At 38.8% G+C, this 72089-nt stretch overlaps 1 protein-coding gene across 2 annotated transcripts; it reads right to left on the bottom strand.

Annotated features, from left to right (window-relative positions):
* Window positions 1-587: 587 nt before the first annotated feature.
* INTU (inturned planar cell polarity protein) lies at window positions 588-58160 on the bottom strand. Of its 2 annotated transcripts, none has more exons than XM_064450489.1 (16): window positions 57868-58160; window positions 46107-46693; window positions 34927-35012; window positions 27620-27823; window positions 22853-22971; window positions 20129-20218; window positions 19517-19594; window positions 18516-18705; window positions 12897-12950; window positions 11465-11527; window positions 10183-10404; window positions 9217-9639; window positions 8574-8671; window positions 7609-7798; window positions 3537-3691; window positions 588-1610 (listed from the first exon to the last, which is right to left on the bottom strand). In XM_064450489.1, the coding sequence occupies exons 1-16, from the start codon at window positions 57978-57980 to the stop codon at window positions 1499-1501; spliced, it is 2784 nt and encodes a 927-aa protein (XP_064306559.1). In that variant the 5' UTR covers window positions 57981-58160; the 3' UTR covers window positions 588-1498. The 2 variants fall into 2 exon arrangements, with proteins under 2 accessions (XP_064306559.1, XP_064306558.1); XM_064450488.1 differs by lacking the exon at window positions 57868-58160 and adding an exon at window positions 52009-52157.
* Window positions 58161-72089: the final 13929 nt, after the last annotated feature.

Raw genomic sequence — 72089 nt, forward strand, 5'->3', positions numbered from 1 at the left:
GGAACCATAAATTCTAGGGACAACTGATTAACAAAACCTGCCACCAAATGCTTAAACTTCAGGCCTAAGACTTCTACTGCTTGGAATTAAAGCAACTGTTGAGCGATTCAAGGCAAGCTGTGAATCACTCTGTGAGAGCGGGCAGTTATAAGCATTTGACTGACTATGTTAGAACTACTCTGAACAGTGTGATTTACTAGGGAAAACAGGATTGAGAGCTTTGATCATGAGAGCGTATGGAACTGAATTTACTTTCATGGATACTTAAAACTTTTTGATCTGGTTGTTTAAAATGCAACTTTAGTCATGCATTTTATGAAGAGCACTCATGAAAAGCAAGTAGAAACAGCAGAAGGGAAAAAAAATGCTCTGTTGACATGGAACATGATGAAATGCTTTGCAGATGATCAGATATAGGTGTGCTGGCTGTGGGTAAAAAGACATCACCCCCCACAATCTTATATTTTTAACCTAAACTTTAGTTAAAAAAGCTTTAGGAAAGCTGGTCTGTAGATTACAAACATCTTAACAATTTCTATGAAAGCTGAATTTTGCAGAATTCTGATTTTGCAAACATCTTGCCTTCTCTTGCCTTATATGGATGTAACATAACTTTTTTTTCTAATATCCGGCTGTAAATTGTGGACGATGTAGCTAAACAAATATGGTTTAAATAAACAAAAGAGAAAATATGTTAAGTAAAAAAATAATAGAATAACGCTTTACTGGTCTTTGCCAAATATACATTTTTTATTATGGAATTATGAATATAATATAAAATTAGCTGAGTCCATGCATGTTTTAAAACCATACCCCCCTGCGCCCCATCTTCTTTTGTGCCTTCAAAATTGCGTTTTAACAAATATAAGTATTATTTATAGTTAAAACTCATGAATTCAAGTAAAACATCAACCACACTATAGTACCGGAGTGTGCAGGAGAACATACTGGCAAAAGTGGTAAGGCATCAGTTTTGTGTGGCTAAGTGCCATGAATTGGCTAAAAGATTTCTTTCTGTTTTGATGAACACAACGTAACTGAAAACATTTATTTTTCATGCCCTTAGAGGTGCAAAATTTTAAGTAATTGGAAAACTTTTTTTCTTCCCTCCATCACCAATTGCCAGATATTCAGAGTACTTTGAGGCTTTCAGCTTATCATGCTACATTGCATACTATACACTGAACAGCAGTGAATGTACAAATTATGTGATGTTTTCATATAATAAAGTTATGAACAGGATAAATAACTTGACAGTATATAAAGATAAGAACTTTGGTTCTCTGAAATCTTTTTAAGTATTCAATTGATGAGATCATTAGAACCATCACTGAAGTTTTACCTGTGTCATCACCACAAGGTAGATTTATTTTTGTAAAAGCATTTCGAAGATAACGCCATGGGTGGGCACCACTACTGAGTTAATTTCTCTTTATATGGAAGTACTTTAAAGAGATGACAACACCCCATGGGATGGCTGAACATTCAGGAGGCTCATCTACGTAGCTAAGCCGAAGGACAGTTTAAAGGCCAGTTCAACAGCAGCTTCTGTGACTGAGTCATGAAAACAGACATAACACTCCTGAGGTTTTGGATGTAGAATGAGTCTCCTGGGGAAAAAACAAAAAAGAAAGAAAAAAATTCATCATAGGCATTAGCTTTCTCTCCTCGACTGATATATGCTGGTTGTACTCTGAGGTTTCAGTAAGATGTTAAAAACAACTGCTGTATAAGACAGCTAGCAAATTCCTGCGGCTCTCCTGCATTATCTTCTTTCAGTATATTAGATGTGTAAATCAAGTTGTTCTCTGCTCAGTTTTCTCAAGGCTGTGTATGGAAAAAATTATTCAGGTTTTCAGGATCTATTTGTCTGGTACTGCTGTGTTTGCGGTAATCTGAGTTTCCAGGCTACAAGCTGTGATCAAGGACTTGGGAGCAAGCCCCAGTATTCACATATTTACTGATTTTTAAACTTTATACATCTGGGTAGGTACATTCCCACATGTCAACCTAATAAGCTCTTTTAGGGAAAGAGCTAAAACAGGAAAGCTGTTAATACCTGTGCATGACTGTGTAGCATTATAGCATAGCAATATAGCACTGTAAATACTAACAGACTGCCACCGATTTAATGCGTTGTTTGATAATGCAGAGACTGAAAAAATATTTTTTAAAAGGTACCAACAACAGCATAAACATTTTCAAATGTTTAATTTAAATATTTTTATTTTTCCAACTGCAAGGATAGCGACAAACTGTAGTCAGAGAATAATTTCTACGTTATTATTCCTGGCCAATATAATCACCTGTGGATGATGTTTCCTGTCATTGTATCAGAAAAAAGTTCTGATGCCATACTTAAAAATGTCTTTTGCTGTTTTCTGACTTTCCTGCTTGCACAATAGTTGAACTAGTTGGTAATTCTAACTTAATGAATTAATCAAGCATAATCATTTATCTTCCTTTCACCTCCTGCCTATACTGAATTTGTTTTTCATATGGTGAAAGCACAGCTTCCATTTAACTGGACATTTGCATTTTTCTTTCTGTTTATCTAGTAGGAATACCAAATACTGAAGATGAACGCAGAAAAGAAGGAAACATCCTCTTGACTGACTACGACTAGTATGACTGACTGCTTACTGCAGCTAAAATGCAGACAGCACAAAATAACAGTAGACGTAGGAAAGAATAACGTATGAGAAGCAGTGCCTATAGAACAGGGCTTTCTGGCCTGGACTTAAATAGTTACAACATCTGGTATGTTCTGAATTGTGAAGAAATGACACATACTGCTTCCTCATTACACCTATTTTATTTACTTAAAAAAAATGTATTATATTTAATATTTAATGCCTAGGGCAGTATGCTGTTCTGTCGTGCAAAGAATGCTTAGCTAGGTAGCAATAACTGTAGGCATCATTAAGAAAATGACTAAAAATACGTTTCACTAATAACACAAATCACAATCCATTAGCAATGATAATGGCAGAACTTTGAAAGCAAATTGAGGAAAGAAAACTCACATTCTAAAATAACTCAAATAGATTGGTAGGTTGCTCTTCCCAATGAAAAACAAACAAACCAACAACCAACCAGCCAGCCACTACAACTGTTCTCCCTCCTTTCTTGTATCACTCTGTCAGCACTACGGATGGAGGCAGGAGAGGTGGGATTTACTTGCAAAGCAGGGAATGGAGAGGTCAGAAGGAGCGTGAGGAGCACAAAGAAAGCACAGGGCATTAGGAGAATGATCGCAGCACACCTGCCTAGCACAGCGCAGCACTGCAAAGGGTGCCAGCTCTGTGGCGTTAACATGCCGGGGCCGTGCTCGCCTGCACTAACACACCTATGTTTTACAGCAGGTGGAACATCACACCGATGCGACTTCCCACATCCCAAATCAAAGCTATCTCCACCAGCCAGCTCAAGCACTTCTGTGATGTGCTGCAGTTAAATTTATTCTTAAAGAGTACAGTGGCATATTCGAAATGGAAAACTTTGCGAGAAATATATTTCTTTGTCTTTAAACTCACCCCACAACCCAGTAATTCATTGTTGGTGGTGGTTTCTTCTGATCAGTCCAGTTATCAGGAGAGCACTCGAACAAAACTCCGTGTTCCCTTACCAGATCTAGGTCCTCAGCTGCCTTACTAAATTCTGACATCCCACTGCCTGCTTCTTCCTTTTTCTGTAAAACAATTGGTGAAGTGTTAGTTCAGAATGAACTATTTTTACATAAACACTAGCAAATATAACTAATGTGATTTCTTCAGGAATCTGTGATGAATGATACTGCTGTCAAAAAGCCAGAGTTGCAGATATAGATACAGCTATAGCTGTAGCAATCTATCTTGCTGTCTGTATAGCAAGATGTAACTAACTTGCTTACATGATTCTTTTCACCACAGTTTTGTTCCTTTGGCATCAATGGGCTTCTCCATTGTTATACAAGTTGGAGGTAGACACATGCTCCTTTTCTTTTTTCCTTCTAGCTGACCACTATTTCTCTAATGAGACATCTGAGGTAATATAGTTTCTTTAAAAAAGTGTGTTCCAACAGCTAAAGCTCTCATCTTTCTTCCTCTGTGTGCCGCCCTAATTAAGAACTGTGATAGTAAGTCTATTGAATAAACTTGGCCTGGCAAGAACTTCTTCTTGTAAGCACAGTTGAAGCATTTTGCTCAGAGTGTTTTCTTGCTCTTACTCAGAATGAGTGCATGAGGTGTATAGAAAATAAAGACATTATCCTGTTTTGTTGAGTTTTTAGGGCGGTGTGTTATACAGAGCTTTTGAATAAACCTTGCAAAAGCTCCAGTTGTTTCTACCTGAACTCCTGGTACCTGTCTGGTGAGGATCAAACTGCATGCGCAAAAACTACTCTCTGCTCTGCCTTGGTGCTCAACGGTCGTGTGAGTCCATTAAAGCCATGGTACCTTTCACCAGAAATGTGAGGGGAAATAGACCAGAATGGATATGGAGATAAACACAGGAGGAATTCTGAAAGGGTTTGTCACTAGTTTCACTCTTCTCCCACTGAAGTCAAATAAAGTTTTGAAGCCTTTTGTAAATGTCTATGTAATAACGAAAAAACAAGCTTTAAATCTTTCTTTGCTTTTTGAAGCATGAGAAGTGAGATGAGATTATGGAAACGGGAGCGGAAATCCCTTTGAAACAAATTATCTCAAGAGAGTTGCTAAGCCAGGGCATCTCTGGATCTGCCAATGAAACTTCTGTTCCCATCAGTTGCTTCAAAGCTGAACAAAAAGGTTTTCTTGAAAACAAAACCAAACCTCAAGGAACTTCTGTCTGCCCTATGCAAAAGCAGAAACCACATCTTTCAATCTGCCTACAATATTGAAGATGGGGGGCTGAAGATCTAGAAGAGAAAGGATAATCACAACGTCACAACTATCTTAATGTCTCAAAAATGGTAGAAGAAAAAGTGAAATGCACCTTAGTAGGTGAGAAACAAAATGGCTAATATTTGCCTGAGAAAATGCCTTTTCAATTTCCCTAAACATGCTTCAGATTAAATTGATAAAGCACATTCTAAACTACTAGTAGTTCATAGAGTAGAAGAGATTTCACAATAGATGACTTTACCCTTCCTGTATCTTTCCTCAGTGCATAAAATTGTTTCAAACCTTATTCTTGCTAATACTGGTACTGAAAAAGACTTAAGGAGTATGTTAGTACTCAGTCTAATGATCTTCCCTACCAAAAAACCGGGGTTGTTATCATGCAATTTCCAAGCTGACATTTGTCTGTATTTTAGCACATCTTACACTACGCCATCCATACTGAAAATACTCAAGAAAGGTTATGTATTAAGAGGGGATATTTGATGGAATGATGAGGGTCTGTACTTTCATACGCATTTAAATAAAATCAGAAGGAAAGAAGTTTTAGAGTAAGAAAATACTAAGATGATGGTGAAGAAAATGAGAGCAGGGCTGCTTATTACATACAGTGAAACATATATATTAGCGTGTAAGACTACAGAGCTTATTTTTGCTCAATTTAAAATTGATTCAAAATTTCTGTGCACACTTAGAAGTTGTGAATTTTCAGTTCTCAAAAAGTGAGGCAAAATTCATTATTCATCAGTTTACAATAATTTTGCATTATTGGTGCAATTCTCTGAATTCTAAACTATAACAATATTTAGCTGATGTCAAACAACAAGCCGTATAATAGAACATTTCTATATTTACCTTTTTTGTTGTGCACTATGAACAAAGAAAACTATTAATTCTTTCATGTTTTCCTCACACCATAATGCAACCTGCCAATTTCAGCATTAAGAGTTGGAGCCAACAAGGAAAAAGCACCCCTAAATTTCTCTGAAAGAGAAGCTTTGTTCTGCAGCACTTGTTCATCAATTATTTCTGATTTTCAGAGCAGAATGAACCCAGCTGCTGCCTACTGTACTCACGTCTGAAGAAGCCAAAAAAGCATGTGCTGAGGTAGCTGTGCCCAAAACAGAAGTTTTGACTTTCAAGCGTGAGTTTTCCACTTTCCATCAGCTACACTTAATGGTTGAATGCTTCCTGTATTGATTTTTTTTGTTTGTTTGAACTAGAAACTGTCTATTTAATAGTTGTCACCCAAGGCAATTTGATGATAAGAAATATTTGCGTATCCTCTGTGCTTGCTTTGGGTTTCTACATCTCCAATAGAAGCGCCCAAAATACATGACTCATTGCCAAAGTCCTGCTCAGCCAAACCCCAGTGTCCCATGAAGCCGACAGAACAATCCACCAAATTAACCCATTTTTCTAATGCTTAAAAATTCCTAGATGATTTACAAGGCACATCTGTCTAACCAGAAGTGCCTTCTTTGGTAACTTCAAGAAAACAGTAAGAAAAATTATACTGTTATTTGCACACTGCATTCATTCAATTTGTACTGTTATTTCCCACTTCTCATTTAACTCACTTAGATTGTCACTTTAGGATCTGAAAAATGCAACTGACAGACAGTATTCCATTTAGGTTTATAGTTAATTATTTCTCTTTTCCAAAAGGACTAAACAGGTCAAACAATCAGCAGAGATGAAACGTTATCGTAATTTGGTTCACGTCAATAAGTCAACTGTGCAATTAACAAACCAGACTTTAAGCAAAATAAAGTGTGCATTGAGCACAGAATGTCTGATCTGAATGGACTATCTCATAGATTGGTTCTTATACCTATTGCTTAGATTTCTGCGTTACTACCACCATCGTACTCCAGATGGGTCATCTGGAGTGAACAGAAGTTTTTAATCAAACACAAGGCAGTACCGTTGCTGACATTCAATCTGTCCATTTTTAAGTCTAATCTAAATACCAAATACCCACATAAAGCTCTGGCAGCTGGGATCAGGCTTCAGCCCAAGTCTAGAGCAAGGCTTGAATTGGGATCTCTGTAAAGGGAAAAAGCCCTACCTATTCTGGCACCCCACCTAATCTAAAACCCAAGACAGCTGGCAGAGTAATTAAAAGGAATCGGTCATTATAGCCAGTTGTTTTTGAGACCGATATCCATGTGAACCAAAGATTGCAGACATCAGTGGATGACAAATGTATAAGCAATCTTGGGAAGCATAGAGACCACAGACACTAAGAACAAGCGACCCTCTTGCCGTCAGAGGCCCTCTTCAGGTCACTGTTCAGAAACACTGACAACACAGGGAGGGGAGACTGCACAGTCACTGCTCATATGAAACATTTTCTGTGAGAAAAGAGGGCCTAATTTTCCTTTAGCTGCCAATCTGAAATCCCCTCCCAGCATTAACATGGCTAAAACCTCCTCTTTTGCTACGTACGGTTCCTGAACCCAGCGTGTGAAACTTGCTGAGTCCTAATGTGAAAGAGAATAAGCAAACACTAGACCGGAGGCACGTAGTATTTATTTTGAGGGCATTTTTGGTGGGAGATCAAGCCATAATTGCATGCGTACTTGGTTGGACGGTCAGAGAAAGAACCTGCCCATAACAGTAAAAATACCAGGAGCTTTGAAAACAACCACACTAGTGAGCTGTTCAACTAATGAAGTGAAAACAGTCTTGAAATAGTGAGTTGAGAATGTAAATAGAGAAGCAGAACGCAAAGCTTCCATACTTCTTTCCTCATGGACTGCTGAAAAATGGAACGAATTGAAAGACAGCAACGATAGAAATTCTCAATTAACTGCGGGTGGATGGAGCCGCCGAGCCGTGCTACTTCTTTGTGAGTGGGAGTAATGAAGATTCCTTGCATCGTTTCCAAAGAGAGATAATGGAAGAGAGTATTCTCAGGACCAGATGTCAACCTTAAAAAAAATAGGAGAATTCATTTAATATTAAAAAAATTTTGAAAGCAATTTCAGTTAAACAACATATACTTTTCTTTCTTAAGACAGAATTGTTTTTCTGGTATAGAAATTTAAGACAGAATTGTTTTTCTGGTATTCTGAATAGAATACAAAAATGGATACACACGTTCAAAAAGTGCCAATTTCTACACCAAGGAAATCCTGCTAATTTGGACTGTTAATACTCAATTACAAAAAAAAAAAGAGAAAAAGCCAAACCCAAAACAAAACAAACCAAAAAACGATGCGACTAGTTAGGTATTGCACTTGTGTTCTCAAAAATTCTCACCTGAAAAAGAGAAATAAAAGCTTTGGGGGGGAGAAGGGAGTGGGGAAAGAAAGGCTTGCTTAGAGCTCAAACAAAACACCAGAGCAGACTGTGCTGTCACAATCAACAAGGGGGAACTGGGAAGATCGTGGCTTCTTTGTCCTTTTTACACCGAACTAGAGGTACCAGGGGGGCACAAGGTATGTGTGTGGTCCAAAACTCTTTTATTTGAACTTCCAAGGTCACGCATAGGTGGGCCGTGCATATGTTCTGCTGACATACCCTTGAGAAACAGTCGTCTTTTCTAACCAAGCTCTCCATTTAAGAGCTTCACTTTTGAGAACCCTTGCATAGCAAAGGTTTGGTTAGAATGAAATGCAGGAACTTCTGTGATCTGTGCATATTCAAAAAACAATCCAAGTATGGCCTTAAAAATTAAATACTTAATAAAAAATAATTTCTTACTTGAGAGCATTAAGAAGTTCTGTATCTTTCTCTGAAAGGTTCTTTCTGAGGTTTCCTAAATGAAATGGATTTGGTAGGGTATGTTTTCTTCTAGTGGCCTGAAAAACAAACAGATAGATGAGCTAGCAGAGAAGACACAACTAAGGGAAGAACAGAATCAAACCAACAAATCACCTACTTAGAAGAAAATAATGCAGCATTCTTTTAAAAGGCCCAAACAGTTGCATCAACTTACATAAATGTATTTTATAGACTATTTTAGACTAAAATAGGTTAGAAGCAGTTGTACAACTGTACAGCAATTTGTTCTGTTAACTTTTGTTTACACTGTTGTTATTTTGGGGATATTCTCCAACTCTTTCTGCTGATTCCAATGCAGCTGTGCCCACTTTAGTCATGTGAAAAAGCCAAATACTTATAAGCAACAATAAAATTTAAAAAGTGATGGCTCTGAGGCTGACCCAAAGCTTCCCAAGGCAACGGAAATATTTTCTACTGAATTCAGGGGCTCTTAGATTTATTCTTTTATAGTAGGCTTTTTTAAAAAAAAAGAAAAAGGTACTTGAGTGAGTTTTTAGAAGAACTGCCACCTCCCCCAAGCCCACCAGAACCTTAACTATTCTCTTTGTCTTTGTTCTCAGACCTGATCCACTACAGATTGTGGATTACTGCTTTCATCTTCCGCAGGACCTTCATTACTGTGGTCAGCTCCTCCATCGTTTCTCGTAGGGCTCGGCTTACGTGTCATTAAGGAAGAGTCACCAAACAGGGTCCTTTTGCTTGCTGGAGTGGTTACTGATTTGGAAGTATTTTGTAGCTTGCTTAGGATAGGCGAGGTGGTCAAGCTCTCCAGTTTGTCACGTGTTGCAGGAAGGAACCAGTCAGCACAAGATAAAGGCGGAATGGAAGGAGAATCTAGCCTTTCCTCTATGCTGGCATCTATTCCTTCCAGTTGAAGTATGGTGGCCTTCACCTGATCGACATATATACAGTCTGGTCCTGGGTTCCCAATAGCTTTTGATGCACAGCCTCCTGCCTCCAGCAGGACACACAGCATAAAGTGTCTCTGTAAACATGGAGGTAGCAACATCAGCCTTTGGTTTCATACACGGTATGTGCTGTATCGTATTCATATCTCATCAGATACTTGGGCAAAATACAGCACTGTATTCAACAATCCCTCCTCATCTCCAGAGGAGTTATTTTTTCCTGATCAAATAATGTCCAAGGAGATCTGTTATCATGTTATTTAAGTTAATCCAGCTGTCATTTACATACCTAGTTGTTTGCTTTTAAAAAAGTCCACATTGAAAAAAACCCCACATTTCTGAAATGAGTTGTCTGAAAATACAAGGGCATGAAAGTAAAAATACCTTCAACTGAGTGAAAAGGCATAAAAATAATGCAAATTTACACTTAAACTCGCAAGCTTTACAAATGTATAAATAATGCTACTCTCTGAGATATTCTATCCCATGAAACAGCTAGAATATGAATAGTTTTAAAATGACTAAATAAAATGCATGGAAAGTTTTGATCTTAACAACAGACAACACACAAGAGCAAAACAGAGCATCAGAGAAAGGGCGTGCTGGAAATGTTAACTTACCAAGCCAACTATCAGTAAAAAGTATCTTGCTTCAGGTTCCCTATATCCTGTAGAACTTGTAACTTCACATGGCTGGATATGATGATGTGGAAATACTTCCCGCCATATCACTAACTGACCAATCCTCTGCTCTGCTGCCAAGGGTAACAGACAATAGTGCCGACAATATAAACCTATATCAATAAGATCTTCCTTTGGCAAGTGATTACCAATCAAGTAACCCTTAATTAAACACAGAAAAGGAAGTGCATTAAGTAAGAAATACAACACCACTGCTTATCACCTAAGAGTACTTTTCATATAGAGATATCCATGCTCCACATGCATTGAGACTGTAAGCTTTCTGGCCAGAGGCTGTCTTTCTGGTATACGGCTGTATACCAGAGAACACCGAGCTTTTGCACCACATCTGAAGAACCAAAATGTTGAAATATAAACAAATAAAACATCAGCGTATATGAAAGTTATCAGAGGTGAGCTGGGACATGCATTAAGTGCTTGCAGAAGAGCTACAGAGCTAAGGTGCTTTAATTCTCATTTCCTGCCTGCCAAAAATACTGAGCTTTCGCTGGAATTAATAACATTTGCAAAGAAGATACCTAGCACAACAGTGTTTCTAGCACTAAAGGGCATTACCGTTAAAGCACTGTCATGACAGATACTTGTAGTTCCATTTGGGCTAACAGTTTAGTCTCATAATGCTACCAGCATAAAAAAAAATTGCATTTTAAAATCCTTAAAATGTAAGTTTCCTTACAGCAAAGGCTGTCACCTTCCTTTCTTTATACTGTGGAATACACTGTCTACATTTAATAAAGATAAATAAATTAACAAATGAGGCCAAAGTGAAAAAGCTGTCATTCCAATTTCTCAAGTTTTTGATTTAAAGGCAGATTAAAGATAGGTCACCTGTTTTCTTTATTAAAAAAAGGCAAAGAACAAGAAAATTCCCGTTAGAATATCATATGGTCTCACTTGAATTGACTCTTAGTACTTTCTTATTACTGTATCTCTTCAATCCTCGGATCATGCATAGCAAAATGCCCGTAAGACAATTTGAAACAAGTGTTTTGTTCTTACTGATCGTAGAGCACATTTCACCTCCTGTCATCAATTTTTTTCTACTATGGTGTTTGAGTTTTAGGTCTGTTACTAGAAATACATGTTTAAAGCAATCATATATTTTTTTGTATTTGTGAGGTTCTGAAGAAAGCTACTCCATGACTGGGTTAGATTTCCAGATGCATTTTCCTAATCTTTAGGCCTTAATCACTAGTACTACCTTGTAGAAGAGACAAGAGCCCATTATAACATATAGTCTTCTCATGTCGTAAAAATCTTCAGACTGTGGAAAAAGAAGCATGGTATAATTTTTAATTCGGAATTTTTATTTCATTGACCAAATGCAAGTGAAGTAATTCTAGTCAATTGCAATCGATATCTCTTGATACTTTCATTTTTGACCATTTCTTGTTATCAGGACAGCAATTAATACTGAACAGTTAAGTAAAATACCAAGTTTTTACCCTCCATTATTGACTTTTGTGTCACTGTGATTTTCTCTAACCATTTTCAATGAGATAACAGAATTCCTACTTAGTTTTTACCTGTCCATAACTATTTTTGTCAGGATATGCTAATTCCCAGAGTTCTTAACAGCAAAGTAGCTGAAGCATAACTCTTGACACCAGAGGCCCTCCTAGAGTAAAACTTCCAAGTCAAAGCATTTTTCCCAGTATTTGACATTTTATGCAAAATATACCCATTCATTGATCTAATTTAGACACTCTCAGATTAGTAACACTACCTTTAGCTGGATATAGTGTATTTCAAACAAAGTGGGTGCAATCAATTTCTGTGCAATAAACTACAACTTACAAACACTGCTTTCTGTAAATAATCATCCAGGTTGTTTAGTACAGGGATACCTTTTTTATTCGTTTGCGAGATGGACTGTATGTCTGCCTGCCTTGTATTCTAGGTTTTAAGAATCGTTAAGTACCTTTTGTAATTAAGGATATGTATGTCCCAAGTTGTTATGCTAAATATGTGATCAAACGAATTATTGTTATGCTCAGTTATACCTATAAAGAAAATAATTTTTAAATAACTGTTCTGGAACATGAGTTTAAAGAAAGCTCTTTCATTAGAAAGTAAAACTGACATTTCCATCTGTTTACACCTCACTGTCCTATACAGCGCAGTAAAGAACATGCATAGCAAGGGATACTTCAGTATATCACTATCTTCTCCTTTAACAGTATTAAAAACATGCATAACTTTTAATTGCTTTCTGTGAACTGGAAAATTAAGGTCTCAGTGCTCCACAGAAGCTTTCAGGTTTATTCACAATTGCTTGGGAAAGAGTTATCTATATGAAAAAAGAAACGTAACAACAATCAGCTATGTTGAAATAAGAGTGTCCTTGTAGACATCCCATGGACTTAAATTATAGTAAAACACAGGTGTTCAGTGACTAACCCTACAGGACTATAATACAGTTATAATGTTAACCATGGAGAGAAATTCAGGATAAACAGAAGGGGTAAAACTGAGCTGTCTTAAAACAAGAATAATACAGTGTGCCCTTGCTTTGACTCCCACTTGATTAAAAGAAGTAGATGAGTTTGGAATCACAGCTTTTTAAACTACTGAATATGACATCAAGGCAAAGAGATACTATGCAATGCAAACATCAAAAATAAAACATTTACCAGCTCTGCAAAGTCAGCTGCTTCCAGATCACTCAGTGCTGTGTCAATTTCCATCTGAAATATTACACCAGTACATTTTAACAGAGATTTCCAACACATGAACTTACAACAATAACATAGTCTCAGAAGATGAGTGCAAAGTGAATGGACAAAAATTTGCACACACTTTTCAGTAGTAATATCAAGAACACCTCACCTCATCAAATGAAAGAAAAATTCCTCTTAATTGCAGTGTATTTCCCTCTTCTTTGCAACTGTAAAATTTCTCTGCTTGTGTGTCTGCCAAACCCACTGTTCCTTATAAAGGAGATGTCACTCTTATTTTCAGCATGCTTTAAAACATGAGATCTAGAGACTCCCCCTTGAAGGCTAGTGACAACTCTGGTATCTGGCACACTATTGTATCCAGCCGAGTTATTAGAAAAATCTTTTTCACAATGGATTTAGTTTTTGTCTACATGGAAATTGCCCAAACTTTCACACACATTACCTTTGTTCTACTGACACCTCTTTAATCTTGCTTATTTCTCTAACTATGAGAGCTTTTGGTTAATAGAACTTTTACTAAAAATACTTTCCTTTATAGAACATGGTACTAGGCACTGAAGTTCATGACGTAAACGTACTACCTAATGAAAAGAACCTAAACCCCATCATTATTAACTTCTTGGGCTGTATTAACAGGCTGGCTCTAATTGAAATACAGCCAGGTTTTCAAACAGAGAAATGTCAGCGACGCTGTTGGCAGTCAACAACTAACCAGTCTCAGCTTTTCCCCAGTTAAAATTTAAATGGCCTTCTGCCCAACGAAGAACTGACATTTTTAGTTTTATATTCCTTACAGAATATAAAAACCTTCACCAAAACTTAACCAGAAATTTAATCTTCTGCAACAAGAAAATTTTTCTGGAAAACGTGGGTTATGTCAGACAATTTTGGAAAACAATGTCTTTATCATAAACTACGTTGTTTTCCAAATCCCTTTAAAACCTACAATTTCACAAGAAAGAAACAACCTGCAAGCTAAACTAGAGAACAAAGCACAACAGAGTCTCTCTACAGAAACTTGAGAGAAATGAAAAGAAAAAAGCATAGAGGGGAAAAAAAAAAAAAAAGATCATCAAATAGTACAAGGGGAAAAAAGTGTCATTTCCTGGATAGGAAAAAAACATGTAACAGAGGTGCACTAAGCTGCATTTCAAATATATATTAGGTTGCTGACTGGACATACTCTACAACTACGTGTTACACAAACATTTTACTCCCTGCAGTTATGGAGCATGGATTTTGCGAGTGAGTGGATGGGTGTGTTAGAGGACTACATGCGCACCTCTACATTTTTCACCCAGATAGTAAATTTAGCTCGGGAGTTATGGCATGAAAGAAACTTTTCTGAGACACTCCATAAATATGTACTTCTGTAGCTAAAACATATATAACAGGATGTCCATACATACATATTATAAAAGCAGAAGTTTGCGATGATTTTAGTCAGACACATTGACCTCAAGCACATTTAGCAAAAATCTATCTAGCCACATACTACAGGGCAAGGTGGAAAGAACTAATCACTATCAGTCTGCTACTAAAAGAAAAAAGGAGAAGACAGTTCATATTCCAGAGAAAAGAGAAAGAAGGCCACACCAACAAACAGAAGTCTGTTTGGTAAAGAACAGCACCGACTGATGCGCAGCTTGCAAAGTCTGTGGCAACTTCTATTAATGAATAGCAGCAAACCTGAAATAATTCTGCAAACCCTGTCACAGAATCCCAGGTTGGAAGGGACCTCAGGGATCATCTAGTCCAACCTTTCTGGGAAGAGCACAGTCTAGACAAGATGGCCCAGCACCCTGTCCAGACGACTCTTGAAGGTGTCCAACGTGGCTGAGTCAACCACTTCCCTGGGGAGATTATTCCAATGGTGACTGTCCTCACTGTGAAAAATTTTCCTCTCGTGTCCAACCGGAATCCCCCCAAGAGCAACTTGTGTCCATTCCCCCTTGTCCTCTCCATGGGACTCCGTGTAAAAAGGGAGTCTCCATCTTCTTCGTAGCTGCCCCTTAAGTACTGGTACATGGTGATGAGATCCCCTCTGAGCCTCCTTTCTTCAAGGGTGACAAGGCTGTCAATAGTAAAGTTGAAAGACTTGCCACTTCATCCCTTCCCCTCCAAACAGGCTTTTATGAAAATTGTACATGAGGTCTTATTAAATATAAAAATCAAGAAAGTTCTAGTTAATATTATCCTCAAATAAAGACTATAAATTAAAGAATATGCCACTGCAGAGGTAAGGTCATTTGAAATATCCAAACCCAGTCCTTTTGCAGTGCCACTCTGAGAAGCACTTTCAATTTTCCACGTACAGCCTCTTTACTTTCAGTGAATACAGCGTCCGCTTCTTCTGTTGTTGCTGATTAAATAAGTTTGGATAATGGAGTTCGTGGACAGCCCAGATTAGAATCATTATCTAATAATCAGAACTAGCCTTAACTGTATTATCTACAAGCTTAGAAATATTTTGGGTCTATCCATGAAAGAAAACTCAGTTTAAAATCTCCCAGCTGTTTCATTTGCATTAAATTACAGCAAATACTCATTAAAAAACAAACCCTACCATGACAAGACTAACATATTCTAAACATCAATCCATCTTAATGGTATTTCTTTTTGCCCTGTGAAACTGCCATACACGTATTGACTAAAATATGATACGCAATCAACTCTTCACGTAATACTGAAAATAACTTCCTAGTTGTGGAGTTGAAAACATTTTAAAAAATCACAAAGGAAAAAGGAATCGTAGATTCACTAATGTTCAAGAGGATGGAAAATTAAAATGCAGTGATTCTTTCTTTCATTCATCCAGTTTAGGCCCTGAAGTGAAGGGGTCTACTGTGCCTTACTCCAATACTCCAATGCCTGATATCTAACACTTCCAGAATGAAAGACAATACAAAAAATATTACCAAATTGCAATTTAAGCATATGCACTGTGTGGAAAATTACCTTCTCAACTGGAGTCATAGCTATTGGAGTTTATATAATATATGTGAAATGATTGCTCTAAATAGAAGGAGAGATCCGATTTTACAATATGTCTGTCTCGTTAAAGGCCAGCAGATTTAAACAGTAATTAGCTACTTAGTCACACGGTTAGTTCCTTGAACGAGACTGCATTTCATTAAATACCTACAGTGTAGATAGCCTCTGTTTGTGCTCATCCTTTCACTTCAGGTTCTCGTCATAGTTAATGCAGATGAAGCCACACGAGTCCTAAGGCATGATTCAGCTAATACTAAAGTAAACAGCTGAAGTCGAGCCATTGCATTACTATTGAAGTACCAGATTTTCCCCAACAAATAATAGGAAGAGTTCGGGATTAGCACCTCAACTGCAGTCATTTATATCACAGCTCTAAAAGAAGGTGACATGGATGCCACCCCAAGTCACTACAAATTCAGTGAAATCAAGAAGCCTCATTTTGCTGCATTTTTAACCTTATTTTGCTATGACGCTAAAAACCTCATTAGGAGACAAAAACCTGTATAGGACTAAAATAAGAAGCATTAATAAAACCTATAAGGGAATAAAAACTATTAATACTGATGAGATTAGAGATGTTGGAAGGAAAAACAAAAGCCAGGAGAGAGCCAGGTTATTTATATCATCTTCAGCCCTGCTTAAATTTTTGCTTTAGTCATCTACAAAATAATTTCTTGTGGATGCTTTATTTATCCGAGTAGACTGTATGGTCTTCCAAGAATAGAGCTTTCCATTGAAGCAAACAGAAAATATGGGTAGGTTGGGGCTGGGGGGGTGGGCGGGGAGGAAGAAAAGAAACAAACAAAAAACTGATAGCTTTCATCTACTCTATGCCACACAAAAATCCCAGAAGGTCTTTCTGATGAGAAACTTAAAAGCAATCATTTCATGATCACCACGTCTTGAAAGTACACATGGATTTCTGTACTTCCAGTCTAATCGAAAATAAAGCAGCAAACTGCATCTAGCGAGACCCAGTTATCTACACCTGAACTTGCTGTCAGATCGAACCATGTTCTAGCAATGCTTTACGTGGAACACGTGACCCTTAGGCAGTGATGCTCAATCACTTTATATCAAACTATAACAGGAAAACAGAAAAAATTGGAAACTACAAGCCCTTTGAAGGAGTAAGGGAAGTCTTCTGGCTTATTTCTAAACAAATGCTTACATGACTGTGTTAAAGAATACATTTGACACCATAATTAACAAAAAAAATATCCACAGGGGCTTTAAAAAAAAAGGAGACTGAAAGATGTTCTGGACACACAACAGAAAAAAAATCATACAAGGAAAAACATTTCAGAGGAACTTTCTGTACATAAGACACAATTATCAGCTGTGGTCCTAAATGTACTTTCATAACATAAAACCGTTTCCTTACATCACTTTGCAGAACTTACTGCACTGATAAAAAGTATTTAAAAAGCTTTTCTGCCGACTGCTGTACAACACGGCTAGGGCTTGCTTATCTCTGCAGAGCCAACCTATGCTGGACCTGCGGTATAGAACCTGCCACCCAGTAAGACCAAGGTTTTCTAGCTGCAACCCCTGTTGCAGACTTCATTTTGCATGACTCAATCTGAATTCAATTTTCATTTTTTGTAACTCAAATGACTATGTAATTCTAAATAATACCATAAATTTCTGAATAAATGAAATATGTGTTGGTCTTACAACTCCATTATGAAATATCCTTGGGATTGTTTTTTCTTGTACAAAAATTGCTACAACTGTTTCAAATTGGAGAAATACCACCTTTATGTATTTTGGTCTAATAACTGTAGTGTATATGAAAAAGCACTTCAGAGAAGACTTGGCAGGGATTATGCAGGGATACCCATCACATTTATTCTAAATCTATTATTTTTGTTTAAAAAAACATTACTAATAATTATCAAAATGATCTCTATTTTAACTTCTTAAGTCATGAAAATGAGGTTTAAGACTAAAACCTATAACATTATTTACTGTGGCCTAGCTTTGGTCTTACTACTGCTTAAAGCACAACTCAGTTTCTAATTGGGAGGTAACCAAACACAGTGACATGGTGCAGAAAAGCTGTACCTGTGTGGTGTCAAAAAAACTATGTAGGGATATTTATTTTGATTCTGCAACGGCCTTTTGTACCTCTTCTAAATTACAAGTCATGCACGGGCTTCTGGAGTAATATTTTCTACCTGGAAAAATACTTAAATGGTCAAAATCAAATATAAAGCTACTTACCATGGGCTGCTTTCCCTATTGCATATGCTAGTTGTTAGAGGGTGAGGTGGGGGTGTGTGTGTGTATATATGTATGTGTATATATATTTTAAATGAAGTTTTCTTCCTTTGTCATCATGGCCTCTTCCTAGATAACTCTAAAGTCCCCGAACTATACTTATAATAGCAATCTGTTTCCTGTGAGAATGATTGTGTAGTTCCAAACTGAAGTAGAGGATCCTGTAGGGAAATGGGAGGTCTGGGACAGACCAAGCACTTACACAAATTACGCAATAACAGCAGAAGATACCTGCATCGATTTTCTGGCCTCTCATGTACAAGTTTTTCTAGAGAGATCTGAAAAGGACATTACCTTGATTTCCTGAGGCAAGGTCAGCCAGCGTAAGCCTGGGAGACTGTCTAAGAATAAGGCACTGCAGGTATCATAGTGCTGAGCACTGGGGCTGGCATTTGACTTGAGTCTTGCGGGCTGAAGCGCGCGCTGGAAGAACAGGTTGAAAAAATGATCCAGGCGAGAAACATTTTCCACCTGGCAAAAAGCACTGAACAAACATGAACTCCAAGTTAGAATAACATCGAGAAACCCGTAGCTTGTTTATATAACCCGCTGTGCTACAGAATTCTCTTTACAGCATGATACTACATTTGGATATTTTTTTTTTAACATTCATTTTAAACATGAAAAACCCTCTAGGCTAATATACAGGCAATACCTGCTAACAAAGAAAAAACTGAAGCAGTGTAGTATTATAGTAGATGTCTTAGAACAACTTAAGATGAGACAATGATCAGCTTCATCCTTTTGGAAATTAAGATTCTTCATTTTCTTTCTTTGTGGCTTACACACTTTAACCTTAAATTAAATGCAAGCATATGAATAGCCTACCTTGGCAATTTGATTTAGGTTACAGTCAGACTGAAAATTCTCTGGGTGATTTCCAAATGCAGAGAGAGACAGTAATTCTGCCAAATAAATTTGAGAAGTCTGAAGTGTTTACTTCATTAAAAATGTAACACTGACTCATATGTATGTTTTACAGGCAGCGCTTTAGTACAAAGGATAACATTTGCAGAGTGCTCTTGACAGCCACAGTGACTTAGATTAGGTGAATGATTTAACCTAATCAAGGACAAAACTTTCTGAAGTAACAGACTGTTTAAAGAGAGTCTTACTAGTGTTATGACTGAAACAAAAAGGCAAGAGAAACAGAATTCTGGTTTTTGTACAAATGTAGAGGAACACGCAAAGAAATTCCATGCAAACATTAAAATTAATGCTCCTAGCTGTCTTTTTCAGTGAGCATCAATGGAAAAATCAGTGACTGAAAAGAAAATACTTCTGAAAGAACTCACCTGTCTAAAGAACTGTACATAAATTTCAAGGTCCTGACAACATCTTCAAGCATGTTCCTCAGCTGAGAAAGTGGCACGCTAAAAAATAAAAATTCCAACGTACAGCTCTGTTTATAATATCTTTACCATGGATAAGCACAGGCTTCTTCTGAAGAGCTCTATTCTTAACTAGTGCTATAGTGCAAACAACAACAACAAATTCTTCATCAGACTGTACGAGAGATTTCCTTTGAGTGACTTGCCTATCATGACACAGACAGTAGTAAAGCTGGGAGGTGAGGAAGTCCTCCTAGGACACACAGATATGTAACATTACTGCTGCTATTTAGTAGTCTGTGATCAGGACTTGACTTTACCAAACACTGAGCATTCCTGTTTTCTAGCCTACACATATTTCTGAGATCTAACGAGACCTTATTCCCTTCAGAGGAACTGGAAAAGAAACTGTAACAATGGATATATGAAAGCTGCAAACAGAGTCACAGAAACTCGTTATAGTAAAAAGGGTACATTGTAAGCCCTCCTGTTCTTGCTTTTTTGATAGAAGTGTACAATTTGAGGACACATAAAACAAAATTAAAAGGAAAACAAAGCATTTTATTTGAAACTCACTTTTCTTCAGGAAGGCCAATTACAAGCAACTTGTCAGATTCTTTCCAGTAAACAACTTGAACCAGTTTTCCGCATAAGAAAAGGGAGGAACTAGAGAAATTAAACCGGAAGTACTTCAGTTCACACTATGAAGTTGTAAAAGACCACCATTATAAGCCAGAATGATTTATATGTATTTTATATGTGAAGTCTTATGTATAATTGCATGCATGCGACTGGGCTAAGTAATTATATTCATTATCACAGAACTCAAAGACTCTCTAATTTCTATTCCAAACAGAGCACACCAGTAGTAACAATATTTTCAGGATGAACCAACCGTTAGTGAAGCGCCACAGTCATCTTCTGAACGATTCAGATGCTCTTGAAAGGTCTCCCTGCCTAGCTTTAACACTATCAACTTAGGAAACGAATGCCATTTCAGATCATGGTGAGGTAACCGGAGGTACTAATGAAGGTTCTGAACAGAGCAGTCACTCACAAAATCATTTAAAAAGACCCCACACATGTTTTGAAAACGAGCCCAGCAGATATTTGAACGTATTACCTGAGAGAGAAACATAAGCTTGAACTCTCATGCTATCTCCTTGTACAAAAAATTGCTCTGTGAAGCTCAGCGATTGCAGAAAGACACAGAGAACTTTCACTTGCACCACAGAGTGGATTAAATCATGAAACAGAATTAGACCCACTGTTCTAATTAGCAGTAAACCATACATTATGCGGATCATCAGATTAAATGTACTGGTTGCCGCTAAGACCAAGGTCTGTAAATATCTCGAATGCTAAATTTATAGCAAACCTCTGCCTTTCTTACTATCATGTTAGAAATTTTAAATTACAAGATAACACTGCTGCGAAGTGAAACAAGGGTAACTTTAGCTTAAGCTTCAAAGACTGAAGAATTTAATTTTTAGGATACAGCTCCATGATTAATTTGCTTCACTGATTCACTCATACTGTAAAATTGATGGTACTGAACGAAACAAGTGTCATTTCATTAGTTAAGAAATACCTTAGTATTTCCGCAGGTGACCAGAAGATTTTTATCCTTTATGTAACCAAAAGTGCTTTCCAAACAGACCGAGTTATATATTTATAATAAAATTAACTACAAAGAAATAAACATCCCCATTCCAAAAGATACACAATACACGTGCAGACACAATCATCATAATTTACTCTTCTGACAGAAAAAGCTTCACAGGACAGCTGGGGATTATCTATTATATTTTTTTGAAGAGATGAGACAGTCCACAGAGACCAGCAGAAGTGCTTTTCTGTTTTTAGAATTCAAAAATGGGAAACTGAGAACCTGAACAGGAAAGGTGAATCTACGTTATCATGGATTTTCTACTGGGTTTCTGATGAGACAACAGGTGTAGAACATCAAACAACGGATTGATTTGTCTTTTGGACATGTTTGAAAATCTGGACATGTCAAAAAGTGCTTCTTTATGGGAGAATGTCCATTAATAATGGATAAGCATTTAAGAGGACTTAATAAACCTCAGTACCAAATTAATGAGGCATTGCATTAAAATACTGGTATATGCAAAAGATCAAAAGCCTGTGTTTGATACCTGCTGCTGAAGGAGTCAATCCACATCCCTACTGAGCACTAAATCAGTAAAATGACTTTTAGTAACTTAATAACTAGAAAGTTATAAGCATGGTTAAAGCACAGTGTTAAAACTTCTTATTCAAAATAGCTGGATTCCAACAAGTCTGAGAAAAAAAATCAGTTAAAAGAAACAAGTGTAAAGAAAAGCAAAATAACCAGTATTAATTTTCTAGTAAGCAGAAATATTCAAACACACTTAAAGTTTTCCCTTAAAAAAGTTCTTGATCAGTGGAAGACCCAACTTAAGTATATTAAACTGGCTTTTTGCCTTTTGAAGGAATCCCTTTATTATTGCCAACGCTGTTCACTACTGCAGTACTGCTTGCACTCTGTACTCTTGGGCCTGAAATCCCACCACCATTTGTTTTTTTTTATACCCATGCAGGTCTTGTGTCTGACACACCAGGCACTGATGTGCAGAAGAGAACCTTGCATGAGATCCCCAAGAGCTGTAAACTCATACACTGATTCTCAGTGGGAAGAAGTGTGAAACTGAAAAATGATACCTGCTATTTCATTCCTAATTATTCCATCAGAAAATCAGCTACCTTTAAATATCCAGTAATCTCTTGACATATCACCACCCCTATGCCACTACAAAAACTCAGGAGTCATTTCTATTAGACTTCTTACTAGAGTCCTGGTCTGTGGATACAAAAATCTTTCAGGTGCTGCAAGTTGAATGTGAAATAAAATGAATTTAGAAGTAGCAGGCACTCATGAATTTAACTGAATTACATTTTATCTTTTTTTCATTCTTTTACTATTTGATTGAAACTGGTATAGAATTTCCAGTCTGCCATAGTACAGTGCCCCAGAACCCCAGTTTAGATAAGGATGTTTTAAGAGATCTAAGAAGGGATCTAAAAACAATTTCACTCAACTAAAAATCTTAGTCGCTGCCACCCACGACAAAGAAACTCACCCAAACCAACGCACATCCAGGCTGAGCAGTCCAACTGCCGGCATGCCGTTCTAGTTAAAACATTACTGCCTAGCAGGTAGGCGCTCGTGTTTTGCTTAGAATTTGACACATGACCCAGGTGTGTTTTTCTGGACACATATGTATAAAATAATAAAAGTAGTACAAATACTTTTACCTGATAATCTGGGTACCAGTAACACTTTCCAGTATGTCAGATAGTGTGAGAAATATTCCTCTCACACTTTTCAGTTTTTGGGATGCTTCTGATACGGGGAACTGATAAAGAATTTCTTGCTGTGAAGAAAGTCAGCTGTTAGTTAAGCAAAGCAAAACCAAAAATAAAAATCACAAAAAAACCTCACAGAAAACAAAGTAACAATTTTTTTTTCCTGGCATCATATTTTTTTTTTTAAAAACATGAAAGCTTTAATCATATATTTTCACATGGCATCAAAACACGCAGTGGTCTGCACGGGCATACTGGAATGTCATAAAATGCGCATGAATGTTTCTGACAGTTTTACCTTTTCTATTTTATAGAAAAGTAGGACTTATTTAGAAGCATTATTATATGGAGAAACATAAAATGACAAACAGTATGGCCACTGCATTTTACAGCTTAAAGTACACTGTCAACAAATCTGATTCCAAACGAGAGCTAAGAGTTGTATGGTTCTTTCAATATCTAAATTGTCATTTAAATCATTATCAAACATACGGCTCTAAAACTGACAACTCTCTCTCTAGCCCTACATAATTGCTTTACATGTATAGCACAAAATACACCTGAGCTATATACTCAAGTAACATACACAATTAACAATTTTATCACCAAACCTCTGGCCAATTGTGTCAGCATACTCTTAAAGGAGTCATCTTGAAACTGAAGGTCAGTAGAGGTCAATATTTGTGACAACTATTTTGCTAACCATTTCTTTAAAACAAAATTTTTTACGTAAGCATTTTCAAAAATGTTATATTATTTCAGCAACTATAAAAATATAGTAATCAGCAAACATACAATTCCCCCACATTTATTGCTTTCTGCCAAATCTGATGGACCAGAAATAATGCATGTAATATTCAGCATATCCAGTGCAAAGAGTATAGTAAATTATCTGTCTACACAAAAGGAACACAGACATGATTAACCTTCCTATTAATGTCACTAAGCATACGCAGCCAGTGCCAATACCCGTTAGAAAATTTTTCTTCATCAATACTGAAAGAATGTAAAGTTTCATTACAGAAGAACCTGGCAAACTCTTCATTCTTATCCAGTTTAATTAGCTCTATTTTCAAATACTCATTAGTGACAAGGATTTTTTTCTTGAATCAATCCCTCAGCTGGAAAAAAACCCTGCCATTTTCTAATTACAGCACTACAAAGGGTTAGAAAGAGCCTTTTTTTCTCCTCACTGTGAACTGGGGCCTTCACAGAAAATTCATTTGAGAATTATCTGTACGTTTTCCCAGGGAAAGAAAAGACAACTGTAACAAAAGGTCACAGCCATATCACATAGATATATTAATGAGGTAGCAAGGTTCAGCACATACCACCACACAAGATCAGCTGTCTTCAAAGCAAGGTGAAAGTTCATAGACCAATGACAATGGAATTAATAAATGAGAAGTAGCTCATTTCTTAAAAAGCGTAAAGCCTCCCTCAACCCAAAAAACCCAAACCTGGACAGACTGGCTAAACGAATGGCTTATCAAACAGCTTCCCTTTTTTGTTTTTATTTTACAAATTTCTCACACTGAGCCTAACTAACATTAAAAACAAATAATTAGTGCGGTCTTGACAACATAAGAAACGGCTAACAGAAACTGTGCCAAAATGGTGCTGACCAGCTAAAAAACTATGATCTTCAGACACAGCGCACTGACAAGAGAGGCTTTTGGTTGCATCTCACATAAGATTAAAAAAAAAGAAACAGCAGATGAAAGACAACTACAAATTCTTAAAGACTAATTCAGAAATCATAAAATGTCTGTATAAAGTGTCTGTATGAACCAAGCTATCTTAACAGCTACTCAGTAATACCTACTTTGCAAGTCTGCTAAACACATGCTTCCAGTAACCCTGGCACGTACGAGGAATGTGAGCATTATTCCTTTTAAGGTATGGTATTGCCAAAATCAGTTCAAACACATGAAGATGATATAGTTGTATGCTGGTACAAATAACGTGTTATAATCATAACACCTACCTTGACCTAAAACATGAAAAAGACAGGACCAACCTTACTTGCTGAAACCACATCATAATAAAACCATTATCATATGCACACATCCTACATGATTTCTAATGCTACTTCCCTTTATAGTTGAATAGATAGAGCTTACAAGTCTTAGAGCTCATTAATTCTATTTTTGGGTGCCAAAAGCTCATAAGTGGAAGAATTAGCTACTCGTTCTAGTTGCCGGTGTCTACATGAATGTGACCTGCATACCATGCCTCCTTTGGGTATGGGCAAAGAAGCTTAGTAAAGGATCGTTATATTTTTATTGTGCAATATGGCACAGGTATAGAATAACTTCACTGCTAATTTGAAGTACTGTAAACCAGATCTGGAATAGGGCATCTACAGCATAAATGTCACTCACTGTTCCCCAAATGAAATTAAAGACAAACGCCTTGAAGAAAGCAGTATTCTTTTGTTAGGAAATGTTATAAAGAGCTCGATTACACCAGCAAAGCATCTCTCAACATTAGAGACTATTTGGAGCTGCATAACTGCCAAGACTTCTCAGGGAACAGTTCTTCCCTGGTATGAAGGGAGAACAAACGCGTTACAGTCCCCCTTTTACCTCTGCTCAACATTCAGGATTAATCCTGTTTCTTGGGAGAGCGTAAAGAAATAATGGGGCAAGAAAGCAGTACTCCATTTGCTCTGAAGTGCAGGAATTGCAATTAGGCATTTGTGTATTTATTCACCTACCAACAGAGGAGCCAGGGCCCTGAATTTTTTATTAGTTTTTTAAATATTTCATACAGATTCTGTGACCAAGAAAACACTGGTCTTCAAATCTACAGCAACTGTCCGTAGCTGGTCTATCCACATAACATAGCAGTCTTGGACTATGAACTTAGAATTGAAGGAAAAAAAGATCTATTTGCAGGATGTAAGTGAACTTTGATAAAGCATCTGAAGTTTAATTCACAGGTAAATGAGCTCTTTGCTCGTAGGGGAATACCAAAGCAGAAAAATGCTGCCATATCATAGATTTTAATCAAAGTAGTGCCCAGGGGATAAAAAGAGCACAGAATGATCTTGTCTAGTTGCAATGCTATACATATTTGGGAAAAAAAAAAAAAAGAAGGTAATGATTATTAGACACTTGTATAAACTAATTTCTGCTGAAGGTACCTCCTATGAAAAACTGTAGTCTCTTAAACAGGATTGGAAAGATCTGCAAACCAAAGCTCACAGTGTTAGTATCTTGCTGTAAGACGCAGTGAAGCATACATTACCTTAAAAATATTATGTTAAAAGCATGATTTAGATAGCAAAGTCAAGTAGTCCAGAGTTATGAATTAATGGATTTATGGTTGAGTAATAAGCCTTAATTATACATGCTCATCTGTCCACCTTGTGCTCTGCACATGACAGGCATCTTTCAGGAAAAATGTAACTTAAGAAAAACTTACGACAATAGGATGCTGCGTACATACAAAAGGGCTGAATTAACGTTGCACAAAACCATAAATCTATCATTTCCTAACCTTCAACCACTTGACTCTGCAAACTTCACATTTTTTACATGATAGTACAATATCATGTAAGTTTCTAGGGTTCTCCTCCCCAGCCCAGTCTCTAGAAAATAAATCAAACTCCATTACATGTAGGTGTAACACTTTTTCTCTATTACACCTCACCAGAGCGATACAGACTTCTATCAGTTGAAAAACGGTATCAAAAAAATAAAGACATCTCAGAGATGGGATGGAGCACTGACTGGACCTAAGGATTAATTCCAGAGGAGAGAAAGTAAAATGCCTTTCTCCTGCTCCCCACTCCACCACTGTCCCACCATCCCCGTCCCTGGGGATGCTTCCGCTGATGTTGCACTTCATGTGATGTCTCCACATCACAGATAGCATAAGATCACTGGGTCAGTACGCTAAATCTAAGGAGAATTTACAGATGGGGAGATGAGCCTTTTTCCAAATAGCTGTTCCTAAAAAGTCGACTTTGTCCATTTGTCATTTTCTGATTGGGCCAAACTGAGCCCTCCACGCTGTTCTGCGTCCCCGTGTTTTGGGGGCAGTATTTGTAGCTATGGCTACATCGTGAACAACATCTACAGAACCATAGAAGGGGTTGTATGTACACTGGTAAAATTTTTCTAAAGAACACAAAGAGGAAAGAGATGTGAAAGGAAGCTTTACAGGACAAAGGAAATCTACTTCAGTAGCTCAAAAATGTTGCCCAAGCAAGAATCAACAGTTGACTGCTAACAGCAGACATGCAAGAGTCCGCTAAGAAAAGGCACATTAGCATTTCAGAACAGGAGGAGCTAGACAGATTATGTATGTGGACTGCCAACAGCTCCTGCTGGGGAACACTTTTTTTGACGAGGCAGATTTCATAGTTCAAGTTTGAGGGCCGTATTGAAAACATCACAGCGAGCATCTGAGAGACAATAACAAACTTCCAAATTTATCTCTGCTTTGTCTGTTAACACCTCTAGCCTGCTCTTTACGTAAAGACATTCAGCAGCGCTGAAGGGATTTCAAGTCCAATTAGAGTTTGTCAGCAATGCTGCAAATATTTTTTCCCCTGGAACTTCAGGCCTTATTGTTGTCAAAATGGACATTTTACAGACTATTCGCTACTTAAAATGATTTTATTTTTCTTTAAACATCAAATGGCACAGCAGTTGCTGTTGTCAGTTGTTACCTTTCATCTTCAGTTTTATTTAGCTGATCACATACCTCATCCTTAGATGTTTCAGAGTCCAGTTTCAGTGTGAGGAACATAACAATATGAGGCACCTCTTGTATAGCCTGTTGAAGGTCCGTGCTATCTTCTCCCCACAAGAGCCGAACCAGATTGTTCATACTTGACTGTGCCCGTTTATACCTTTGCTGAGAAGTTCCTTCGGGCTCAAATATTGATGTCTCAAATGTAAGTTTAACCTAATAAGATAATTAATTATTGTGAAAATGAGGCTGTACTTACAATAACATTCTAATATCAGGTGAAATAAATGCAGTTTGAGTCCTTTAAGAGGTTACGTTTTCTTAGCTTTACTGACAAAGACATAATCATTCAAAAAATTGCTGCTGTTTCAAGAAAACCAATTATATATTCAGCATTACAGAACCATCTATTAAGGACAAAGCCAGCTATTACATGCTCTATGAACCATGTGAGTAAGCATGTGGTTTGGTGTGTTTTCATACTTAATTCTTATGGTTTTGAGAATGGAAAAATATACTTACTGCTCTGGACTTGTTTGAACACAAAACCTATTACCATGCTTTGGAAGCACACAAAATATTTGACTTCTTCCAAAATGTCAGCACTTCCATAAGTACAGAACCTTAAGGCTCTTTCATGAGTGTTTCTTTGCTTTTTGGAGCATGCTGACAGGTACGTTTGCACAGGAAAATCAGTTTACATTAGACACCAAAAGTCTTAGTTTGTAACACTCAGTAACAATTCCTTCAATATGCCAACATTTTCACGACGTTAACTTTTTTCTTAAACTGTATAGTCAGCAAGTAAGAGTTTTGTTGCCATATTTAACAATTGTACACAAATAGCAAGAAGCATAAAAATTGTTTACATCACTTGCTGCGTTATGTCTCCAGAAGGAAAAAAAAAAATCAAAGCACTAACAGAGCATTCTCTTAAAAAGTATCTTAAAGTTTAGATGATTAATCTTACTTTGTCAAAACGTTACATGAAGTTTACTGTTCTTTATTTCCCAAATAAAGTAAAAACCAGGAATTTTAGAATAAACACATATTTCCTGGCTTACAAGCAACATAAAATCCAAACTTGGTTTGGAAACATGTTTCACAATTTGCTTTACAGACCTCCTTTTTATGAGTACTGCCTTACAAAAATTATTTCAGTTGTTCTAGTTATCATGAAATGAAAGGGTAATATTTTTTTTTTGCGAATGAACACTTCATCCTAAGTATGAAAGAAGGATATGTGAGAGATACCTAGCTCTTGACTGAGCACAAAATTGTAATTTCCAAGGAGAATAAATTGGTATATTTTCTTGGATGATCCGTTAGTTTTCATCATTGTTCGAAGTGACTGAAAATATATCTGTTTGGACTAGGTAGGCACACTCTCAGTTCGCTCTCATATGTTTTTACTCAAGATTGTTTGTCTGCCTTAAAGCATCCTTAACGTGCCTATTGATGGGGAAGTTCTAAATGTAATACATCACACCAAACCCTGCTACTCTTTCAAGTCTGTGACAGTTTAGCCTAATAACTGATGCAACAAAAACAGGTTTGTATTTTTGAAAATTTGAAAAGCCCAAGCAGAGGTAATTTATTACATTTAAATATAGATAATTTATATTTTCATAATTGTGTATGTGTATACACATACTTAAAGACTGCCAGCAAGAAATAATGATGCTTTAAAACACCCACTGCCTGTCAAAGCAGATCAGAGAGAAGTGCCATCATCAGCTTTTCCAGCTGTAACATTTATGTCACTGGCTGCCTTCCTCCCATTCCACTCTACTCCCTCCCGACACTTCTCATTAATCTTTTCCTCTCCTCTTTTGGCTGCTCTCAGCTTTTTTCTCTTTTTTCCTTCCCATTCTCTGGAACAGCAGTGCATTCAATCCTGCTCTACTGCCATGTGCTACCACTTTCTTTTCTGACAGTAACTCATCACTCACTCTCTCCTCATCATTTCAGTTTCAGTTCACTACATTGCACATTAACAGGACTTGAGGAGCAGAAACATCCAGCTAAGAAGCAGTGGCTTCTTAAGACCCAGTAACTTGATCATTCACAGTTTTATAGATGTACGTTTTCTTCTCTGGCATTCTGTGACTCGGTTCTCTTTCTTTGTCACGCCATCTGCATGCATTTCAGAGGATTTTCCTCATACCCTGTTTAACTTCTTGCAGATTTCCTCAAGGCTCAATCAATAGTTGTTTCTCTTAACTTCTACTACATCTTGTCTCTGGACACTTATTCATGACACTTAGGATACAGTCTCTACACTAATGATGCACAGATGTAATTCTCACTGCAGTCGATCTTTTACTCTCTCAATTTAAAAAAAAAAAACAACAAACAAAAACTTCAGTCTGTCTTGTCTTAAGAGACACAACCATGTGGCCCTCCAACAAGAGCTCAAAACAAACTGGGCCAAATAAACTTTAACTCTGCCTTGTCCTGTAGGCATCCATGCTGCCTCCCACAGCACTGCGGGCAATACCACACCGCTCAGATGTGAAGTCACTGTATTTTCATAGAATCGTTAAGGTTGGAAAAGACCCTTAAGATCATCGAGTCCAACCACTAACCTATCACTGCCAAGTCCACCACTAAACCATAGCCTCAAGCACCACATCTACCCTTCTTCTAAATACCTCCAGGGATGGAGACTCCACCACCTCCCTGGGCAGCCTGTTCCAATGCCTGACAACCCTTTCGGTGAAGAAGTTTTTCCTAATATCCAACCTAAACTTCCCCTGGTTGAGACAGTCAAGTTGTAGAGAGAGCACTACAAGTTCCTTTCCAAATTTTCTTGATTGTAACAGTTTAAGACATGACATTTTCTGTTCCTCTCTACTTTTGTCCAAGTTCTAATCTATTTCCTGCCCTTAGAAAATAAAAAAATTACTGTGAAAAGACCATCCAGGCTGGAAAATGCTGTAATATAAAATACCAAGAGACTACATTTCTACATAACCTAAAAACCTATTTTTTTTTATGGAGGAGAGATGAATCTTCTCCATGAGCAGTGCACAGGATCTGATTAAATATGACTACTGAAGTACTCTTTTTAAATACTGACTATGAAATCTTCTGCAACTTTGACTCCATTTCTCCTAAAGAAAATCAGTTCAACGCACAGCACAAAACAGAAAAGGAAATTAAATGAAGAATGGGAAAAGCACAGAAAATACTAGTATTCCAGTCTACAAATAGATAGCATGCACATGTTCTCAAAAAGAATTTAATGAAACTGCAAGAAGGCCCTGATGAAGGTGACACTAACAGCAAGCTACGAGGTACACTGATGGGGATTTTTCTGCTTTCTGACAAAAGAGGAACATGCCAGAGCTCTCCAAAGTCATGGAATGATATGGAGAATAAGACATGAACAGTTAACCACTCCTCATAACAGAGTTTCCTGGTGTCAGCTGGGATTGAGTTAATTTTCTTCATAGTAGCTGGTACAGTGCTGTGCTCTGGAGTTAGTATGAGAGCAATGTTGATAACACACTGATGTTTTAGTTGTTGCTAAGCAGTTAAGGACTTCAGCTTCTCATACTGGCCTGCCAACGAGCAGGCTGAGGGTGCACTAGAAGCTGAGAGGGGGCACAGCCGGGACAGCTGACCCCAACTGGCCAGAGGGATATTCCACATGACATGACGTTGTGCTCAGTGTATTAACTAGGGGAGAGCTGGCTGGGGGCTGCTGCTCAGGAACTGACTGGGCACCAGTCACCGGGTGGTGAGCAACTACATTGTGCATCACTTGTTTTGTATAGTCTTTTATAATTATTATTACTATTTTATTTCAATTATTACACTGTTCTTATCTCAACCCATGTGTTTTCTCACTTTTTCTCTTCCAGTTCTCTCCCCCATCCCACCCAAGGTGGGGGTGAGCAAGCAGCTGTGCGGGGCTTAGTTGTCAGCTAGGGCTAAACCACGACACACAGGAACCTGGGGGTACGAAATGCACTTAATTAGATGGCAGTATGAAAACAACAAAAATGAATGTAGCACAAACCAGTTATGTAAATCACTGCTGCAGGATGCTGTGGAGGTCAAAGGAATTCTAAGAACTAGATTAAAAAAGGAGAAGGTACAAACCTGTAAGTGATCCGACAAGTCCCTAACTATTGACTGCTGAAAGCTGGAAAAGCATGATGGAAATGTCACTGTATTTAATTTATTCCTTAATGCTTTTTACTTAAACATTTGTCAGTGTAAGAAACAGCAAATGTAGCTGCTACACTGTTGGTCTGACCCAGAAAGGCATGCTTTCTGTTTATCTGCAAGAAAGCTGTATGCCTTAGGACATGGATTTTATTATAGACAGAGCTGGTGGCATTGCCTGCCTTTTAAGATTCGCTGCCATTTCCTGTTGTCTCTGTTTTCCATGTGCTTATGGTTTGCACAACTGTAACTCCAAATTTCAGGCTGAAATTTCTGATTCTGAAAGTCTGCCTCAGGCTGAATATTTTTAGAAAGTTTTGGGTGAAATGGTTCTGCAACTTCCAAGTATCAGGGTAAGGAAAAGTATATTCTTTTAGCATATCCTCCTCTTCCTATTCTGTGTTCTCTGTCTTGTGGTGATAGAAAACAGCAGCTATTTTGATTACAGAAATGTAGAATTGTATAGACTGTGGAATACAACTTTATCATACTTTCTCAAGCATTGATTGAGGGGTATGCTTTGTCCTGTCACATTCAGTAGCTGCTACAGAACTACATGAAGTGTCCAATGCTTTAATCAGAATTGGGACTTGATCTTATTAGGTGATATGCAAGCACCTGAACACAAACGGTTCTGCCACTAAAACACAAAAAACTAAAATAGAAAATGAAAAAAAGACTGATGTAGCACTTGGACTTCTATTGCTCAGTAAATACACTAAACTAGACCTTACTGCCTAGAAGCTAGTTTGCCTCAACTGAGGTAAGCAAAACAAAATTTGGGAAATACAATAATGAGAGATGTTACGTGACATGCTGCAACTGAGAGAATCTAGGTAATTAGTTTTTTAAATGACTTCCAGTAATTTTAACACTGAACTCAGAGGAGCAGTGACTTTGCTTATGCAAATAACTTATAACTATGATAAAATGGCTTTTAAACTGCATTGTTTTTGATATTTTGCAACGTATGATGAATGAGAATACATTAACAATTTTGCTTGTGTAACAGCTGTCTTTGTTACTAAATGTCGAAAACAACAACCCTCTGTGTTTCTTCAGCAGCATGAACACAGTGTTCTACGCTGCAAAAGACCCCAAAACTCTGAATTTAAATTCTCCACTGGTCTGTTTCAGCAATCACTCTTCTGGCTTGACTCAAACTGCACAGTAAAAAGCGAGTAATTGCACTTTAATAAAAGGTTTTGGAAAGCCAACATGACAAACAGTTATACATTTCAAGTAATCGCTGTCTACTTGACAGATTTACTGACAATGTAAACATTAATGTTGCATTAAAAGGAACTCCTATATAAAGGGTTGCATTGCATTTTAGCAACAAGTAATACATATACTCTAATCTAGCACGGATACAATTAAATAAACTATATAATCTCTGCTTTTTTAATCTTCTGTATTTAATAACAGTTACAGCAACTCCGTATTTGGTCAAAGACAGGCAAGACATGGCTTTTCTACCATGGAGCTCTGCCAATACCTGACCACAACTCTGGTAGCTTAGGCAAGCTTCATACTGTCAGATATCTTGGAAAGCTTCCTAAGCAGACATACTAGCAGTCAATCTTCCTGCCGTTGCAGATGTAGTTCTACAGGCACTTACCCTACGTAAGTTATCTACAGTAGCATGCTTAACAAAACCTAAAATTTCCACTTCCTTTTAACTCTGGACAGTAAAATATTTCTATTATTACCACCCCGTATGTTCTACTTGAAGAAAAACTACCAAGAGGTTACAGGAGAGACAACGCAATTTTAACCTGCTCCATCTCATATCCGTAAGCTGCAACTTTCACCTCGTCTTTCTGCCCATCAGGAAGTGCATTTAAGCAGGATAACTCAAAATACTTAATTTTACACTACTAACATCCTAGCTAATTAACACCCTCCTGCTTCAAATCTGAAATAGCCATCTAATTCTTTAGCAGTTATTTCATTCTCCATTATAGCTCCAACATTATTATTCAGCTAGAAGAGAAGATATATGCAGCAGGTTGGGGGGGGGAAGAAACATTATTAATCAGGTCATGTGTTTTTGTTTTCTATCTGTTTTTGTTACTGACTTCTACCAGTCTTCATCACTGTTCAGTTCTGAAATATCTTAAAAGTATTTAATCTAAAAGCATTTAAATACTCAAGAATTTATTCTTCTATTTAAACACAAAAGCAGTATTAATTTCTCCACTTAAATACTCTTAAATATCTCTAATAGCACTACTTGTTAATTCAGGTGTCTTTTTTATATTGATGAAGAGATAATTATTTTATTTAAAGTATTTCCACAGCAATTATTACTGTTTTAAGAACGGTAATTGACAAAAAAAGCCACCACTATTCTGCAGTTGACATATATTTTTAAGGTAGACATCAATATTTTGCTTCATAGATGCTATGGCCAGGTCGCACACCTATTACCCACCAGGAGCAACGCATCACAGCATTACGTACCTTGTCTTTCATTTGCTGAGATCAGAGTGTTCAAAATAACAACTCTCAGAGCAACCATACTTGCCATCTTTGGCAACTACAACTATTGCTGGTTAAAACTTTGTTCAGGTCTCAAAGCAGTTACTGTATTTGACAAGAAGTGATTAATTTTGATGCAAGTGATAATATAATAATGAAGTTGTTTTCTGAGTAGGAAAAGCAATAAAACTTGATTTGTCATATGTGTATGTACTAGTTCTCATAGAGAAACATGAATACTCAGAATTCTGCAAGCGCAGAATACCTTGATTCTCACACTTGGCAAAAAAAAAATAATCAGGTGTTATGGTTAGTCTAAACCTCCGAGTACGCTGCTACCTCCTGCACAATGTTGTACGCGCTTTCTGACTCTGGCTGATGACAAACAGAATATATGACAGCTCGACTGTGCATAATGTCCCTTAACGGGACATTGGCTTCAGTCACTTACTTGCACCTACCTATTTTCACAAAACTTACCAGAATTAAACTCTGAAATTCCTACTCTAAATTTGACTTAAGTTGACCAACGTGTTCAAAAAGTAGATGAGAAAGTTCTAAGAAAAAGACCGCCTGAGTTCTGTTTCCTCAGGAAAAAAGGCTGGAAACAATATTAATTTTTACAGAGGACATTTGGAATAAATATTCAACTACTGTACCTGCATAGGACCTGGAATGCAAGACAAAACCCTTTCTATGTTTTCAGAATTCACATCAACATCATTTACAGCAACTAGAGCATCTCCTGGAGATAAAACAGACAAAAGTATGAGAAAGTTAGATGGTATTACACCACACTACAAAGCCAAACAGTGTTCTGTTTTAAAAATTAATATGACATTCAAACAATCATAAATGTCTTTTTATTACATTTAAGTAGATGGATTCTAAGTGCAACATTTACTAGGTTTAGAAACATCAGTATATTACCTCAATGCTCTTAAGGCCTTACTGCCACATTTGTCTCATTTTACAAAAAGAACTGTCGAAGCCTCTCCCCTCCATCCAGGCTTATATCACTCTTGTTGCTTGATCAGAAAATCCAACGGCTTCACCAATCAAGTGATGCCCAAGGTGTACTTTTTTCCCCCTGCAAAACCACCTCCTTTCACTTGCGAATCCTTCTCCATTGATATAGACAATACTGTCTCCAAAAGCACTCAAAATCTCACTCTTCTTGTAGCAGCTTACAAGCTCTAGGCCAGCACTTACACCACAGGTTTCAAGTGCTGGCTAAGCCTAACTATTGGAGAATCCCGCCACCCCGAGCCCCTCTCTTTGAAGCATTCCTGGCAGTTACTGTGCATATTAGTAACTCAGCTTAGTTCACTAAATCAGCAGAAAACCATTCACTCTTCCTCATTTCATCCCTACGCCTCCTTTGTCTCTCAAGCCCCATCACAATTTAGTCCCTTCTTTTCCATGCCTAGTCCACTGCTGTGGTTTCTTATTCTGCCCTCTTCAGGCTTTAATCTGCCAGTTCTTCCTGCCTAACGACATCTTGCATTTCCTAAATCTGACTCTCTTTCCATTAATGGACATGGGGAGAAAAAAAATACAGGATCCCAAAGAAAAAGTCTTTAACAGCAAATGGAGAAGATTTGAAAAAATAAGGCAATAAGGCACTAGTTACGAAAGCAAACAGAACTGAATTAGAGCTTACAAACTTAAAATCCACATTGAAGTTTAAAGTACAAATATCAAACTGGGATTTCTATCTGAAGTGACAGAAAATACTCCAGAGAAGTATCCCAGTAAGAATTAGTTGATAACCTCTGCCTCTATCCCCCTCAAGAGATGCATGTTTAATCATGAAGTATGTAGGAAGGATGAGAGACACCAATGGAAATACACCCATGAAGTTAAAAAACATACGGCTACAATAACATCAAAAGATAAAACTACTTAGACCTGTCAAAAAGAACAGAAATTTAGAAGTAAAAATAGAAGGGGTTTTGGCCATTCACCTACTTTCAATTAAACAAAAAAAAAAAAAAAAAAGGAAGTAGCAAAGCAGCAGTAAGAAAAGGATACATAATAAAGATATTTCAGGTATGGTAGTGGGAGACTAAATGAACCAAACGATTTGATTGCTTAAGCTGGCAATTTAGAACATCAGACCAACATACCTAAGTCAGAAAAACTCCTGCTAAAAGGATAGACTTTCATGGTTTCTCTAACAGCAACATCCAAAGTTGGAAGCACTTTTCAGTATAAAAGACACTATATCACAGAGGAAGAAACCAATAAATATTACTGGAATAACAGAAATATAATGGAATTAAGTGGTACATTCATTCTTAAGAAGGTAGCCAAGTAACACAAAACATGAAAAAGACAAACTCAACACCCAAACCCATTATGAAAGGCATTTCCTTTGAACGTAGGTGAGTATTAATAGGACCTGACAGGATCCTATCCAAAGTACTCCTTACAATTCTGTTCACCTGTGCTTAAGAAAGGTGAAAGCAAATAAGATGATCACATTCATAGACATAATGCTGCAGTGGCCATGGGAAACAGAGAACCCCTTCATGTTGGTTAAAGATGAGGTGAGTAAAGGCTACGTGTGAAAGCAGCTACCGTAGAAATCAGAAGGTTCTGTAGTCTCAGAATAGAGACTTTCCAAAAAGCTTTCCAATAAGGCTATCTAGGGCAAATATATATAAGATGAGGCAACATAAACTTATGAAAACAACTCTATTAAGTTAATAGAGGACAACCCCCACTTGGATGCAAGGAGCGTTAGCGGGAACCTAAGGGATATTGTATGATTAAATTAGTGTGAATATAGACCTTTTTGATTAAGCATTGTTAACAGTTAATCTAAGACTAGGGCCGAGATGTCTTGGACGTCGGCTCACTCGTTTAATTAATGACAAGCATTTCTTTTTACAAGAAAAATGAGTGAGAGTTGCTAAGAGAAAATAGTTTTAAGTCGTTTCTGTGTAACAGGAGTTAGGACGCCCCATCCGTCAAGACCACCAAAGACCCCTGAAGAAAGGAAAGCATGCATGGAAGAAACTGAAGTGCCAGTTATATAACTTACGTAGATTAGAATGAGTATCTATTGGATAGGTAGAGTGTGTATGGACGTATTGTATAAATATGATAAGGTAGCCAGCTTTGGTGTGTTTGATTTGTGGAAAACCACTGAGCACCCAGGCTTGTTCAACCCTGAAATAAATTTGCAGTGTCTTTCCCGAGTGTGTGATTATTGGCTCGCTGCACACTGGGCAACGGATCCGCTTTTGGGATAACAAAGTGACTGCCAGTGGCACTAGGATGTATTTTCTTTCTAACTAGGTACTCTTGAGCTTTGTTTTCTAAGGAAATGAGGCTTCTGCAATTGCACTAGGAATAGCTTTGATGCCATTACTAAATTTTAGCCGAAGCTGGAAGAGAATGCACAAGTCACATTACATGCTATGAGCTCTCTTAATGGTCTCCTGCGCCAGGACGTGTGAAAAGCCAGAGGCAGGATTACAGCACCTGCAATAGAGAAATACTCAGCCAAGCGGTAGCAGCAGCACTCATCACTCCTTCAGGCAGCGTAAAGGGATTAGAAAAAGGATATGGATTCGTGGCAAATGTGCATGCTAGTATAACTGTATTTTAAGCCTTGACTTGGCAACAAAAATGTGCTCAACTGCAGAAATAAAGCACTGAACAACTGTAAGGTTCAGTACATATTCCAAGTTTTCTAGGGAGAAGGCTTGCTCAGCTCAAACTAACACAATGAGGGTAACGATGTGCATACTAAGAAAAAGCAGAATCTGTCTCTCTGAGGTCTCTCAATTTCCTAACAATCTAGTAAAGACAACAGAATCAAAGTTTAAAAGAATTCTGGCAGTTTATCATTATTTCTGTCTTCTACCCTGTTGTTAAATACCATGGAATACTGGAATTCTTCGCAGGCACTAGGTTGATCGCTCAAAATGGGTGCAAAACACCATTAAGGCCAATGAGCGTTCTTCTTAACTACCCATCAGTTAAGAAATGCAGAATCCCCCCAAAACGTAAGCAATATTCCTCTTTAATATGCTAGGCAACAACCAACTGCTCGCTGCTACTTTACATTACAGGAAAATTAATTCCTACCCTTTCTTTCAGCAAAACCAAGAAAAGGTTAAGTTTTATTATACAGTCAAAAATTGTACCATTCCTTGGAATGAATTAAATTGGGTTTTCTTTTTCAAGTGATGGTAGCTCTCTCCCTAACCTCTGTGTTCCTTGATGCACAGCAGAGTGAAGTTTTAGCCTGTCGAATCTTCAATGCAACAGTAATTCAAAGATGGGAAAGTTGAAAGTTAAACAGCATTTAAAAGCAACTCAGTAGTCCATGCAAGAGCCCCAGGACTTGAAAATTAGTAATCAAAAGCAGAGCATTCAGGCTACTCTAATATAACAAGAAATTATAAACAGAATTACTACATTCTTTGTTGAAGAACACTGTATTAAAGATCATCATTCACAAATACAAGAGAAAGCATAAATTGCTCTTGCACTCATCTATCTGGAGCGCTGTTTAAACAAACGTTTGTGTTCTGTTTGTTTTACTAGGGACCTTATGAATTCTCTTGTAAAGACCACAGTCGAGTCATCTAATCCACAAAGCCCTTCAAAAGAGCTGCACATGTTTTGTGAGGACATAGGCACCTCAGCACAGAAGGGAATATTTTTGAATCACATCTCCCAAGGTGGAATATACAAAGACACTTTGAAAGGAGAAGATCCATCAGTACTTACATGTTATATACTCAAAGTGTTTTATTTATTCGATGCCTAATGTGCGTATGTAAAACTTTCATTGCAGCAGTAAATATTTATTCCATTCAATTTGTAAAAACGTAATCGTGCCATAAATGGAACTGCTTTCCAGAAGACACAGCCAAAGCAGCCCTGTAAGGCTGCCTTCGTTTTGCCAGAAAATGCTGTATCACTATTAAAGAACTGCAACTTGATGTACAACTGAGAAAATCCACATTTATCAGTATGGACTTTCCAGATTTGGGGGTGGTGGGAGGGGTGTGTTTGCATTTTTTCCTTCTTTTCTTTTTGCCAAACACAACAGCATTCAATGAATGAAGACTAGGAATTAACAGAATGAAAGACATCACTGGCACAATAGGAAGTATATACGATTATGAACACAGAATATCTTAAAGCAGAATATGACCACAAGATCTACCCAGTGTGATAATTAATGCCAGTGAAAGAGTTTATATATGCAAGTGTTGCTTTGTTAGAGTTTCACATCTACACTTTCTTTGAGAATTGTTTCCTCCCCTTTAGCAGTGTGAAAAACTTACAGAAAGTGAGACTGACTTAGGTCTTCAGGCATTAAGTCTGTCAAAAAAATAGCACAAATGTATGAAGTACAGTCTAATTTCACTTAATCAATTTTGGTTAAATGAAATAAAAGGGTAAATGGTGTTTACAACTGTTTTAAGTCGATCTAACTTGATGGTTTGCAGAGTTAAGTCAAATTCTCCCAGTCTAAAACATTGCTGAATTTCAGATGTAGAAAGACATTTCACTAGTGGAGAGAAAAAAGTTGTACAGATGGTACTGCAAACACATTTTTCAATCATTCTTGTGCTCTATGAAGTGGGTGAAAAAAACCCTCCGACTGACTTAAGTACAGAGATCAAAGTGAACGTCTTCCTATAGAAGGAAGAACTACTTCCTTCTATAAGTAGATGTATACACTTACATAGCCAAGAAGCAGATGTTTGCATGAAATGTTATTTTCAAAACCTGACATATAATGCAAAATTTTGCTTTTTTTTTTTTTTTTGGCTTTCCAATAATATGGTTGTACACAAAAAAATTTACTGTATGATACTGGTTAGAATAGCACTTGTCCTGCTCTTATTGGCTTGCATTTCTGCCAGCAATAAGATCACTATTATCTGTCATGAAAGTCACCAGCATATACGTTAATAGATGAAGAACACTAGAACAAAGTTTCACTCAGTTCTATTTTTAGAGACACAGTGTCAGCAACTGCAGTAGAGGAAATAGATTTTCTTCAGGCAGCTCCAGGATATCAGACCCTGAGTCAATAAATTCATCTTTAGAAAAATACATGGCCTTCTCTTCAAGGAATAAAGCAAGCTCTTTTCTTAATCCCATAATAATGAATAATCAAGCTTTTGAGTTCTATCACTTATTATAAAAAGATTCTCAGTCCACAAATCAACTAAGATGTCCATATATGTTCTCCATGCAATGCCAAGCAGAACTGAATTTTACTAGAGTGGTAGAGAGAGACGAGAGGCAGGAATTCTTTCCTATTTTCTTTGTTCTGTGTTTCTATTTTCTCACTACAAAAGACTTCTCACACCCAGTCAGTACGAGCTAAGAACAGCATATAGTGATATCAAACACCTGGTTTGCACACAGCTGATGAAATTACTCCTGTTTTTTTAAAGACACAGTTTAGAAAAGTCTTTGGTACTACTGGCATGCCTGAAATGTTTCTTTCAGACCCCCCTATCACTTTGCCGCATGAGACATAGGACTATTTCTTTTGTTAAATATCCCTTCCCTAGAGATAAGCCCGCAAGTACCATTTCTAGAAGTAGATCTTCTTTGCATTGGCCTGGCGGCACCGATTGATAAGTGAATACCACTTCCATACTGTGATGGAAAGTGAACATTTTTGGCTGAATTAAAATCAGAACCATGTTCACATGGGAGAGGACCGAGGACACTCTTTTCATGAAATCCTGATATTTCATTTCCTCTGTTCCTGGTAATGACTTGGTGGAAGTACTTATAAATGTTCACATACTCCTTCCCAAAAAAGGCAAAGTATGGAACACATTCTGCTGAAGAAAGCCAGATCAATTACTCGCTTTATTTGTTAGTGGGCTGCTTTTACCCAAACCAATGCTGTTACGCTTCAAGAGGAGATTAAAAGAACATAAACGACATCCCAAACTCCACAGCAAGAGCACAGCAAAGCTTACGCAAGCTCTGTATTTCTCTCTTGTGTGCCCAGCATCTCTACTTTGGAAAGCCTTTTCAACAAGTACACCATATATGGTAATTCCTCATGAAAATCTCAAACTCTCACAGTATTTTGGTCCTTGCAAGGACATTTTTCTGAAACACTCTTAGTTCCATGGTCTGCAAATGACAGAACAGCATTTACTTTTGACTGTTGGAAGATGATGGCAAGTTGCTTAATTTTTGTGAATGGATTACCATTTAAAATCACTAGTCTATGCTATAGAAATCTAACAGATATACTTGGCTTTCCAGCAATGATGGCCTTGTTCACCAAAAATTCACAACTCAAACAGCAGTATCTACGATTTTACTATTAAAATTAAAATAAACAAAGATTGCTGCTTAAACATTTCTTTAGTTGGGGAAAACAAATAACCCTCCCACATAACATCAACAGAATTATTGGATCAGAAACCCTTAGAGAACCATTTGCCAGTAAACAGGCTTGGATCTGGACCTTTCATCTAAAGCTTGCAACAGCAGCCTCCATGTTCTGCATATTTGTTCAAAACTAGATTATTATAGTCCATCTTACTATCATCCAAGATTAATTTCTGCCCCTGGGTAGTTTTCATACTTACTTGACAATTGTACCTACTGATCAGGTGAGAAAACTCACACAAACTGTTCAAATATTCAGTGATGAGAGCAGGAAGAACAGAAGATCATTTCAAAGAGGGTAACAATAGTACGCTCTGCTGGTGAAACGAGCTTTCCTGTATTTTCAGTGTAATTGAAATGACTTTTCCATTTGTACTATAGTAAAGATGACGATCAACAGCATTTCTAAGAAGTACCCCCTGCTGTGAATCGGCTAGGTTTCAATTTGGGAGGGTCAAATTATAATGGCATTCCCTAACACAACACTTCTTTGCCTGGATCTAAAAGTGATTATTTAGTGGAGCTTTTTATCTCTGAAGATACACTCAAAGATGAGACTGGAAAGTTTTACATAGCAGACCAAGCTCTGCATATTGTTAGCAATGTACTCAAGGAAGAAAAAAGTTTTGCCAAAAATCCAGAAGACATTTAAAAAGCATGAGATAAAAGCAACTGTATTTCATCTTAACCAAAATGAAAGCGACAGCAAGAACATAAAAATCAGAGGGTTTTGTTTTAAAAATTTAAGATGGATGCTGAACTGCTAAATAAATAAAATAAAAAGATAAATGAACTGACAAACACCACATGCATAGAGTGGCATCTTTTTACAGAGTTACAAAGTGGCAGGGTTTTTTTAGTTTGCAGAACTGTTGTGTTTACTTTCATATGGTCAGCGCCTGCATTCTACTTGGTTAATAAAGCACAGCAACAAGACTTACGACTTCCATATGCAATCTTAAAAAAAAAATTAAAGTGTAGTGCACAAATAACAAACAGATGTTTCAAGCGTTCAAAGCTGTAAGGGATACCCATTTCAGAATAAATTGAAGAAGCCACCTGAGGAAAGTGATTAGTTAGGGAGAAAAAGCAGTTACTTCTACTAAAAAACGTTAAAGCAATAACCACTTTGTAACTGTTTAGTCAGAGTGAAAAAATGAAGAGAGTTTAGTTAGTGTCCCTTACAATTCAACCTTGGTAGACATTTAAGTGACTACCATCCTTTTTACTGACAAATTAGCTAATTTGCCAATGAAAATACAAAGCAATCAGTAACTTGGTTACTATTTAACATATTACAAACCCAAGTCTCAAGAAAAATAAGCTAGAGCGCTCAAATTTTAAATAAGATGGGAGAGTTGGCACATTCTATTGGACATAACTGGCAGGATTTTGGTAGCCGGGTGCTGCAGGAGTGCGACCTGGGCGGCAGGAGGTCACAAGCTGCCTTCTGCTGCTTGTAGCCAGTTCTGAAGCTGGTATAAGCAACTCACCATGTGCCCAAGCATCGCCCAGGCAGGGGAGCCATGGCACCTCTGCCCAAAGGCGTTTAAGAAAGAGCAGCCATCGCTACGGGAAGGGTTGTAGTCCATGGAGGGGACCCATCCCTGAAGGGCTGCAACCTGCAAAGGTGTCATGCTGCAGCAGAGGAAAAGAAGAAGCAAGGAGCAGGAGGAAAACATCACATATACAGTCCCACCTTCTTGTGCCACCCGTTACTTCACCAAAGGGGTCGGGACACACAGTGTTAACATGCAGTAAAAACAAGGGTACCTGATACTGGGAAAGGGGAGAGGTGTTTGGATGAAGCTGAGCCTGGAGAAGGCAGAGGAAAAGGCATTTTCTTAGTTGTTTGGGCTCTTGTTTTATTTTGCTTTAATCTTCTCAGTACCTGAAATAGTGACCTGAAGTTTTATATTAATTGGCAAAAAATTAAATTGGGTAACAACTCCCTGCAACGCCTGCCTGAAATGCATGTTGCAGACTGGTCCCCGGGAAGACTATAGTATGCCATTTTAAAGCATGTATTTTAAAAGGAAAATATACTTAGTATTTGCTTCACAAAACACTACTACAAGAAACAGTCTGCACCATGGAAGGCTATTAAAATATTAAAAAGCAAAACAAGAGCAGGTTAATATCTATGCATATGCAGGTCAGTGAAGATGAACAAAGTTACAACCAAACCAGCCAGCAGGCATTATGCTATACTGATCAGGTATTCCTCACTTGTGATAGCTCAAGAAGCTGCTAACTTTTGTGCAAATACTTCCATTTTAGACTGACCACAGAAATATTCTTCACTGACCTTTTCCACAATTCACAACAGGATTCCCAAAACTTAATTTAACAACAACATCCCCCCAAAGTTCCACAGTATTTTTCTTGAACTTCCTTGTCCAACTTCAGACCCTGTGAGGATCTGAGGGAGCCATCTTTTGAACTACAGTCACTTCTAAATCAGGCTTTGCGTGTATACCATAGCTATTCCATCCTCTGATGGGCAACGCAGAAGCAGTAAACTAGAAAGTTTTTTTGACCAGAACAAAGTTTTTTTTACTGTGTATTATTCATGCAGACAGCATTGAAACCTGAGCAGCTGATTTATGCAAAGCATCCCTATTTCTAGGCACCACATAAAAATTCCAGAGTACTCAGTGTTCACTACAGATATATAATTTGGAAGTATTTTTATATGAAAATTATACATTTTATACTGTTGGCACAGAATACAGCTCATTTTCCTAGATAAGAGCTGAATAACTACAGTATGCCTAAAAGGATTTGTTTCCAATGTGCAAAAACAAGGCCATATTAGTTGATGATAGCCTAGGACATACTAAACTGGTAGACTCTTTAGATTAACTTAAATATTATTCTATTTAAAACAAAACAAACACCCCACAGTTTTTGCCCTCACTAGCTCCAGGAAATATGAAGCGCTGCAGATGAAGTACCACCTCCATTTAGGAGGTTAGCTTTATCTCCCGGACCTGGTATTTGCCTACACTGTTCTGATTTCATACCTGCTTCTACTAACATGCAGTTTTACATGGATCTGTGTCCCAAAATTAACTTACAGGTTATAAATACCCACTCTTACACTAATGAGATTAAATACCATTAAGCAGATCAAGCTGAAACTCACTCCCTTCTCCGCCTCTTTCTGTATCCCCCACTTCTTGACTAATGAGTTCTTTCTGGTAAAATTTGAAAGTTATCCAGTTTTCCCTCTGGAGTATTCTTTAGCATCCCCACCAAAAACACGTGCTAGAAGAATCAGCTAGTCAAAGCACGATTTGCCATTTTACACACACAACATTGGAATTTCAATAGCACTCATGCTGGCTTTGTGGGATTTGTGCTACTACAGTATTGAGATCTTCATGGTCTTCTAACCAACACCATATCTTTGCTCCCTCCCTACGAGGGACCAATTTCAAGGGTAATTAAACAACCTTCCACCCTTAACAGATGCAGCCTAGCAGCCTCACATTTACTGTCTCTGAGGTTAGGGCCTTGTGAGCGCTGAATCCTTTTAACAGCCTCTTGATGCTGGAGGCAGGAGCATTTTTGCTCCTTCATGATGAGCCACAGAAGTTCCTTCCCCTCTGTTATCCACACTTGGGTGCTTGTCAGACCTTCTGTGACCCAGGTTTAACTAACTACACCAGCAAAAACCAGACTGGCGATTTTTCTTCTGGGTTAGTTTTCTGCCAGGTTATTTAGTTGCATCAGCTCATAGAAGCGTCTGACAAGAGCCAAACCAACACAAAGGAGAGCTGCTATACTGGCTCACTGCCTCTGCAGACTGCAGCCCCACTATGTACTTGGAGGCCTTGGGATCACAAGTACTGAAGAAGCAGCTGTTTTACTTGCTAAACAGAAGAATATCCAAAGAAGGCCGTGCAGAGAGTTTGTAACGCATTAATGTATCTTACTCTCTACTTTTTCCTCATTTTTATAGTACAAAATACATGAAAAGCATATACAGTAAAGCTTTTTATCTAAGGGGGATAGTGTGGAAAAGAATGAAAACAAAATACAATATGTGGCAGACCACAGCTTTTCGCCAGTCCCACTTATCCACGGAGCAAATTTTGCATTAAATTAAAGGTGGTGGCAGTGGGGTATTTGTTACTCCAAGTTCAAGCTGCTCACTCCCTGTACGCTTAAAGGATAGTCATCTCCTTACTCTATTAACACCTTCTAGTTTACGTCACATGCTCTTAAAACCACTAATATAGTAAAATAGAATAGGTAACAAAACATCAGGTGCAATGAAATTTATTTAAAAATCCCTCAAGAACTGAAAAAATAGTTGTGGTAAGTAATTGCTTATGTCTCAGGAATATTCAAGTCAGCTGCCTCAAAGAACCCCAAAAATCTTCATTTTAAAGGAAGAGTTCAGAAGTTAACTCTTCATTCGATCACTTACCAATCAAGATTTGACCCGTTTTCATTGCTGAACTACCTGGCACCAAGCCATGTACTACAAGCTTCTCTTCGCCGATTCCTCTGATGACTTTATCCCGCCTGCCCTGTTTTTCTGCTCTTCTGCTGCTCCATGAGGACTGATGGACAATCCCTACTAAGGCCTCCAGCAGCCTGTGCTGCTCATCTTCTCCAGCACTGCACAGTTTTCTGGGATTTACATAAACATACACATCTTTGTATTTTTGCTGAACAGTGACACCCATTTTCTGAGTGGATTGGTGTTTCAATATGGAAGTAGGACCAGTGGAGTGCACATTACAACTTCCACTGCCTTTCTTCCCAGAATTCTTTGGTAAAAGATTCTTCTTTTTTAACATTTTGGTCAATTTCTTCAGTTCATACTTTCTTTCTTTTCGTGATCCCTCTTGAATAACTTCAGCTTCATTTTCACGAAACCTGACGTGATTTACTGCTGGTGTTTCTGGACAGCTGTTCTGAAGCAGAGTTTCTTCTTCACTTTCACTCAATTCTAAATAAAATAATTCCCCATTTTTCTGCACGCCATCCAACCATTCAGGCTCAAGGTCACTGGGAAAGAAAGAAGAATGATCAGTGACAGCTCTGATAAGGAAGACTGCTATATGCAAGTGACATCTTATTACTTCAAGTAGGGAGAGGATAGAAAGAGTGCAAAGGCAGGGAGGGGAAGGAAAAAAAAGTTGTCTCCTGAATATTGAAAGCTCAACTGCTTTATGTGTGCCATGAGGGTAAGAACTCTTCTTGGACAAATGACGGATATGGTAAGAAAAGACATCCCTCCCAGATGTTAAAATAGTTTCTTCAAATGCCTTACAGGAAAACAGCAAAAAGCAATATTTCTTTTTCTGAAAACAAACAAACAAGAGCAACCTCAAACCATTTCTTTCACATACAAGCTTTAATTAGTAATTACATTCATGGGCACAATGGGGCTTTCTCTTAGAGAGAAAAAATGCCATCCTATTTGTTCTCGCTCATATTTCCCCTTAGGCATTTATGAGACAGATTGTACTGCAAGCCCTTTGAAAAGACAAGGTGAACATTTTAAAATCACCTCAATATATAAAAAAAAGAACCCCAAGACGAAATACAGGTAACACTTTTTAAAAGACAAGTTCAAAATAGCATGCTCAAGCTCACATGCAAAAACACACAATAAAAAAGTAAAGAGGCAGCACTGCTACAGAAAAAGTTCTAGCAGCTGGAGTGGATCACTTTAAGTCTCTAGCAACAAGCTGCTGTGAAGGAGAGGCAAGGCAACTACAGGATGTACTAACAGGAGTACCATCTGCACAGCACAAAAAATTTTTTGTCCTAATTTGGCAATGGCAATGTGTCAACCGTGTCCAGTTTTGGATAGTACATTTTAAGAAAGATGTAATAACTGGAACAAGCCCAGAGCACAGAGATAAACAGTAAATAGTTTATAAACATGTTTTAAAGGGAAAGAGACTGAAGGAAATCATACTCTTGGCTGGGAAAAAAACCAAACCAAAAACAATAGCTGAGGGGCAACAGGCCAAAAGGTCCACTCCCTCACCCCAAGATGAACCACAGAATATTACTACAGAAGGATGAAGATCAATAAGGGTCAAAGTAGGAATACTTAGTGGTTTAATTTACCAAAGTATTTAAGGTAAATATTAAGAGAGCTTTTTTGATCACACATGGACAATTAAAAAAAATATCAGCATTAGCAGGTGATGTAAGGAACATCTGGGATGTTCTGTATGGAAGATTTTTGGGAACAGACAAGACCAGTTCATCCTTCCTGACTAGACGTCAAACAGATCTCCCTTCCTGTGAATCTGAAACCACACTGACAAAAATCAAATAAGGAAAAACTAGAACGGAGACTTAATCATATCATTAGTTGTTTAAAGTTAACTTATATTCATACACTTTATACAAGAGCTAGCTAATATTACTGAATAAAGGAAGCAAATTTTTTTAAAAACTAATATATAATTCAAATAGAGCATTAATTTGAATACTTAGATAAATGATACAGCTTCAAAGTTTAGCTGAACAGAGAACATTACACAAAGACACTGCACGATGGCACCTTTAAGGGCTCAAAGAGAGGATCTGGCTTGACTAAGAATACAGAAAACACTGGCGTTTCTCTCTTCGTGGAACCCCAGTGACTTAAAGTCTATGGATGTTGCAGACAGGAAGAAACATCACGCACTTCATCTGCATTTATTAATTATTTTGCCCAAGTTGATAGTTTTAAAAGAAGAGCCACCACTCATGATAATTCAGCTACTCCTGATGGTCATGGCTAAGTCAGTGTTTGCATCTTCTACAATGCCATATCAAAATCTTGAGTATCTTACTCAGGAAAGTAATCAAAATGATAACAACATCTAAAGCTGTTGCGGCCAGACAATTACCTGATGCAACACCTCTCAAAAGGTGGTAGGTAAGAAACAATGTGACAGAGTTCTTCCCTGGTTTGTTTTTTTAACAAGGACTCCTGCATTCTGGTACATGTAAGCTGTAGCTGTACGCTTCTACGGGAGAACTTATCTTGGGCCGCATATCTCCGGGACACAGGGCTCTACCCACCCTGGGGACAGTGATGCACAGACATCAATATGATGGATACAAAATGTCTGTTTATTTAGCTGCGTCACACGCTTATATAGCTCTTGCGCTTCCTGTTCCTGCCACTCCTATGGGGAGGAGTCTATCTTTCTGTCACAGCCCGTGATCTTCCGGTCGCCGATCCCTGTCTATTCCCCTACAGTAAGCAAAATAGGGAAAAACCAAAACTGATATAGGAAACATTATGATGTGACAGTAGGATAGCCTTTTTACTCCATCTTTGAAAGGGATCGCGCTCTTTGGAAAAGCTGTTTCTTCTCTGGAGTAGGTGTCAAAATTTCAGCTTCGACGTCAGTTCGTACACTCATGTTCTCCAGCTTCATCATCTTGGATTTTTATCATGATCTTGACTTTTATTAGAACCTACTATATGAATCAAAGGAAAAAAAAAACGGGGGGTGTGGTGTTTACACTGGCTCCACTCATACAGATGCACCCCAGAGAGAAGGCTTATCAGGGAGGAGCACTTATGGCAAAGTCACTCTACGCAAATAAGCTGATGAAGCCAGAAGACTGAGAAAGCATCACAATGGCATGAATTGCTCTCCTTGAAGGCATTTTCATGAGCGTACTGTAAAGGAACTATCACTTTCTGAACACAGATTCATACAGACATCTAAAAAAGCTAAGTCTGAAACAAGAAATTTGCGTGATGACAGGTCTTCTCCCTAGTGCTGTAGTTTCATAACTGATTTAAACCAGGATAAATAAAATGTGTGCAAAGTAAAAATCTCATTTCCATCTCTATTCCCTGTGCCAAAACAAGCACTTACACAATAACCTGAGCTTCTATACAGGTCTGGAAGCTTCAGTCAAGGCATCTAAAAATCTGGGAGACCTGCATTCCTTTAAGAGCGGCTTCACTGATCCCACACAGATATTTCTTCCTCGGGATGTCTGAAAAACTGTGCCAGCTGAAATTGTCCATGTATGGAAGACACACATACTAGATACGAAGGATGCAAGGTCTGATTCTGAAGCAAGAGAAGACTGTTCTCACCCAAGGAAACGCAGAAACAATGAACAGTTAACATCTATTAGCCTTGTTTTAAAGCAATTAAAGGTAACAACAAATCAAGGGGTAACTATTTTACTCCACTGTATGATTAAATTCCACCCATATGATACTTTGTCATTGCCCAGGCAGAGGTTGGGAAAGCTAAACTTCTTTCTTAACTTCTGCAAAGTACAGCTTCAGATGAGGCATCAACTTCACATATGCAAAGCTGCCTAGAGGGGTTCTGATCCATCACAATTAGTGAAAGTGACAGCAGATGTTAAACTCTGTCAAAATAGACAAAACTATTAAAAAAAAAAACACCACACTACTTCCACAATGGCATCTAGGTGTACTTGCTCAAGCAGGAGGGTTGGACAAGATGATCTCCCGAGGTCCCTTCCAACCCCTACCGTTCTGTGATTCTGTGATAGATAAGCATTCTCTTCATGGCTCTGTCTGAAAACAGGCCTTGAACAAAATCACAGTGCTCTGACAAAGAAGCACTCATAACACCCATTTCTGCCCCCGCATGAATGCTCCTTGGTGTGTCTTGGTTTGTCCACATTAGCTGTAGTATCAAGCAGCACGGTTTGAACTGCCAGAAGTTTATTCTGGAAGTCAGTAACTTTTGGTTCAGAAAACTATTCCCAAGGTTTTTTTCTCTTTAATCAAATATGGCTAATCATAAAACCACACACAGATCATCGATAGAGGAACAAACACCATTATCTTAAAATGGCTAACAGACATATCTTTGTACCTGATACTTTGCAAAACTGTACTGTTTCTCCCTCCCTTTTCATTACAAGTCTCACCTTAACTTCTTGTTTCTGTACTCAGAAGGTTGGAGTGTTATGGGTCCAACAGAAGAAACTATTTAGACCCAAAGTTAAAGCTTCTCTGTTCTGTTGATGCAGCGATAGAGAAGATGCATTTCAATTTATCCATCAATACTAAACATTGTGTTCTGTGTTGAAAACTGTGCAACACAGCTTTATCCTCTGAACATGTATAAAGTACGCCAGTAAATTGGCATTTTAGACAAAAGAACGGGAAAATAAAAAAAAACCAAACCCACCCACAAAAAAAAAAAAAAGAAAAATAAGAAAAAAAAACCAGCATGGCTTCAGGCAGAGGTGTTACAATTGTGTTACAACTGAGTTCTGGCTTATAAATATATGAACAAAATAAGATAGGCGTACATCCAACAGCTTTAGCTTTGTCTCTCACGGAGCCAGAGGTATGGGACAACCGCAAAACAAAGTATACTTAAACACACTTCAAACCTCTCCCACTTAAATCTTGTTTTTCTTCTTCAGTTCAATGCATAAGGAAAATAACATGCCAAATAAAATGCCACTGATGCGACCCTGAAACACACATTTGAACTGTGAAGCAAAGTTGCTTTCATGCCAGGAACAATGTGAGAGTAAATGTTTATATGAATTAAAAAAAAAAAGAAAGCCCCAGTGGTTGCATATATGACTTTAAAATATGCATTGGTATTACAGAGTTGTCTTCTCACCTACTATTTCGCAAAAGATAGATCACTAAAATAGTAAGACCGCATCTCCAATGCTAAAGCATTTACAGTACACGAGCCAAGTCCCTCTGTCCCTTCTTTCTCTTTCTCAGGCAGTGTCCGGCTGGGATACAGGAATCAACCCAAGGACTGCCCGCTAGGTGAACTAACACTGCTGCTCACCACGTTCCTTTCAGGGTTCTGCCAGAGAAATGCAGTCTTACAAAGCAAAAAGTGGATGAGGTGATCTCCAGAGGTCCCTTCCAACCCCCGCCATTCCGTAATTCTGTGACGGCGCGCCTGGCTGCTCCCAGCCGGGGCAGTCGGAGAGGGCGGCCTGAGGAGAGCACACACTGAAGAAGACACTGAGCAAAAACCTTGCAGCGCTCAGGAGCGGGGAGAGGTGGTCCCAGCTGGGGCAGTCGGAGGAGGCCCAAGGGGAGCACACTCAGGGAGAACAGCAAGCAAAGCCTTGCAGCGCTCAGGAGCAGGGAGAGGGGAAAGCATCGTGCTCAGTGCTGGGAGACACGGCGCCCCACAGCTTTAGCCGCCCGAGCGCCCGCCGAGTGTCAGGGGTCTCCAGCACGTTTCAGGGACCCGAGCGAAGAGCCCCTTATCTAGCGGTGCTTGCAGAGACCGAGGCCCGCGCGGGGAGCAGGAAAGCCCCCGTTGGCGGGGGGCTGCGAGCCCCGCCCCAGGGCACCGCGGCTCGCTCGCCCGCCCCGCCCTTACTCGGAGCTTGTAGACAGCGAGGTGGCGCACGACTCGCTTTCGCTGCCGGTGCCGGTGGCCTCACGCTCGGCGCCTTCTCCCCTCGGCGGCTCCATCCCCTCAGCTGCAGCCCGGCTCCCGCCGTGCCCCCCGGACGCCATGACACCCGTACCCGGCGCCCCACGTGACCCTCGCCCTGCCCTTCCCATTGGCGGGCCGGGCCCGGCGCCATGGAGACGGGGGGAAGCCTGAAGGCGCTGCCGGGGCCGCCGCGCGCGCGGAGCGTTAACGGTCGCGGCGGCGCCGCCTGTGAGGCCCCCGCGCGCGCGGAGCCCCGCCGCCGCCAGCCGGCCCCGGGAGCGGTAATCATTTCCAAGTGCCTAACCTCCCCGTCTACCTCCTGAGAACGAACAGCCGAGTCTCACTGGAAAGTCTTTCAGTGGGTCGATACGGAAGACATAACGGCGAACAGACCATTTATTTAGTCCTCTGATAGCAAGGCCTCAGCAACAGTCCCATGAAAGAGACTGTTAATGAAACTCAGTCATGGGGCGAGCCTCAAAGCATCGCTTGCAATCCAAAACTGATTTTTGAAAGAAACGTGAGGTAGTTGTCATCAAGTCAAACGGTTACAAGTGGAAGACTTCTGTGTTTTGTTATGCTCCATTATAATAATTTAAGACTCATTAGAAACTAAGATGCTTCTCTTTAGGTTAGGGAGGAGAGGCAAGGATGTGAGACAGACCCAAACAAGCTCGACTGGCACCTCAAAGCAGTCAATGTGGTCTACAAATGCAAAACTGTGCACAGTCAAGAAAGGTAAAAAAAACCTACTCAGTTTTCAGGACTTAAATTATTTACATCCATGAAAAACAAGACCCACAGCAACCCTGCAGACAACTTGCTGTGTAGCTATGTCAGTAGACCTATTAAGACACTCATGGTGAATAAGGAAAGGTTTGGAGAATAATTGTTGGAGCACTTTTAATGCGTTGGATTTAATCTCTGCTCAGTGGGATTTTTGCACAGCTTCAGCAGCGAGGTTTTATAGTGCTGGAGCACTACGTAGGAGTCACAGAATTCTGGTATGGAATTCCTGTGCTTGAAACTATTTTAGGGAAGTGTTTGTTAATTAAGTGTGATTTCAAGTGAATTAACAGACAGAAATGTTTTGGACTCGTATCCATGTGATTAAGGCTTCAACTGGAGTAGTTAAAGATACCTAAGTTACACGCTGTGGCCATTCTGAAGTGCCTGTACAAGGCCTGATTTTAAAGATAAACAATGTTGCGTGGATTTTAAGACTACAAACCTATCCAAAGGAGGAGATAGAAACACTCCCTACCTACAGAAGATAAGTTTTTTCTAATATGGTTTCATGCAGTATACAACAAGATATGGTAGATAATGTAAGGGTTTTTTCCCATCTGAGCTGGCAACAACCACTTCACACAAAGTATATAATCCACGTGTGGTAGACAATTCTTGAAAAAACAAAAAAATCAGCTCTTTGGTTGTTTCCAATTGTCAGAATGCAAGATATGCACCAACTTGCATTCTTTCTATCACTTCCAGAAGAACAGGTGGAAGAAATATTTTTAAAGTACCCTACTTCCCAAACCATTTACTTTGTGAAAACAAAATAGTCTGCATAAACAGCATTTCCCAAAGAGCCTAATGAGTTATGGTTTTCTAAGTGGAATTACTACAGCAGTTAGAATTTTAATAGAGGTAGGCGAGATACACTGCCCCACCCTCCTTAATGCTGCCGATACTTGCAAGCACTTCTAATACACTGAACAGCACGCTGAAGTGTTTCTGTAGAGAAGTGATAGTCTATGCCAGATGGCCCTGTGTTAGTTATGTTAAATTTCACTGAGTTCAAGAGTTGGTTAATTGTTTCCAGTTGTTTGCTCCATAAGTGAGAAATACAGGCTCGCTAAAAAGGAGGTGGCAGTCTTGCACTACTTGCTATTTTATAGGGATAACCGTCTCATGAAGGAAAGGATGATGGAAGACTTTGGTCCACTGAGAGAGGTAGTTGGGAGTCACCTAAGTATTTTTCTGAAATGAATGTGGAATTTTTTGCTGCTGTGGGAACAATTAAAGATCGCAAGACATACTATATCTCACACAGCAGGGTTTTATTTTAGTGAAGACACAGATTTTCCCACAAAATCCCTCTTGAGAGAAAAGCCTCTCCTTTCTTGTGCATAAATATTAGGAAAAGACTTAAAATAATTTGTCTTCTGGCAGATCTTTTACACTTAGTCCAAGTAGCTGGGCTGATGATTCTCACTTCGGAACCCATAAGCCTTCTACAGTAGGTTGCCATTATTAACAAGCAGATGGTAAAAAATTTGCCACAGGGCATCTCTGGCATCAGTACTACCGTTCACCCTTACTGACAACTGGTTAATGAACATTTAAAAGTGGATAATTAAAAAGAACTCCCTTTTGCCTTAAGGTTGTTCTGATTAGCTGTTCCTGCAAGGAACTAAATCCATGTGTGGAAATTCATTTCAGAACAAGAGTTCCTTGTTACTTTTTCAGTTTAACCTGCTTCAAAAGCCATTGTGCCTTAAAAATAACAGTCTACCTTGATCCACATTTATATTCAGGAGTAGATCACAGTGAAAAGAGTTAAAGAGTATAGGATACACCAAAGAGATGTAATGGTCCTTCCTAATAAAGGAGGAAAATAACTAGGGCATAGCTCTATTTTTTGGTTCGGTTGCATGGATACTTGCGAACCCTTACCTGAACCACTGCCCAATTTAAACTGCTAACAGTTTTCTATAGTTACATACTGACAACTCATTTTTTCAACCTGATGATGACGAAATGAGTCTGGAGTTATAGTCTTTCCGAGCAGCTAGATGGAAAAGCAGAGGGAAATTTAGGATTAGCGTTTATGACTACTCCCTCTTGTCATGTTTGGTTTTGCATAGTCAGGCCTGACTTTAGCAGTTTTACCAGGACCCATGACTCACCGATGATACGCCAGATTAAGCTCGCTGATTCACATTCAGCAGGCATGTTGGGCCTGACTTGTGGATATAGTCGAGCTCTTCTCAACACAGGGCCGAAAACCAGGACAGCGTTAAGCCTCCAGTATACTGGGGCAAACTAACACTCCCTCTGCTATGAGGGAACGCTGTCTGATGCTCTCAAGTACCCAGTTTATGCCCATGAGGTGCCAGTCCAGGGATTGTATCAGATCCCTGATTTTTTAGCAATCTCCCCTTCTTCTTCAGGGTCATTCCCCCTTCTAAATGCCAGTGTGGGTGAGGAAGAGCACAGACCGCAGTGCTGTCTGTACTATTGCAGTGCTCCAAACTGGGACAATTCTCTAACGACTGGATCTGCCAGCTTTCCGGCTCTTTTGTTCAGCGTAGGCAGAACAAACAGGCTGTAGTAATACTGTAAGACAAATTTCAGTGGATATACCTGGACTATAGTTGAACCTGTCTTTCTTACACTGACTAAGCGTATCAACAGCATTTTAAGTGTTCCTTTGCTTTCTCCCTCCCCTTCCATACTTCAAATTACAGCTCTTCATTATTAGCAAAGAAATAAGAAGGCCTAAGTGACTTGTTATTCCATTTTTTTCTTTCTGCTTGTTTTCAAATCAGATATTTCCAGGAAGGCTCTGACAACAACTGAACAGACATAACATGGTATATTACAAGCAGATAAAACTAAGAGGAAAATATTTTCATCTTTGTTCAGCAGTTCTGTTTCTTGCTGCTAACACCTGCTTTACTCAAACATCTGAAGAAACACTAACTAAAACCTGGATTGCTGAAGAGTGACATGACAGGCTTTTCAGCTAGAGTCCTATTAATTTTTTATTCCTCCAGTGCACAGCATGAGCAAAAATGAGATAGAAAAAAGTTCCTCTTTTTTAAAGATTAATGACAGCAATCCAGCTTTCCCCTACCCTGCCAAAGTCTTTCATAAGGGACAAAAGGCACATCACAGGTATTCCTTAATGAATAAGATTTTGTGATTACAAGGTTTACATATAAGTGCATGAATAAGACTGCGATTACAAAATCTTCTGTTGACAGCTTTTCTGACAGTATTGCAGAGAGACCATCCGTAGCACAGTGGCATGAATTGAACAGTGATACTGGACTGTCACTTCAGCTGGGATATTTCCATATAGACAGACTAAATGGAGGCTGAAGGCTACCTTTGTGACCAAAGGAACAGAAATTTTGTGAGAAAACACTCCAGTGCTTGATAAATAAACCAGGCTGTTCTGACTTTTTAAGCTTTCTGTATCAAATTCCCTCTATGCAACTGGATCACAGAAAGTAATTTAGGAGAAGAACATAAAACCAGCGTAAGACTGCCATGAAGAATTCCGGAAGACTAGTTCAACATATCTCATTCTTTCGGGATACAGTCTTACAGAGCTAAGAGATTTCTCTAGCATGAAAAGCAGCTGTAATTCCAAATAAGATTTTTTTTCCTACTGTTTTTACTTCACTTTAAATCTACAGGCTTTTTTTAGGATCACCTGCTATGCATAGCAGGCACGTCAAGCATGAAAGAAAACCCTTATTTGCAGTCAGTCAACATGCACATGCTTCAAGTATGAATAGTACCTTATTACACTGGGAGTATACTCATATAAGCCATACCATGGGGCAGCATGTTTTCAATCCAACTTTGAAATGGAACATTTTCTGTTAAGTCACTGACAAATGCATGTACAGGGTTTCAGATCCCAGAGGGACCCCCGGCAGCATATGGGCACACTTATTGCTTATAAAGCGGCTTCAGAGTGCAATGCGGGAGCAAGCTGATTGCGGCGTGCCCTCCTCCTGTACTCTCTGCTTTCATCCTCGGTGTTGACAGGAACGGATTCTAAGCCACTACTCAGTTTGGTGCTTTGAGCCGGAGAGAAGCTGAGCTAAGAATTAGTTGTTAGTTTCCATAGCAAGAGCTGTTTGGAGTCGGCACTGAGAGAAAGCGTACTTTGTCTTTGCAGTAGGAAATAAATCAATGTAGCCAAGAAAACGTGTTAGGAAACGAGCGCTGTGCAGAACAACTGGAGATGAGCTTCTCTTGGGTACTGCTCAACGGGATGGTGTTTTCCTTGTGAAGTTTAAGTGGCTCTCAGTGCAAAGAAAGTTGCATGGAAGGTGGCTTTGAAAGTCCTGCATGGGCCTAAAGATCTTATTGTCAAGATTTCTTTGGGGGGATGCTGTGGAGAATTGCATGTTAGGGATGGTGAAGGCAGGGGAAAAAGCAGCTTCTTAGGCAGTGTGCCCGTTGCACATGCCTTGAAGGACTGCTCGTCTTGAACTTGTGTGCGAGTTAAGGTATTTTTCTTTTCCTCCCCTTAAGGAAGGGCTGAAAACGCTTTTGGAATTGATGCCACAGAGCTTCCCTCCACCATCCCGTTTCCTTACACGTGTAAGAAACGCAGAGGCAGCCCCTGGGCTCCCAGGCGGTCCTGCCGGGCACCCTTCAGCACGGCACCAGGGGAGCTTCCCTCACCTGCAGGCCCACCGCCTCGCCCGGAGGGAGAGAAGGAAACCCCAGGGCAGCCGGTGCCCGGCGGGGCGGCCGCCCTTCCCCTTCCCCTCGCGTGCGCACCGGGGCCGCCCCCGCTCCCGCCGCCCGGGGAAGGTGAGGGGCGGCGGGGACACGGCCCTTCTCGCTTTCTGCCTCGGCAACAAAAGGCCACCGCGGGGAGCCTCTCCGAAGAGTCGGGGGCTCAACGCTGCCGATCCCCGGCCTGCTTCTGCCCCCCCTCCAGGGGACGCGGTCGGAAAGCGAGGGGCGCCGGAGCCTCCCAAACCCGGGAAGCGAACTCCCGCGGCGGGCCGGTGCGGGAGCCGCCTCCCCGTCCCCGCCACTGACCTGTGCAGCAGGACGCTCTGCACCGAGTCCAGGTCCTCCAGGTTTCTGGTGACGGGCCGCGGGATGCTGTACCTGCCCGCCCCGAACATCGCGGGTGCCCGCGGCCCCTTCATCGCCCCGCCGCACCGGGAACTGCGGCCGGCCGCGGGCAGGTGGGAGCCCTTCAACCCACCCGCCTCCACCGCGCCTCCACCGCGGTCCTAGAGCCCGCCGGCGCCACGCCGCGGGGCGCCGGGGGAGGCGTCCCGGGCACCCGGGAGCCGCGGCGTGGGCTGGGGAGATGGTAGGGCTGGTCCCCAAGAGATGGTGGTCTGCTGCCGCCTGCCTCCGCCGGGGGGCCTGTCCCAGACCGCCTCCCGGCCGCCGACGGGGGCTGCCTGACCCTCTGGCACGGTATTGTTTCTCCCAGGAACCAGCAAACCCTGTAAACACAAGTTTCATATAAATGCAGGAAAATCACTCCTAACTCCACCCGTAGATTTTTTTTCCCAGAGCTGCATCCAACAGCTCCCGTTGTGTGAGAAAACAGTTCTTCCCCACGAATTTTCCTGCTGGTTAAAATAATGGAATTGCCCCATTGATTCTACCTCCTGAAGTATTAATATGAAAAATTATCAATCCCACAAAATCTAATCCAGTCTTTTGTTTCCCTCTTTCACAAAACAGTCAGTACAAGCACTTTCAGGCAATTACTGAGTTACAGGACTCCTTACTGGTTTCCCATCTACAAAATTCTGGCACAGTTTATTGAATGAACAGGGATGCCAATCTATAAAAGTGGTGCAATCCATATCTTCACCATTTTTATTTCTTACCATGAATTGCCATGATTTGTGTTCTCTGCTCCCTTTTACAAAGTGATTAGTTTTCTCTAATGTTTAGAATTTTTCAAGATTTGGTCACCTCCTCCATATTCTCTGCCATAGGCAATAGCTAGTAAATTCTCACAATCAGTTATTAAAACCATCAGTTTTAGTTTCTCTCAGTTATTGTGTCTGAGATAATTACAGCACCACAACAATGAAGTTGTTTCCCAGAAAGGCCGTTAAGAGGAGGACCATTAGTGTGATACAGACTGGATAACAAATTGGAAGCCATTGAATATTTTAGCACCCAACTCCATGAGATGTTGACAGCTACATGGAGTAAAAGCTTCAGCTTTCTTGAAGACTTTGGTTTGAGTAGATGGTGGCAACAGCTCAGTCTGGAGAGGGTGAATGGAGAATCACCACGAGTCTGTGGCTGGGATTCTCACTGAGTAGTGAGACTCTAAAGTTTAGGTACCTTACCATTTGTTGCTTTTAAAAATTCTGCTTTCTTTCTTTGATACCAGCTGGAAATTTTAAGGTAAGGACAATCCCCTCTGAATTCTACTGCTGTCAAAGATGTGGGAACCACCATGACCCACTGAGGTGAGCAACAGCAGCAGTGCTATCTAGGATTATGACCATTATGACCATAAAACCTTTGCCATGGTCTTCGGCACCAGGACAATGGTACCAGGGAAGCTGAAGCTATACCGGGGTTTTGAGTCAAAGTAGCAGTGGCTGGAGGAGTTTGGGATGTACATTATCAAAATAAGCATAATGCTTCTGCAGTGGGGACTGTGAGAAGGACTTACAATACCCTCATGTTGATCTCAGAAAGCTGATGGAAATTGCATGGTGCTTGTGTCCCCATCACCCTAGGAAACCACTTAGGCACAATCCCTGTTTCTAGGTGACTGCGCCAGTGGGCAATGTGTGATCTGAAGCTTAGAACATTTCATAGACAGTTGTTCTTGGAAGTATGGATCAGATGGCAAGGTTAGAATTTTTCCTCCTGTTCATAGTTACAGCTACATTTGTGTCTTCACAGCATGTTAATTGTGGTAGCTGAGCCCTATGAAAGTGGGGAAGAGACAGTGCAGGTCATTTTAAACTGTGTGTTCTTTCTTGTACACATGCTGAATTGAAAAGAAAAAGGCAAAGATTAGTTGATGATGCTTAAGGTAGCATTGATTAATCCAAAAATACTTTGAAACTCCTCTCTGATGTAATCAGCCTTCAGCAGCTCAGCATCTCACAGCAGCGTGGTTAGGAACCAGAGCCGCTAGCACCATGTGCATTTCCCTCAAGCAAATGAAAGGCAAAAGTCCCTACACATGCATACTGAGGCTACAAAATTTAGGCTAGAATTTCATGTAGAGATGGGACTTCAGCAGCTTATCTGGACCACTAGATTCCCATCAGTCCTATATGATGTGGTTTTCAGAACAACATTTTGTAACAGCAGCAGAGCAAAAAGCTGCAGAGATTTACTTTGCTATATTTTTTTACTCTCAATATTATTTTCATTCCCTGAGGGAGCAGAGATGTTTAATTTTTTACACAAGGACACATTTTCCCAGTTTGCTTAGGACAGCACAAACCCCACTTCTAGGGCTGGCATTTGCTGGTAGAAAACAACAAAAAACCCAAATATTACCATCAAAATCACCCTGCATTGCCAGAAGGCCTTTCCAAGATGCTTGTCAGCTTTCCTTTGTCCCTGGGTTCTTTCTCACAGAAACCATTTCTTGTGTTTCTTACAACTACTGACCTAATGCTGACCTTAATGATAACATCATCTGCTACTAGTATTGTACTTTTACATGGGCTGGGCTTGAAATCCATTGTGAAGGTCTCCATTAGAATTACTTACAACTCAGCAAAACTAGAACATGTAAATATAAACAGAGAGAGCCTCAAAATTAGAAAGGTGACTTAGGTTTTGTGTAGCTTATGAAATAACAGATCCAACAGCACCGTGCTACTGATAAAAAGGCAAAATTACTAATTTTAAAGTGAAATAGGATGTTTTTCTAGATATGAATTACAACTTTTACCACATTTGATGCACCTAAGCTCAATATTTACAGGTGACGCAACTGGAAAATGAAAGAGGAGCAGAAACTCAAAGGTGATACAGTGGATACTTTCAGAGCCACGTATTTTTTTTTTCCTGAATATATTTATCTTACCTTTGCAGCACACAAGTTTCTTAAGCTAGAGAGTTCTGAGCTAGGATTAATCCTCTAATGCAACTTCTGCAAATCCCCCAGCCTTTGACATTTACAAGAATTTTTGTAGTTGAGTCTTAGAGATTGAAGTTTCACTAAAATACAAAGCACCATTTCATTGTATTTTCTGCAAGATTTTAGCATGTGTACAGTAGGCCACAGAAAAGTGAAGGCCACCATTCCATGTGAAGTCTGCCAACTCTTGTATTTAACTCTAACTACATATAGAGAACACAGTATTACAGTATATTTCCTGAGTCCAATGAAATACATGCAACCGGAGAAAGATTAAAAAGTTCTGCAATGCAGAGAAAAAAAACCATTAGGGATTGGGGAAGGAGGAAATTTAACTAGGTTGAAAGCAAAGCAATGACAACAAAAAAGGATTTTAACAGGCACCCTGCATACAAAATAATTGTAGTATGCCTGGGCTCCCCTTCTGTTTGTGGTACTTTTACTGCCAGTTGAACTGCCTTATGAAAGCCCTTCTGCTTTGTTGAAGAGCAATTCTGGTGCTTCTGATGTCAAAGGAAAAAAAAATATAAAAATAGCAAAGTATTATGATGCCATGCTTATGACAGATCTCTCTCTGAGATTGTAGTGTGTTTTTTTCCTAAAGAAACAGTTGTAAGGCTCTTGATTACGAAACTATTTCCAATGCTGGCAGGCTCAGAAGTTTCTGAATCATAATCCCCTTTTGGAAAAGACTAAAAGAGGTAGTAAAGCTACTTCTGCTATATTCAAAGACCTTTGACTTCCTTGACTTGGCCAGTAAGCTTTAGTGTGCCTCGGGATCAAAGCCTAACCTGCTTTCATTGGCTGCACAAGATGGAAATCAGGTTATCATTACTTCATATGTATGATTTGTCACTTATATCATCAGCTGTGAAATGTTAGGACTCTGGGGATAGTTGAAATCTTTCCGCAGAGACTGCATTCTCTCCACTGAATTTGGGGGGGAAATATTAAATAATTATTAATCAGTCCCCTCCTTCTGAGGCAACACATACTCTTCCTAGTCCAATATCCTGGCATTAGCCAGCTGTGGGCTATGGTTGGCTGCAGACCCAGATGGGTTAAGTATGAGGCTTGAAGGAAAGAGGGTTGACTGTGACTCCATCTGGATAAGACAAAGGTTGGGACAAGATTGTAAGAATTTAATGGAAATTAAGAGTGTCAAGCAGGGAGGATTTAGAGGATTTGTCTCTTTTCAATTGTTTTTGCCTGTAGCAATTTTTGTCTTGTGATAAATTCATAGAAAAAAGCTATTTTTTCCTGATCAATCGTACGTACGAGTAAGGGAGACCGTACCTTACTGCGCTCAGTTCCCAAACTAATGGCTATGACAAATGGACAAATGGTTGTTTGAGCACAAGGTTACTTTCCTGGCTATTCTATCCTTCCTCACCTCTTTGCTTATGAAACTACCCCTGTGACAGAGGCAGCAGAACAGGCACTGAGAATGTATCTTACTGCCTGCAATTCATAGCTCAGCATAGTAACATAAGCCCCCATCTACTTCCATGTATTTTGTTATGCCAGGCTATAAACTGTGGCAGCTGAGTGTCAGGTTCACATCTCTATTGCAATAAGCTCTGGTGACTGAAGGGATCGAGGAATGATGAACCAGAGACCATGTTTTCTAGCCACCTGAAAACACAAAGGGTTGACAGCCTAAGGGTTTGTTGGTTTTTTTTCCATCCAACTGGGTCATGTGTAGTTTACCTTTTAAACAGGAGATTGTTTATCTTTGGATATAGTAGGCAATCAGGGGCTCTACAATGCCACACAGGATGAAAACCCGTAAAGAAAACTGATCAGTTAGCACTGGATAGTTCCACGTAGTGTTATATTGCCTTTTCTGGGAAGTGGGTTCATTAACAAATATGCTTCTACTGCCTTAAAAACTGAAGAATAACTGCAAAGATTAGTAAAAAGCAGTGATTTGCATTGATCAATATAGTTCTTCAAAAATCATGACCCATAAAGAACGAATATGGATAAACTCTGCCATTCTGTGCAGAAACGTTCTTCAAGCCTGTAGTGGTTTCTTTCTAGTATTGATCTTCTGGTGATTAATAGTGGATAGTGATGGCAATTTTGTGCAGTGTATATTTGTTCTCAGATGACAGGATAGGCTTTCACACCGGAAGATGCATACTCAGGCTGCTTCTGCCTGTCACTGTGTTTAAAAGATTGAGGGGTGGGGTTGGTAGGGTATTTTTGCCAAGGAGATGTTTCCAGGATCTGTGTCCTCTCCACTACTAGTTATCAAGGTTATAGGAGGCAGAGGCAGTACTATACTTTTCACTTCTGACAGGATCAAATACAGACATCCATCTCTGGATTTGCTTTTTATTCTAACATGCTAGATGCGTATAGAAAAAAAACACACAGAGATTTTGGTGTTATTGCATCACTTAAAGAATAGGTCCTTCTTTTCTGTCTGTATGGAGGGAGCTGGGTTGCCTGAGTTGTCGTCCTGTTAACTCACTTGTATTATATCAGCACTGCACTGCAGAGACCGGTAGGTTTAGCTCTGCTATGCTGTGTTTAATGACCTGTCCTTCTCAGCGTGCAGGGGCACTAAACACTGTGTGCAGTTGCCATGTCTGCCTTCAGTTCAGCATTCCAGCAGCATGAGAGAAAAACCAGTTTATTTGTCAAACAGATTTCCTGCAATTCTGGGATCCCTTCAAAACCAGCCACAAAGGCAAGGCTTTTGACAAACTGGCAAAGTCAGTAGTGCAAGAACCCCTGGAAATAAGAGTTAATAGTCCCCGAGTAAACCATTAGCCCAAGGAGCAAGTGATAAATAGAAGAGCAGCGTAGGACGATGTCACTCATTTCATATCAATCTGTCAGTTCCCCTCTGCAAAGACTTTTCAGTTTGCAGGAGAGTGGGAATAAGGTGGCAACATGTGGCTACTTCATGGCCTTTAGAATAATCTGCTGGAATCTTATTACTTCATCTAAGACAGGTTTTTTGTATGAATAAGGAGCCTAAATAAAATTGAAAAGCTATCCTAAAAATTATTAGACTATTGATATATCGCAAAGACTGATCATCTAATCATAATTAGATTTTGTTTTACTGAAGCTGCTGATAAAGATGTCCTAAATTTGTCTATAAATATGGTTTGTGACCATCTGGTCTTCTGAGAAATAGATGAGAACCATAAAAAGGGGCAACATGTTTTATATGAACATCTGGGCAAAGCATAAGGATATCTGGCAAACATGCTAAATAAAAAAAAATCTTGAACTTTGACCCCAGATTTATTTCCTAGGATTGATTTTAAGGCTCTCTATCCCTCTTATCCCCACCTTCTGGACTTTTCTGAATTTCTAGAAGCAAAGACTTTGATGTTCAGCAGGCTCGCTCTTTCCATCTTTTTTCTTCCTTCAAGCACCAAGTGGGCCTGTTTGCCTGTCTCATCCAAGGCAAGCAGCATGACGTTGTTGTGTTATGGTTTTGTTTGCAAAAACTTTGCTTGAATGTTTGTGCTTGATTTTTTGGTTGTTTTTACAAAAATAAGCACTTTTTCAAAGTCCAGCTTCCCGAGACATGTGAAAATTTAATTTTGTTTTGAAGAAAAATGTTCCCATACCTAATCCTAGTGGTTTCAAAGTAGAACATGAAAATTCAACTTTATTGGTAATAAATAAGAAGGCAAAACCATACTTTTATTATTTTCAGATCTCATACTGAAAAAGAAATTTAATGGTTAATGATTTGACTTATGCTAATTAATATTTGGGGCTGGCAATGCAGTATATGTCACACTCATTGACAGTAACATATGACAAAAAACATTCTGTCATATATTCATGTAATAGCAATGTTGAGATTGTGTATTAATCTCATTTAATTCTAAAGGAAAGGAAAATTATGGAACATTGACTAGACAGCCTGTCTGTAATTTAAAAATTTAAAAGTATATATACATACTTTGTATGTGCCATCTCACAACCAGCACTTTTGGCTTAAGCTGAATTTTCTTTTTTGTGTGAGGCTCTCAAAAAAGCATATATAGAATTTTTATGGCTTAACCAATTTATATAACTAGCTTAATTGTGAGGTAAGATTATTTTTTTATTATTATTTTAAAAGCTAATGATGTTTTCAATTTTCCTATCAGGTGTGCTGAGAATCCTCTGCTTCTTAAATATATAAATGCATAACATTGAAATCACTCATAATTGACTTATAGCTTGAGAAAATAGATACTTTTCTCACTCATTTAGCTTTAATCAGAGGTTATTCTTTTAAAATGTAAATATTCTGGTACCGCATGAACGTTTTAAAAAAAGCAGAATAGCACCACCTGGTGCTGAGCAAAGTTTTTACGATCAATTTCAATGACTTTTTTTGAGATTATTGCTATATGGATAAACTACTGCCTTTCACAATCATGATTTCAGGTCAAATGATTAGGGACACAACATTATCATTAGCTCTAGCAATAATGCTTCCTGGCCCTTCTTTCTTATAGGCACTTCTTTTTCCCTAAATCTTTAGGCATTATTTACCAGTTTTTAGGGACTTATAAAAAAGTTCTTGTAGCTTAAACATTCTGGACATGTGTAAAAAGTTATTGATTAAATTCTGATTTCTAGACTTTGCTGGTGTAGATTTGAGGATGATGAAGATCTACAGCTAAAAGTGAAATTCACCACTCTTTCTCTTTGTTTCTAATTATTTCTGGGCTTCCTCATGGTGCTCGGAATTAAAAGCATGACTGAGGCTAAGGCCTACATCCTAAAAGGACTTCAGATGCCTAAAACCTGTCAAAATCAATGGGAAGTTAAGCGCCTGAGGATATCCCTAATAATTAAATTTCTAGACATTACACATTTATTTCTGCAAATAAGAGAATTAAAGATAGCATCTTGTTTTTGTCATCTATTTCCTGATTGATATTTATACAGTCCCCAACTGAAGCCCATGAAAAGTATAAAAACTCCTTTGTATGTGACATCCCAGTAGGAACCCTAAATTCCAGCTACACGTTGAAGCTACCTAGAATTACAGCTTAGATTTCAGTCTACAGCTGCGCTGACACTCTTAAGGCTTTCTGATTCTGAGGATTACACAAAAAATGAAAGAAAACCAACATCTCAACATTAAAACTGAAAAGAAACCCTTTCCCTCAAAGCTTAGCTGCATCTCTCCTAACCTACCTTGCCCTTGAATAGTAAATAAAACCACTTGGGAAAAACGCTGAGCCTAATTTTATTCCTGCTGAAACTATTGAATGCTGAACCTATTGGATAACAAACTACCATAAAACTTTATATATTGGCAAAAGGGTTAACTGGCGTTGACTGTTACTTACTGTGAAGAACATGAAAGACCAAGAAAGTTTATTTCTGCTTGATATTTTGCTTTTCTGTGTGGCAGTTTACCATTCATTCCTCCTCAGTGACCGATAGTTGGTAACATTATGATTGCTTTGTCCCATTAGCACCACTTTGTGTGGTGCTGTTTTGGTTATGTTACTTTTTAAAGGTGACTTGCATATAATTTTTTTTGTGAAGAAAATGATAAATATTTATTTGTTTATAAAACCAATACATTCATACAATTGGTCACAAAATAAGCCAATAACTAAGTACATTGTTGTAAATGATTAGGGGACAGTTTGTGAGTTTGTCACAGCACTGTTTTGGTTGTTTTCATTTTGGTTTGGTTTAATTTTATGTGTTTGAAGTATTAAAAACAGCTAAAAATGGTATTTTTTCAGATTAATGGGGCAGAACTAAACACCTTTATGTTCAGAAATTGCTGACCAGGAAGCTAATGGAAAGGCATCTCTTCATAAGCACACACAGCAGAAGGGTAGAGATCTGTCATCTACCAAGCCAAAAACACAATAAGAGCGATACTATATGTGATAGTTGCTTGACCCTAAAAGCATGATCAAAGCTTGTTAGCTTGGGCACAGTGCTGTAATGACACATTACTGCTGCTGTGCTACATATCACAAAATCAAAGCGCTCACAGCTCTAAAAATAGTAATTTCTTAGATAGTTGCTAGCTAGATGATGTAATCCTGATGTTAATGTAGTCTTTACAATTTCTGTCATTGGGACAGAACTTCATTCTCCATTGCCTGATGTCTTCCAGCATCTATGCTATTTCTCACTGTGTACACACATAAATATCAGGACAACCATGGAGTTGTTTAGGATAGGACTCTGTCTCTTACTGAGATAATGCAATTCTAATCAAATTATTGTGCAACTTTAGTTTCTTCTGGTCTCTGAAATCTCGGCTATTTGTTTGCCTTCTCTCTTACCAAGGCTTTTTGATCTGACATAGCCTACTACTTCCTCAATTTCTTCCATTGCACTTGGTCATCTTGATCCAGTGCATAGGATCACACAGCTGAAAGGAGACTGTGGCACTGCAGGGACAGAGCTATCTCATCCTGTGCCCCGAACCTCTGGAAGTTTCACTCCTTAGCTATAGGTAGTGTCATGGCTTCTTTCTCACTGTGTGACTGTAGATACATCACATTTCTTATGCAGGCATATTCTGAATGTATGGGTTTACCAATAAAGGGGATCTTACAGTTTACAAGGGAAGTTGAGAGGCCTCCTGTTCACTCTTTTGATTTCAAACACTGAAAAAATGCCACAGCCTGTCTCAGTTGAGGACAGTTTTACTTAATCTATGTTTCATGATATGGCTGTATTTACAATGGGCTTGTTTTCAGTATCCACAGAGGGACTTAAGAATCCAACTAACCAACCCTGCTAACAAATTTTCACTGACTATAAATTTCAATTTGCAAGCAAGAAACACTAGAGGGCATTGAAAGTTCTGTGCACATATATCTGGTAACTCCACAGTGCTCTACTTTAACAGCAGTCTTCTCAATGTGATTAACAAATAAAAGATTACAAACATGATGGAAAAAGCTGTGGATGCCATGTGCAGACTGAAAAAACAAAACCTTCCTTCATTTAAATGACAAGTACAATGATTGCTTCTGCCAGCCAGCACCTGCAGCACACACTCCACCAACGAACATAATTGAAGTTGCACATGGATTTCTCTGAAGATGGAAGCAAAACAATATTAGGAACAGCCATCTCTGAAAATGGAATCATATAATTTGAGACTGGCAGCTGGTAGGGTTATATATTCCAGCCTATCTCTGTTCTGAGAAACAGAATATTTTTTTTCCCTGCATGTATTGTACAAATTCTGTTCAAAATTTAACAAAAATATTGATGTTTTCACTAGGATCTGTTTTAAGTGAGTTCTAAACTGCATGTGTTCTCATAAAGAGAAATGGAAAGCAAAGTCAGAGTTGAGTATACACAAAGGGGGGCTTTTAGGAGTAGTTTAGAAGTCATTTGTCAGTAACTGATAGGAGTAGAACTTGCAAGATTGTTCTTTGATTTTCCTCCAGAAAAATGCAGGGTCTTCAGAAACTTGTGTGTCCTATAATATATGTCACTGATCCTTCTTCCTGGAAATAATAGTGCAGGAAAAAGTCTGAGAATGCAAAGAGTTCTTGAGACAGAACTGCACATATAGGATATAATGGAGAAAGGTATTCTTTTGAGGAAAAAGGTTGCTTACCCTCCCTTATCTCTTTATCTGTTTTAGATGTCTGTATGTATCTGGTATGCCTGTATATGGCAGACTTCAAAGAGGGTATTCTTTTGAAAAGTGCAAATGCAGCCACAGTGCCAGAGGGAGTGACACCGAGTGGTGCAAAGAAAGGCAGCCTCCTGCTTCTCTGATTCCTATCAGTTTTGCAAACCCACACAGAGCTATGCACCCCCACAGGCTGGGGTCCAAAATACTGCCACTTACTGCTGTTTTACTTGTATGTAGTTCTGTGGTCGATGAAAAATTATTAAGCCTTAGTCATTTTACATCTTGCTAAACCACCCAGCCCATGTAGATATTTAATGTCATCTCTCACAACTGAACTGTTCTTAGGGATTTTAAAGATTTCTGTATCCAGAAAAGGATGTTACTCATTTTTATGACTCTGAGTTTTCTTTTGGAAAAATCAGAGGAAATTAAGTATACTTGATGCAGAACTAGGATACACACACACACTGATGTCATTATCAGAGATATCACTGCAATGAAGCAGAGAAAGAGAAAGCCAAGTCCAGTGAAACTGTTGCAATCCATGACTTTAAGCCAGTCCCAACAAAGGCATAGTCCCATGAGAGAATGAAGACACGTAGTAGAGAGGAATCCTATGAAGTATGTTCTGCAATAAGAAAACAAGCAGACCACACTTCTCCAAAGGGGAATCCTTGTCTATTGTTATTCTAAAGCTCTTGTGCAAAATCCAGTGTAGAATGTAGTATTTTATTTGCACATAAAGTAAGGGTGACTAAAATCATGCTTTAACAAATAGCAAGTTAATTATTTGAAGAACTGAATTATGTACTATAGCTACAATACAGATGATGCTTTTAAAAAAGTATGTTTTACAGGGGAAAAGACAGGGAAATGAAGTTTTATCATCACTGGATTAGTGTTTCAAATTCACTTTCAAAAAATCTGACCAAATTAAAGATAAACAAAAAGTGAAATATAACCACTTCTGAGAACACTGGTGGCGAGGTGTTGCATACATATGCAACAAGAATAAAGAACAATGTTTAACAAGGAAGAACACGAAATGGACTTTCTCTACCTGTGATAAGCCCCAGGGCTTACGAAAATTACAGACATCTTACTGCATCCTTCACAAGTTGTCAATAAAAATTGGTAAGGCTTGAGGTCACACAGAAAAGTTGTGAGAAATTACAGCATATCTGCAGTAGAAGCTTACAAAATGAAGACCAGAAATCTCATTGTGTTTCCCAGTGGAGCAGCATCAGATTTGTGTTCACCAGTTCAGCCTTTTGTGAATAGCTTTTTTTTTCATTATGACAAACTGCTAAAGTTGCCACTAGGTATAGTTTTCAGCAGAAAAATTATACCTTGGGATTTGAAAATGTTTCCGTTCAGTCTCAGAGGCTGTGGATTCTGCTTTTGCTAGCAGCTGGTATGATAGGGAGTTCAGATGCAGGCAGATGAGCTAAAGCCCAACGCCAATGAGATGCATGTTACTAAATGAGAGGTCCTGAAAGACAGTATCTGCACCTTCTGCACAGGAAATACTTTGTGTTTTGTCATTGTATTTATCTTTAAAGGCTTTTTTCTTTAACAATTAAATATTTTTCTGTTCATAATCAGTTGTATCTAGGAACTTTTGCAGCTTGTTAGTACGTGATTGTTGCCCGTCTCAGGTAATGGTGAAAGATACAATCTTCTTTCTAGCCACGGCTAATCAGAAAACTGTTTTGGCTTCTTTCGGCAGTGGACTTGCCACAGTGGTCTATGCTTTAACCTGCAACTTCCGTGTTCCAAGCAACATACATACCACATACCACTGGAAAATGGAAGATAGTGTAACTGTCAGTCAAGGTCTACTGTGGTAAGTTGAAGTGTAACATCACTCTCGCTGAGCCACACTGTGGTGGGGTTCCTCGCATGTTAGTGGCACAAATCAGGTAAAACAGGAATGTGTATTTGTAACCAGGTTGAAGAGTCAGCCGCATAATCAGAACTTAGCCAAAATTAATTAAACTGTTTTATATCGACTCTTGGTGCTGCCTAACCTGATTAAAACAGCCTTGTCTTCACTAGGAAAAGAAGTATAATGAGTTGAACATGAAAATCATAGTGTATTTAAGGCAGATGTAATTACATTTTTAGAGGATTAAGATAAAGGAAATGATCCTTCTCAGGAGAAACTTAAGTCAAGGCCTTTAATGCTGGAATCTGCAAATTATTTGTACATCTTTAATGTGCAGACAATACCTGCATGACCACCTGATAACATTCAGTAGTTTACTGAGGAAGAAAACCAGGATTCATCAGGAAGCTTTTAAGAAGAGAAACCACATCAGCTTATGGCCAAACAGAAAAACAATATGAAAACTCCACATTGTGTTGAAGGAGATGGACATGACCTATGCAGTGAAAAAGAAAAATATTCTGTTCATTTGGAACATGAAAGAGTCTAACTGAGAGCTGTCTGTAATATCTGGTACCTGCTACACAAGCCATTTCAACTTATGTTTATCTAGAGCTCTCTTAAGCACAAATGGTTTATGTGAAGAAGAATTCAACTGCATTACAGCAGAGCACATATCTTCAATTTAAAGCAGCATGCCAAAATAATACCAATGCATTCCAGAAACATCTATAAAGTCTGAACTAATGCAGCTCTGTTTTTATTAATGCCCAGTTATGTCAAGATGCATAACAGGCCTTCATGATTATAGTAAATCAATGACAAGGTATGCAATAAAAGTCATACTGTAGCTTGGGGTTATGGTTTCTGATTGGTAACTGATGAAGTCATACTGTGAATTTACTGGAGATCGCTGGAAGGGTAAGGTGTAATCATATTGTTTAGATTATGCACTAGTTTCCATCTTATAGTAAACTATAAAGCACACCTATTTTTTTCTGAAGTATTATTTGAAACATTTAGAATATTTCTGCTTGCATTACATGTGGACATCATTTTTAAAAATACTTCTAGAAAAAGAAGTCATTTAATAGCTCACTGATCATACTAGATCTGGCACCTTTTATTGTCTTGACAAGAACCACAGTGGTGCTGTGCATACCTTTGGATATTTATTTGTTGCAATATCCTGTTTTCTTCTTTATCATATTGAATATGAATGTTCAGAACAGAAAGGAGTAGCTGAAGATCTATGAAAACAGCAGCTGGTCAGGGCAATTAAAAAGACATTCTTAAATTTGGAGAATTGGATTCTCAGCTTTGAGGTCTGCCATGAAGAAAGAAATAAAGCTTAATAATTTATATTTCTTCAGTTCCATAACAAGTAAAACTGTGGAACGGGTGCAAGTTTTTAAAGAATCTGACTAGAAGATACGGCTTACGAAGAACTACTCTGATTTCATCCTAAGCATTGAGGAATGGAGTGAGAAAGCAAGTTCGGGATGTTGTTTTGCCCCTCCAAAGAACATAAAAATACTAGCAAGTTGCTTTTCGGAATCCTTTTGAGTTGTGGTTGTACCCTGATCACTTTCATCATTCTGCAGGCCAACAGCGGCATCTCTTTCAGCTCTGCGAAGGCAGAACACTGAGAATTGCCCTCTAGCCAGTTAAGGAAT

Source organism: Phalacrocorax carbo, chromosome 4 (genome assembly GCF_963921805.1).
Source record: "Phalacrocorax carbo chromosome 4, bPhaCar2.1, whole genome shotgun sequence".
Lineage (NCBI taxonomy): Eukaryota > Metazoa > Chordata > Aves > Suliformes > Phalacrocoracidae > Phalacrocorax > Phalacrocorax carbo.

Bases quoted from the DNA above. Each gene is read 5' to 3' on its own strand.
- INTU (XM_064450488.1), bottom strand. From the start codon at position 52,148: ATGGCGTCCGGGGGGCACGGCGGGAGCCGGGCTGCAGCTGAGGGGATG. The intron at 46,694-52,008 runs GTAAGGGCGGGG...TTTCTTTCCCAG, and splicing joins TCGCTGTCTACAAGCTCCGA to TGACCTTGAGCCTGAATGGT. The intron at 8,672-9,216 runs GTCTGAGAACAA...TTTGTTTTTCAG, and splicing joins CACAATCTGTAGTGGATCAG to GCCACTAGAAGAAAACATAC.